Source organism: Panicum virgatum, chromosome 5K (genome assembly GCF_016808335.1).
Source record: "Panicum virgatum strain AP13 chromosome 5K, P.virgatum_v5, whole genome shotgun sequence".
Taxonomy (NCBI): Eukaryota; Viridiplantae; Streptophyta; class Magnoliopsida; order Poales; family Poaceae; genus Panicum; species Panicum virgatum.
In genome coordinates, this window is record NC_053140.1 from 17,716,526 (window position 1) to 17,786,399 (window position 69,874).

General features: G+C 46.7%; 6 protein-coding genes, 1 long non-coding RNA gene and 1 pseudogene across 16 annotated transcripts; 4 read left to right on the plus strand and 4 right to left on the minus strand.

The window, feature by feature from the left end:
• Positions 1 to 763: 763 nt before the first annotated feature.
• LOC120706746 lies at positions 764 to 2,339 on the minus strand (annotated as a pseudogene).
• A 534-nt stretch (positions 2,340 to 2,873) lies between these two features.
• On the plus strand, positions 2,874 to 12,006 carry LOC120709753. Its single transcript, XM_039995411.1, has 11 exons — positions 2,874 to 2,912; positions 4,390 to 4,819; positions 7,560 to 7,700; positions 7,924 to 7,998; positions 8,232 to 8,315; positions 8,391 to 8,444; positions 8,521 to 8,583; positions 10,567 to 11,163; positions 11,245 to 11,325; positions 11,427 to 11,495; positions 11,575 to 12,006. The coding sequence occupies exons 1-11, from the start codon at positions 2,874 to 2,876 to the stop codon at positions 11,979 to 11,981; spliced, it is 2,040 nt and encodes a 679-aa protein (XP_039851345.1). The 3' UTR covers positions 11,982 to 12,006.
• Positions 5,429 to 6,245, minus strand: LOC120706749. Its single transcript, XR_005688417.1, has 2 exons — positions 5,789 to 6,245; positions 5,429 to 5,595 (listed from the first exon to the last, which is right to left on the minus strand). It is a non-coding gene; the product is annotated as an uncharacterized LOC120706749 (long non-coding RNA).
• A 502-nt stretch (positions 12,007 to 12,508) lies between the features above and the next one.
• On the plus strand, positions 12,509 to 36,026 carry LOC120706747 (ATP-dependent DNA helicase PIF1-like). Of its 2 annotated transcripts, XR_005688416.1 has the most exons (4): positions 12,509 to 13,988; positions 27,096 to 28,092; positions 34,524 to 35,548; positions 35,643 to 36,026. XR_005688416.1 is itself a non-coding variant. In XM_039991460.1 (3 exons), the coding sequence occupies exon 2, from the start codon at positions 34,585 to 34,587 to the stop codon at positions 35,539 to 35,541; it is 957 nt and encodes a 318-aa protein (XP_039847394.1). In that variant the 5' UTR covers positions 27,098 to 28,092; positions 34,524 to 34,584; the 3' UTR covers positions 35,542 to 35,548; positions 35,643 to 36,026. The 2 variants fall into 2 exon arrangements, 1 of the variants encoding a protein (XP_039847394.1); XM_039991460.1 differs by lacking the exon at positions 12,509 to 13,988 and having other exon boundaries at positions 27,098 to 28,092.
• Positions 27,407 to 28,075, plus strand: LOC120709754 (ATP-dependent DNA helicase PIF4-like). The gene has a single exon (XM_039995412.1). The coding sequence runs from the start codon at positions 27,407 to 27,409 to the stop codon at positions 28,073 to 28,075; it is 669 nt and encodes a 222-aa protein (XP_039851346.1).
• A 228-nt stretch (positions 36,027 to 36,254) lies between the features above and the next one.
• Positions 36,255 to 37,767, minus strand: LOC120710571 (probable sarcosine oxidase). Its single transcript, XM_039996219.1, has one exon. It carries the CDS (start codon positions 37,699 to 37,701, stop codon positions 36,493 to 36,495), a length of 1,209 nt encoding a protein of 402 aa, XP_039852153.1. The 5' UTR covers positions 37,702 to 37,767; the 3' UTR covers positions 36,255 to 36,492.
• Positions 37,768 to 43,195: 5,428 nt separating this feature from the next.
• LOC120706750 lies at positions 43,196 to 46,534 on the minus strand. The gene is made up of 2 exons (XM_039991461.1): positions 45,832 to 46,534; positions 43,196 to 43,640 (listed from the first exon to the last, which is right to left on the minus strand). The coding sequence occupies exons 1-2, from the start codon at positions 46,508 to 46,510 to the stop codon at positions 43,531 to 43,533; spliced, it is 789 nt and encodes a 262-aa protein (XP_039847395.1). The 5' UTR covers positions 46,511 to 46,534; the 3' UTR covers positions 43,196 to 43,530.
• Positions 46,535 to 47,852: 1,318 nt separating this feature from the next.
• On the plus strand, positions 47,853 to 53,475 carry LOC120706751 (serine/arginine-rich splicing factor SR30-like). 9 transcript variants are annotated; one of them, XR_005688418.1, is made up of 15 exons: positions 47,898 to 48,096; positions 48,844 to 48,936; positions 49,520 to 49,585; positions 49,769 to 49,843; positions 49,951 to 50,056; positions 50,138 to 50,184; positions 50,254 to 50,311; positions 50,504 to 50,553; positions 50,731 to 50,787; positions 50,892 to 50,980; positions 51,054 to 51,089; positions 52,159 to 52,337; positions 52,768 to 52,801; positions 52,877 to 52,942; positions 53,022 to 53,475. XR_005688418.1 is itself a non-coding variant. In XM_039991463.1 (14 exons), exons 2-14 carry the CDS (start codon positions 48,850 to 48,852, stop codon positions 53,034 to 53,036), a joined length of 786 nt encoding a protein of 261 aa, XP_039847397.1. In that variant the 5' UTR covers positions 47,853 to 48,009; positions 48,844 to 48,849; the 3' UTR covers positions 53,037 to 53,475. The 9 variants fall into 9 exon arrangements, 3 of the variants coding, with proteins under 3 accessions (XP_039847397.1, XP_039847396.1, XP_039847399.1); XR_005688419.1 differs by having other exon boundaries at positions 47,899 to 48,096; positions 52,159 to 52,450; XR_005688421.1 differs by having other exon boundaries at positions 47,900 to 48,096; positions 52,180 to 52,450.
• The last annotated feature ends 16,399 nt before the right edge of the window (positions 53,476 to 69,874 follow it).

Below are 69,874 nucleotides of genomic sequence, written 5' to 3' on the forward strand. Positions count from 1 at the left end.
GTTATGAGAAAATATTGTAGTACCTGAGCCATTAGGACATCCCTAACTTGGATATGTAAATAATGCTTCACTTCCTTGATGTTTATTTTCCAATGCTATGCTCTTGAAACAAATCTCTGGATGTTGCGGGACCTTCCATCAACAATCCAAAGCAAACCTGTTCTAATTTGCACTGAGGGAAACACAGCTAATTGCACTTGGAGAAGGAACAGATACACAGAGGTATAAGTTGCATGCATGCTCCATACCGCTGCTAGAGGTATAAATATGAGGATGCTATTATTCCTGCAATTTACGGCTTGACTTGCATAAATTCAAACTGCAACACAGAATGTGTACTTTTTCCTTTGGACAAAATGATGCTACCATTCTTTCAGACATGTCGTCATGTGACCAGCAGATCGAATAAACACCAGCACTACTGTTTGACAAATAGTAGTATTAGCAGTGATGGAGTTATGGATGCATAGAGAAAACTGAATCAAGAACCAAAAAAAATAGGAGCACAGAAACAGAAAGCAGAGGTGATACTTTGAAAGTGAAGGGGCTGCGTCCATGAACTCATGATAATAATCCTGCCACAATAGAAGAATCATTGTGCAAACGGAAGAATCATGTAAGGCAGCAACCAGTCATAGATTTTTTTTATTACCTTTTACCTCTGCAAAGGAAGAACAGGAATTTAACAACCGAATGAGTTTTGAACACAAAGGCACCATGAGAACAGGAGGATACAAAACAATCATAATTTAAACAAACAACATTAAAGATTATTGCCGAACTTAATATAACATATTCACTTGTTTTTTTTTTCAATTTGCAGATAAGCAGCATGAGTAATGGTGTGCCCTTTTCCACCATCTGAATTATGACCCTCCTCCCCTGGCAGGTGGCAGCCTTTCCTCCAAATCTTCAAATATCCCTAAAATCCGAACACTAATCCCCAGGCTAACCACAAAACATAACTAATCACAGAGACAGTTGGACACGCCACAATGACACAAATCCATTTTTCGAGCTCACAAATCCTTGGCATTTCCCATGGGGTTGCCATCGAAGCGGTTGATCTTGAAGTGACCAAGCTCCACGCCGGCCTCCGCGGCAGTCCTCGCCTCACCGTCCATGGCCATCTCGGCAAGGATACTCCCCACCGCCGGACCCATCTTGAACCCGTGACCAGAGAACCCGGCCCCGATCACCACGTCCTCGCCGAACTCCCCGCCGAGGAAGTCGATCACGAAATCCTCGTCGGGCGTCATGGAGTACATGCACGGCAGGCAGTCGACCGGCCCGCCGGCGGTCTCCACGCGCCCCGGCATGAACTCGTCAATCCACCTGGCCACCCGCTCCACGACATCGCCGCCGCCGGAGACGAGGTCGCGGCTGTCCGGATCGCACGGCGGCCCGCCGTGGTAGTTGATCTTGATCATGCCCGGGCGCTCCAGCGACGGCGTGCTGTACACGAAGTGCGGGGCGCAGTAGCTCGAGAACGTCGGGAAGCCGGCCTCCGCCGTGAGCTCGCGCTCGTGGCCGGGCTTGATGCGCCAGTACAGGACCAGAGTGTGCAGCGGCTGGACGGGGAGGTCCACGCCGGCGACGGACCTGACCAGCTTGCTCGCCCACGCGCCCACCGTGACGACGCACTTGGCGCCGCCGAACTCCTCACCGGCGCTCGTCACCACGACGACGCCTCCCCCCGGCGCGTTCCGGATGCCCACGACCTCCGCGTTGTCCCTCACCACGGCACCCTTCTCGACGGCGAGCTCCTGGAACATCCTGACCGCCTCGGTCGCGTTCAGGACGCCGCTGCCGCGCTCGCTCACGGCGGCGACCCACCCGTCGGGGACCCGGAACGCGCCGCCCCACATCGCGGCCAGGTCGGCGCCGCCCACCTCCTCCGCGCCGGCGTTCCCGGCGGCGACGAGAACCGAGGCGTCGCTGCGTGGGCCCAGGGAGAGCAGCGGCGCCGAGGTGAGGACGCGGCGCCCGGACTCGGCCTCGGCGCCCTCCCAGAGGCGGCGGGCGAGGCGCACCATCGGCGGGTAGCGCGCGTCCGCGTAGGCGTCGCGGATGGTGCGCGACTCGCCGTGCGAGGAGCCGAGGCCGTGCAGCAGGTCGAAGCGCTCCAGGAGCAGCTGCCCATGATCCCGGCGCCCACCACGATCACGTCGTAGTCGAAGCGGCGGCGTCCGGCGGCGGCTTCCACGGGAGCACCAGCGGGCGCGGCGGCCATGGCGTGAGTGCTTGGTTGTTGTGAGGCGATGGCCTTTGGTGCTCGGTGGTGAAGTGAGGCGGCGGATGAGGATGCGTGAGAGCAGAACGAGGGGGAGAGCGGGCGAGCCAGCAGGAAGAGTAGGGTTTAGGGCTATGTTTACATGGGCAGTGGGCTAGATGGGCCAGAATACGGCGGCCCAGTTCAACTTTTTTTTCCCCTCTTCTATGCATTTGTTACTTTTGTGTTGCTAAAAAATCTGGAGTGATTTGCTAGTTGTTACTTTTGTGCATACATAAATGTTCATTAAGAAAAAAATCATTTAGCTGGAAAACGGATGGACGTAGCCAAATGCATCAAGTCACTGGATTGTGAATCCATCATGCGTGAGATCAGTTCTTATCTTTCACCATTCGTATTATTGCAAATTCCAAAATGCGAGTTTTCATACTCCTAATTACATATTCACGCGAACGCGCGTGTAGCGCGTTGGCAAGCTGCTCGGGGGAGCGCCTGCCGCCCGCGTTCGAGCGCTGCTCGGCGCGGATTCGCATTCGGGAACAGTGTTCTCTTATTTAAATCTGTAGCCTCTTACGTGTGGAGCTACAAAGGGATGTGACGCGCCCGTCGTCTTCGAAGTCTTCCGGTGATCTCGAGAAGGATGGGGTCTTCGTTTTTGAGTGTAGTTGTAGGGATGTTTGTATGTGTACAGTGGTGTGGGTGAGGTGTGTATACATGTATGAACAGATACTACGGCTGTACCCAGATGAGAGACGTCAAAAAAATTATATATTCACTTAGGCTAGTCTCAATGAATTTTATGAAGAGTTTTATGATATTAAATATTATTAATTTTGGTGACATGGCAAGGAGAGAGAAGGATGAGTTCATGAGATGTGAGGAGAGTTTCACACTATGAAACTCATCTGGTACAGTTATCTAGTTCTCAATCTTAGTAACTACTCCCTCCTTCCCTGTTTATAAGGCATACACGTATATCAAGATTCAAATTTTGTCATCTTTGACCAATAATTTGACTATTAAAATTTTATTTTTATAATGCAAATTTCATATGATTGATTCATAATCAAATATATTTTACAATGATTATAAGTTTATAATCAAAAGTGATATAATATATGATAAATAAATGGTCAAAGTGTTGTTTAGAAGACCGTGTCATGTTCCACCATGCCTTATAAACGGGGAAGGAGGGAGTATGCCCATAAAACTCCAATGAGACCAATTTCAATGGGATTTCATGAAGGGTTTTATGACATTAAATATCATTAATTTTGCTGATATGACATTAAATATCATTAATTTTATCTGACACAATTATTTAGTTCTCAGTCTAGGCAATTGTACCTATAAATTTTTTACTGGCACTGGCTTGAGACTGGCCTTACAGAATTGATTTTTTTTAATGCTTAGCAAGGAAGCCCTACGCTGGTGATGGGTTGCGAGCGCAGCCTTCTTTAACGCGGTTGTCCCGATCATTTAGTTTTAGACCTTTAGAAATATGGTTGTTTACACCAAATGAAGCTGTAACACGAATATTGACACCTTGTTGGTTGGGTTGATTGTTTTGCCACTGTGGCCAATTGTTAATGACCGAGATGCTACATTAGTGACAGTAATTACAGCTACGATAGAGTACTTCATTCATTATGAAATATAAGATATTTTAGTTTGTTCTAAGTGAAACTGATCTATATTTGTTGTTTGATCAAATTTATAGAAAATAATAATATTATGAATATAAAAAATAAGAATAATTAGATATATAATAAAATCTTTGTATAGTATATTTGATATGTTAGATGTTAATGTTTTTCTCTATACATTTAGTCAAATTCGGACTACTTTGACTTAGAATAAACCAAAATATTTTATATTCAGGATGAAGGGAGTAGTTGAAAATTATTGTTAGTAAATTAGTAGACAATTGGATTTTAAAATTTTGATACTCTTTCGAAAAGTAGAAATTCTCTATTTGTAGTAGCACTATAGTAACAGAGGAATCTCTATCTCTATCTCTATCTCTACTGTTAAAAAAGGCTAAGGATGATGTTTTTTTTTGCTCATCCCCCCCTCCTCAACTTTGGTTAAGTCTCCAACGGTCCTGATTGGTCCGTTTGAATCTCACCTGCGATCTCTATCCTCCACTGATCCAGACTCCCGCACGCCCGCGCCCCCCCCCCGCACGCCACATCTCCCGCACGCCCGCGCCCCCGCACGCCACCTGCAGTCTGTGCCCGTTCGTCTCCGCCTCCGATCCAATCTTGCCGCGCCCCCCGCACGCCGCCGCCGTCGAGTTCGACCTGCAGACTGCGCCCGATCCGATCCCCTTCCGATCCAATCTCGCCGCGCCCCCCGCACGCCGCCGCGGCTGCAGTCTGCGCCCGATCCAATCTCGCCGTGCTCCCCGCCCGCACGCCGCCGCCGCCGCTGCCGCCGCCGTCGAGTTCCGCACGCCGCCGCCGTCGAGTTCGACCGCCCCGGCTCCTGGGACATCCGTCGTCGCCTCCCCCCGGAACCTCTACATCACCGTAGCCGTCTCCGTCGCCGTCGCGTTCATCCGCGCGGGCTCTGTCGCCGTCCCCGGTGAGTGCCCAACAGAATATCAGGTTCAGTTCATTCCCAAATCCAAGAAGTGTGTCTGCACCAAATAAAACAGTGCTCCATATATTCCAATTAGCCAAACTCAGTTCCCTTGCACCTTCTTACTTCCCTGATGCCCACACGTAGTACTTTGAAGCTAAGCAGCACGAATACTGATACGTGTATCGGTATCGGAAGGATACGGATACGCGGATACGGCAATTTCCCAAACAACCCGATACGCGGATACGTTTTAATTATTTTTTAATAAATAATAATAGTGCATAATAAATTACAAAATAGATATTCTAGTTCAACATAGAGACATTAAAGGTTTATTACACTCAAAATAACATGATAGCAGCAGGTTCTCACCAGGCAAACCGGGCGGTGCCAGACTGCCAGTGTTTGTTATCTAAAGGTAACAGAGATATCAAAACATGTTAAACTCATATTGCAGTAAGTGGGAGTTAAAGGTACATGACAAAGAACATAACATATGTGGTACTATATTAACTAAGGTGCCAACCTATGGAAGGGTTGATTAGTATTCCTAAGAGAGCACACCTGGTCTTCAAGCATGATTCCAGCAAAACCAGCATTCATATACCCTTTGATGGTTCTCTTGATGTTCATAGAGTTTCCGTAACCATTATCTCCATCACCAATCACTGGGATCGACACAGCTTCATTGATTAGACGCCCTTGGTCTACCATGTCTCCATAGGAGATGAGGCCAACATCAGGCAAGCCAAGCCGTGCCGCAGAAACACAGAAACCTGTAGAAAAAAAACAATGCAATGTATGAGATAGCCTGGCTTGAATACCCACGAAATGTTCTCCCAGACAAACAGAGTATGCAAAATCTTAAGTGCTGTTATTCCCAAGGCCTACAAGCTATGATAAAGGAATTCCGGCAGTAACCCCTCCCACAGATCAAATACACGCTCTAATCCAAGGACTGCTGGATACCTCAACTGCATTCCATCTTTGAAGCAAAAAGACCAAAACCCATTTTACTTCTTCAATCTGAACCAGCATTCAGCACGTAGTCAGAAAAATAACCACAGAACACCTTCAGCCCGAGACGGGATGGCTACCGATGTCATTCGCATCTTCTTGAGATCGACTTATCATTTAGTTCTGACTTCTGAGTATGCAGACAGTTTCATGCAGTGTTAAAAATCTTCGCCACGGAACTGACAATTTGCACTGAAGGACAGTAGTTCCTCCCTACAGGTTATGACTCTGCACAGTAATTCAGTGTAGAAGCACACGAAATGAACTGGGGATGTGGTAAATCTGCTCCGATTGGGATTATACGGCGCGAAGCCAACCGATGCGCATCTCGAGCTCTCAAACAGACGAGTTAAAAACCCTGTCACACGAGGGTTTTACGAAGACCAACATCACACCGAAACAGACAAGACGCGAGCGTGGCCCCAAACAGGCAGCAAGCCCCGCGCGGGAGGGCGGGCGCGGCTCGGGGGATTCGGAGGGAGGGGAGCATATACGTATCCTGGCCGTATCCCACGCGTATCCGTATCGGATACGTATCCGATACGGGATACGCATGCCCCCTGCCGTATCCGTGTTTTAGAGCTTTGAAGGTGCTTAAAAACTGAAAACCGAAGCACCACATTAGGAGCTGCTAGGTGTAGCATAGAAAACAGCAGTATCTAGATGAGGAAACAGTATGCAAATGTAATGCAGATCAAACGTTCATATAATTCATCAGCTTTCAATTCAACAATTTGAATTGACTGATTTTTCTCCTCAAATAACTTAGGCTGAACATCAGCTGAATTTTCACCGGTAGGCAGCTTCCCTTGAGATAGTTGCAGGTTAAAAAAATTTGTCCTATTTATGTTGTGGTTAGTATTTGTTTCGAAGTTTTAAGTACTTGAATTACTAATTATTGGTAGATGTACACGACTGTACACTCTCAACACCCGTGTGTTCAGCCTGTTACACTTTTTCTGACTGGCTCATAATGTGATCAGGGGACTGCTCAAATACTGCCCGTGCGTCAACTCACTCTCAACACCCGTGTGTTCAGCCTGTTACATTTTTTCTAACAGGCTCATAATGTGATCAGGGGACTGCAGAAATACTGCCCAGTCACAACTCACGAGTCGTCGGAAGGTGTGTTCAGCCTGGGAGAGTTAGAACTTTTGTTCAGCCTGGGAGAGCTGAACCTGTATCGTTCCGATTGGTAAATGCAATGGGTCCTCCCAACAATAAGAAAGGTACTAATTTTTTTCTTTCCCTTTATCATATTATTTTTATCTTTATTAAGTATCCGTTCCAAGTACACGGCTCACGAAATACCACTGGATAAGGTCCTGGCCTCGCCCTGGCCTCGCCGTTGATGCTCTTGAACTTCGAAGAGAGCGGCAACGAGCCCGTTGTGCCGCAATGACAGATGAGCAAAGAGAGGAAAAGAACAGGAAGCGTCGTGAGGCATACAGACGGAAAAAGAGCTATGAAAACAAGGAAAATGAGCCAGGTTTAACCCTGTTGGATCCAAACTGACACTTTGATCTTGTGCTTAACTGTTGTTTCCCTGACCTTTTCCTCATCTGAATCTTCTTTTAAATCTACGGCAGGTTGTAACACACATGTTTTCAAATCGAGTAATGCTGATACTAATATAGCCAAACATCCAACAGGTATTTTTTTTTTCATTTCTTGGTCGGCATTCTACATCTATGGATAACAAACTCATTTTAACTGTCTTTAGGAATTTCTGGCCTGAGAGGAGATAGTGACAGGGCCCTGAGTGACTTGAATTCAAATGACAAAAGGCTTGAAACGAACAAGAAGATGTGTGAAGCTTATCGGATGAAGAAAGACGTAACCAAGGGCGCAAAAATTACATCAGGTGCGTGTCCTTGTGATGAACATACTCTGACTTGCCTATCATGCAGTTCATATGCTTAACATCAATGTGAATGGAACTATATGTCTTCATGTGAATGGAATGCATAATATTTTTGCTGGTGGACGTGTACAACTGATCCTGCGTACACTATTATGGTGCTTTTCATAATAGAATCACCATTTAAGTTATGTTGTCATCTGAATCTCGGTGAGATCCACTGCTGATTTAAATTCCAAGGATGGTGCTTCTGAAGAACATGCACACATCTCTAGCACTGTCCAGCTTCTGCCTGCTAATGGTAATTTGCCTGTCATGCAGTTCTTATGCTAAACATTGACGTGAATTGAACTATATGTCTTCACTTGAATGAAATGCATAATAGTTTTGTTTATTAGTTCAGAAATGATTAGAAATTAGTTTTTTGTGGTGCACGTGTCCAACTGAACCCGTGCAGACTACTATGGTGCTTTTCATAATAGAATCACCATTTAAGTTATGTTGTCATCTGAACCCTGGTGAGATCCACTACAGATTTAAATTTCAATGATGGTGCTGCTGAACAACATATAGAATGCGTCTCGTGCACTTCGCCAACCAACAAGCATCCCCCCACTGGTATGCTATATATGTTTTCATATGCTGTGATGTACATGCCCAGCTGATGAACAAGCACTAACTTGTTTGCCGTAGATGACGAAAATGATGCACCCATCACCAGCACTCCTATCGTTGAGCATCCCGCCGGTGATATGCACCCATCATTTTTCATGCCTTTCACATTTTATTGGTTCGGCTTATAGTGGTGGTGATTCTTAATCAGATTCGACCCCAGTGGGCACGGTGGAGTCTAATCTCTCTGACGCATATACAGATGTACCACCAGGTGAGTTATGGTCGATTGTATTGCAATGAGCCCTTTGGACGGTATATATAGGAGTACAAGACTTGGAGGGCAAGACACCTCCCCTAGAGATAAGGAAGGCTATGACGGGATTACATCAATCCTAAACTACCATATCTGGAGTTGCCTAATATACTCTAACATCCCCCCGCAGTTGTAGCGGTAGCAATACGAACGGTCAGACTGGAGAACAATGGAGACGTATCCCCCTGCAGTCGGAATGCCGGTGCGAAAGCTTTGACTGGAGACTCATGCAGATGATAGCCCTTTAGTGCCGTAGTAGCCGAAGTCGAGGTGGACGTGGTCGAAGCCGTGGAGGGGGCGCAGGTCGAAGCGTCGTTGAGGTGCTCGAGTAGGCAAACTCAGCAGCTTCTTGTCGAAGACAGCAGCAGGACGGTGCGGCGGATGACGAAGGTAGACGGCGCGGTTTGCGACTTAGGTCACGCTCAGGACAGGGGTGGCGACGGCGCAGGTTGCAGCAAGTGTCGCGCTCAGATCAGGGGTGGCGACGACGTCTTCCTTCAGGAACATCAGCGGCGATGTCCGCGCGAGAACGGCTGGAGGCGCGGAGGTGGATCGAGCGCCTACTTGACGAAGACCGGCGGCGAGTGGCGCCACCGCCTGAAAAGGCGACGACACCGGTAGGGTGGCTTGATCACGAACGTCGTTGCTGCAGCCTGGAGGGCGCAACAACAACCTCGTCCTTCGGGAGTGTCGACGATGAACGGCGACGAACGGCAGGGCGACGCAAACCCGATAACGAATCGGGAAAAACCTAAGAAAAACACACAGCAGCAGCAGGGTGACCTCCGGGTACAATCTCGGGTGTCGTAGCCAATTTCTCTCTCCTCATTGTCTCTTCCCCGCGTGGTCAACACGGGACAGAGAAAACAGAGGAGATTGGGAAACCCGAGCGGCTCTCCTCCGATCGTCAGGCCAAGATCCGCCCCCACAGCCGCGTCTTCTCGAGAAGCAGAGGCGGCGCTGGGGGAGGAAGGGCGGCGGCCGATGGCGCAGGGGAGGTAGCCGGCGAGGAAAGGGCGGTGGGGCGAAGCCCACGACGCGGCGGCCCGACAGCGACATCGACCGGCGATGCTGCGGCCCATCCGCCCGACGACGCGGTCTTGGCTCCTCCCCTCCAGCCGCGCACGCGCGCGGTGCGCAGGCCGTGCGGCGGCACTGGGAGGGGCTCCTCGCCCTCGGCAGCCGCGCACGCGCGCTGTCGTGTGGCGGCGGCGCTGGGAGGGGGGCTGGCCTGAGGCGCGGAAGGGGAGGGGAAGCCGTGAGCGGGGCCGGGGACGACGACGCAGAGGCGGCAGCGGCCCAAGGCGGGGCCATGGTGATGCCGACGAGCGACGCGGCCACGGCGACGGTAGAGGTCAGCCCTCCTGCTACTTGTGGACGACGACGGCGGCGCGGATCAGAGGGATCCGCGGCGCATCCTAGGAGGGCGCTGCCCCCGGCGGAGATCAATCTCGATCTCCCCGGGGGCGCGGGGGTGCAGCGGAAGCGGCGGCGCGGCTAGGGTTAGGATCTCGTAACCTAGGCGTCTGATACCATGTAGGAAGGTAGGATGCGTATAATATGGTCGATTGTATTGCAATGAGCCCCTTGGGCGGTATATATAGGAGTACAAGACTTGTAGGGCAAGGCACCTCCCCTAGAGATAAGGAAGACTATCACGGGATTACATCAATCCTAAACTACCATATCTGGAGTTGCCTAATATACTCTAACAGAATCTTTGGTTTTGATCAAATGATTGGGATATATAATGTGCAACTACCTGTCCAAATTCATCATTTTGTATAATGTATACATTTTTAATATTAAATTTCATACTGCTGCCTTGTTTGTGTTGGTAAAATAATTTTTTACACCATAATTAAATGCTAAGTTGTGTTTATTAAGTATGAATGATGATTGCAAACGTCTAATGGTGTGATCTTAATAATTTATTTACAGTAATTGACTATACACACTTGCCCGCATGTGCGGATACCTCAAGTGTGAGTGTAAAGTCCCGTAAGACACGAACCTTAACAGACGATCAACGGGCCAGAAAAAATAAACGTCGTCGTGAATTATACCATGAGAAAAACCAATCGAAGAAGCAAATGAAGACTGGTGCAGAACGTAATCGAGATTACAAGAGAAGATTAAAAGATTTATGGGAAAACAATCTACACCCGGAATCCATCGCCATGGAAAATCCTCAATTTATCCCTCAAATCATATTGCCCACCCAGGGTCAATCCAAATTAACTATCGAAGATATTGAAATTGAGTTGAATAGACCGCCGCTCTTCGTTCCATTTCCAGATGATCAAGGTTTAGACAACAACGAGATTGAAAAAACCAATGAATTGCCATTTGCACGCCAACCCCGACGACAGCGTGTTCCTCTCGGGGGGAGACAAAACCATTTAGCCCGGCGCAATCTCTTATTTGAAGCCACAATTGGAAGAAAGTACTTGGGTCCCCCCGATGAGATCCCCGATGTGGCGAATGAGATCCCTGATGTGGTGGATGCTCTGACACAATCTAACGTCGTTAACACTGGTGAATGCCTCTTTTTTTTTTACCCTATTTCATTTTTAACACTATTTCTATTTGCGTCCTAAATCAGCATTGAATATATAGGATCAACGTACCCAAAACGAGTGCATCACGCATATCCAGAGACACAAGAATCCGTTGTTGGTGCATCAATCGTTGAGGATGGTAATTTATTCAAAGCTATATTTTTTTTCAAACTCAATAAACTATTCAGCTAAACCTCTTTCTAATTACCAACGTGTCACATAAAACACTCCAAAAGGCAGATGGTGATGATGATGTTGTATTTGAGGAGGACGAGGAAGAGGACGAGGGCTATCTATTTGCAGGACAAGGTATTTTATTAAAAAATGTTTATTAAAAATAACCTTTGATAATTTAATAATATGTTATTATCTATTGTATTAAATATAGAAGAAGAAGATGAAGTCGACGTGGAAATCAACCTTGACGATGAAGATAACGGTGTGCCAGATGTGTTGGATCCTTATGACGTGGTCTATGCTAATGTTCCATCTGAAACACATAAGTTAGAGGCGGTGGAGAATTGCAAGCACTGCAATGCTAAGAAGTTTGAGTACGAAACTCCAGGGTTTTGTTGTCGTAGTGGGCAGATACATTTATCCACACCCGACACACCTCCTGAGCTTATAAGGCTGTGGACGGCTTCAGATGCTGATGCAAGACACATCCGTTCTAACATCAGATTCTTCAACAGTCATTTCTCATTTACTTCGCTATATTGTCACCTTGATCGCATGACCACGAACATGCGTAATGGAGGTGTATACGTTTCGTGCCCATGGTCAAATTTACCATAATGTACGTTCATTTGGTAAAGAGGAGGGTGCTGAACCAAGACATCTTGAGTTGTATTTCCATGATGATGATCCTTTGCTCGAGCTTCGTTATCGAAGATGTCGAGAGGAATGCTTAAGGAAAGACAATGAAGTCATCCATAGGTTGGTTGCGATCATGCGGGGCAACCCATACTCTTAGCATTTTAGGACTTTGGGTGCAGTTGATGATTTGGAGGATTATCATGTGGAATTGAATCTTGACCAAAGGTTGGACCAGCGAACTTACAATGTACCTATCACATCAGAGGTTGCTGCAGTTTGGATAGAGGGTAGCGAGCGTCATGGGCAGTTCGAGCATAGCGTTGTACTCCAAGGGAAGGATAGATCTATTCACGGTATTCGATCATACCATGGGTATTATGATGCTCTGCCATACCCACTATTCTTCCCCAGGGGTGAGCTTGGGTGGCACAATTGCATCCCAAAGGTGGGAGTCACAACGGATCAAGTAAATGCTGCCCGTGAACTCCGAAAGGCACGTGCAGGCGGCGAGGATCTAGGTACATTATCAAATGCATATATTTACTTTTTCCTATGATTTAGTAATTACAATAACAACTACATTCTCCATTCGTGCAGGGAGTGCTGGAAATTTATGTGTCTCAGTGCGTGACTACTACTGCTACAAATTTCAAATGTGTCCTGGTATTCTCAACCCAATATTTTATGGCAAGCGGCTTTTTCAACAATTTGCCGTTGATACATATGTTAAGATTGAAAGCTCTCAATTAGATGACATCCGAAATAATCAGGATAGTCTCAGGGCCGACCTGTACCAGGGTCTTGTTGATACTTTGAACGCTGGTGAGGGCCGAGCCGATGTTGTTGGAAGACGTACTATCCTTTCTACGACATTCATCGGAGGTCCTCGTGATATGAGGCGTCGGTATATGGATGCAATGGCCCTGGTATGCAAGTACGGCAAACCGGATATCTTTCTAACAATGACCTGCAATCCTAACTGGGATGAGATCAGGAATGAACTCTATCCAGGCCAGTCAGCACAAGATCGACCGGATCTTGTATCCCGTGTGTTCAGGGCGAAGCTGGAGGCTATGAAAATAAAGTTGTTGAAGAATGATATACTTGGAAAGGTTCGGGCGTACGTGTATGTTGTGGAATTTCAGAAGAGGGGTCTACCACATGCTCACTTCTTGCTCATAATGAAAAGGAAATGGAAGCTCACATGCCCGGAGCAGTATGACCGACTTATATGTGCTGAGCTGACAAACAAGAAGAAATATCCAGAGTTGTACATAATGGTGACTAAGCATATGATGCATGGGCCATGCGGTGTGCTAAACCCAAATTGTCTGTATACTAAGGGTCGTTCTTCATGCAAAAATCATTATCCACGTCCCTTCGCAGAATCCACCTCACAGGGTAAAGATTCTTACCCAATATATCGTCGTCGTGACAATGGGTCTAAAGAGAAGGTTCGAGGTTATGAGCTTGACAATCGGTGGGTTGTCCCTTATAACCCGCACTTATTGCGTGCGTTCAATTGTCACATAAATGTTGAGGCATGTAGCATCATTAAATCAGTAAAGTATTTATTCAAGTATGTATACAAAGGTCATGATCGAGCTTCAATAGCAGTTAGGGAGTCTGGCCAGGCGGATAAAGAAGGGAACGTAGATGAGATCAAAGCTTATAGAGACGCTCGATGGGTGACACCTCCAGAGGCGTTGTGGAGGATATATGGTTTTGACCTTAGTAAAAATCATCCCCCCGTACAACAACTTCAGCTCCATCTTCCTGACATGCACATGGTGTCATTTCACAATCGTCAAAAGATTGAGCACGTTGTTAATAAATCAGGTGCCGATGAATCAATGTTGACTGCATATTTCAAAGCAAACAGGTTGCACGAGTCTGTTCGTAACATATTATATCGTGATTTCCCAGAATTTTTCACATGGCAGTCTGATGGTAAATTTTGGCATCCAAGGGAACGAGCTAACACTGGTGTAAGCATCTAGGCCCTCAAGGTATGTTTCGGTGATTAATGACAACCATTATTGTGACTAATGAGTTTGTGCAGCTTAATAGATCATTATCGCTCATTTGGTCATATGTCAAAAGAGGCCCCTCAATTTCATTATTCAAAAAGGCGATCTCGGTATTCAACTCAATTATATGTCAAGACTAAGGATCTTTCTAGTCCTAAGTGTCATAAGGATGAGAAGGACACTTAGGTTAGTATAGGTTTTATAGTTTTGTAGTGATCGCACTATTAAGAAGGGTTAAGGCTAAGTAACTTGAGCATGGACATGGTCAATCAAAAATGGATGCACACTATGGTCACTCAGGTTCCTAGAAGTTCAAATAAGTGGTTTTCAACTTATATCTCAAGAATATTTGGATTTCATTCAAGACTCAAATCAGAAAAGGCAAAATCAGAAAAAGTCTTTAACACCGGTTTAGCCGACGCTTTCATTTTTCTATACGTCGGTTAAACGAAGTCAGCAGAGTCTGGACAAGTCAATACACCAGTTAAACCGACGTATTTGAATTTAACGTCGGTGCATTAGTCCAGAGTTGGTTTTTCCAGGGTGTTTCAAGGTTCTATACACCGGTTAAACCGACGCTGTTTGAATTGAGACGTCGGTGCAATTGACCAGTGAGATGGTTTTTCCAGGGATTTCTGAAGTTGTACTCACCGGTTAAACCGACGATGATTTTGAGTTAACGTCGGTGCAGTTGTCCAGAGACTTGGTTTTTCAGTTGATCAGTGGACAACTACACTCACCGGTTAAACCGATGATACGTCGGTTAATCTGCCCAAGTTGTAACGGCTAGTTTTCAGAAGGGGCAGTTTACATTCATCGGTTAAACCGACGCTGGCTATTGGAGGATCGTCGGATTAACCGGCGCTACGCAGTTTTCTAGCAGCTTTTCTCCAACGGCTCTATTTGTGTGAGCTGCCTATATATACCCCTCCAATGGGTCATTTTGCACACTCTTAACACCAGGCTACATTCATACACTCATACATTGTTGAGAGCCACCTTGAGCTTCATCTTTCACATACTTGTTCATTCAATCATTCAAGAAGCAAGATTAAGGACTTGAGTAGAGAGAAGCTTGTGTACATCTGTTCTTGGTGATCGGTTCTTGCTCAAGTGAAGGCCTTAGCTTGTTACTCTTGGTGATTGGCAGCACCTAGGCGATCTTGGTGATTGAAGGTGTTTCTTCCGGAGCTTACCAACGATTGTGGGAGCCCGAAGAAGTTTGTACGTGGCTTGAACTCCACCACGCCGGGATGGTGAACGGAGACTCTTAGTGAGCGCCCTCGTCTCGGTGACTTGGGAGGTGACAAGACTCTTAGTGAGTGTCATAACGTAGATTAGGGGTGTGTGCCAACACATCGACACCACGGAAAAAATCCGGTTGTCTATTGACCACTCTTTACTTTCAAGCACTTACTTTCTTGCAATTATTCATGTGCTTGACCTTAGAGATCATAGCTTAGCTCTACCTTGCTTAGTTTCTTATCTAGTTGTTTCGTTGTAAGCTTGTGTAGTTTGTCTAGCTAACCGGTTGGTGAATTGAGCCTTACTAGTTTTGCATAGGTTAAGGTTGCTTTATCTTGTTTTAGAAATTTGAAAAAGGCCCAATTCACCCCCCCTCTTGGTCCATCGATCCTTACAATTGGTATCAGAGCCTCGTTGCTCATTTGTATCATTAGGCTTCACCGCCTAGAGCTATGGCCAAGATGGGTGGTTCGCCGCCTCACTTCGAGGGCAACTGAGACCGGGTTCACCGGAACTCCCACCACGGAACAATTAAAATGGAATGCAAAGGCTAGAAATGCAATTTTCGAAGCCATTAGTGAGGAAGTCTTTGCTAGAGTAAATGGCATGGACTTAGCAAATGATATTTGGAAAGAGCTAATTGAAATTCATGAAGGCTCTACAAAAGTTCGTGAGCAAAAGTATCACTTGTTTAGAGCTAAATATGATTCCTTTAAGATGCTAGCTCATGAAAATTGCAATGATATGTATTCTCGCTTGAATGTCATTGTCAAGGACATTAATGCTCTTGGAGTTTCTAAAATTGATAGTGGCTCCATCAACCGCAAGATTCTCATGCTCTTACCAAAGCCCAAATACAACATCATAAATGCTATACTTCAAAAGGAGAATCTTAATACAATGGAAGTGGGAGAGCTTGTGGGTGAAATTCGTGCTCATGAAATGGGGATCCTTGGTATGTCCGAAGAGCCAACTACAAGCAAAACAATTGCTCTCAAAACAAAGGCAAACAAGCACCGCAAGCTCAAGATGGTCAAGCAAGAATCAAGCTCAAGCAATGAAGAAGAAGATCATCATGAGAGCTCATTCGATGAAGAAGATGATGAAGAACTTGCTCTCATGATGAGAAAGTTCACACGCTTGAATGACAAGATCAACAAAAAGGGTTTCAACTTTGACCTTAAAAGAAAAATGTTCCGGCCATGGGGAGATGTCAAGAACAAAAATTGCTACAATTGTGGAGAAAAAGGTCACATTGCTCCAAATTGCCCCAAGCCAGACAAAAGAAAGAAGGACAACAAGAGCAAGCATCGCTATGATTCAAGCGATGATGATGAAGATGAGAAGAAGAACAAAAACAAGAAATTTGGAAAGAAGAAGAGCTATGACAAGAAGACCAAGCTCTTCCTGAAGAAAAAGGGCAACACCAAGAGAAGCTTCTTGGTAGAAAAACAAGAGTGGGTGACCGATGTCTCATCAAGTGAAGAGTCAAGTGATGAGGAAGAAGATATCGTCACCATCGCCCTCACCAATGAAGAATCATCGCTACCTCCACCTCCCATGTGCCTCATGGCAAAAGGTAAAACAAAGGTATGTGAGGTGGATAGTGACAATGATAGTGATGAAGAGCTTGACCCTTATGAGTTTACTAATCTCATTAATGAGTATACATCCGTTATCAAGAGGGAAAAGGGCAAAGTCAAAATTCTTGAGAGCACTCATGCCAAGTTAGAGCTTGCCCACTCCGATTTGCTTGGCAAGTACAATGACTTGCTCAAAAAGCACAATGAGTCAATTGTACTTGCTAAGCAAGTTGAAGAAAGCTACAAAAAGCTTAAACAAGAGCATAGGGAGTTGGCTCACAAGTATCAAGAACTTGAATTTGTCTATGAAGCAATTGACCTAAGTCTTGAGAACTTTGTCAATGAAACCATTGAAAAGGTCAATGCTTCTACCTCATGTGAAGACCTACTCATTAATGCAAATGCCACTAATATTGTGCCCGAGCTTTCTTCTTCTAGGGAAAAGGAATTGATGGATCAAGTGGCAAGCCTCAAGAGTAGTGTGGAGAAGCTCTCAAGAGGAGAATACATCCACAAGGAAATTCTCTTCAACAATGCACATGACTATGGCAAGAGAGGTCTTGGTTCATTTCCGGAGCCAAATCAAGGCACCACCCCTTCTCCGGAGATCAAGACTAGCTTCATCAAGGAAGTTGGTTCATATTGCCAACATTGCCAAGTCACCGGGCACCACACTAGAGAGTGCACCTTACCATCACGCCCACTTCCCACTTTACCAAAGAATTACTCATCAATGTTTCAAAATAACCATTTTCTTTTGAGTAAAGTGAAGGGCAAGGTGAAAGCCAAATTCATTGGTAAAATTGCTAAGGAGTCAAAGAAGAAGCTCCCCAAGCAACTTTGGGTCCCAAAAGCTCTTGTCACACATGTGCAAGGCCCAAAGCTTGTTTGGATTCCTAAAACTCAAAAGTGAATTCTCATGTGTGTTGGTGAACTACAAAGCCGGTGGAAAACATTGGGTACTTGATAGCAGTTGCTCTCACCACTTGACCGGCAATGATAGCATGTTCACCTCTCTTGAAGACCCCGGCGATCATGAACATGTCACCTATGGTGATAACTCAAGGGGGAAGTCTTAGGTTTGGGTAGAATAGCTATTTCTAAAGATTTATCTATTTCTAATGTCTTGTTTGTAGAAACACTTAGTTTTAATCTTATTTCTATTGCTCAATTATGTGATCTTGGATTAACGTGTACCTTTGACAAGAATGATGTTGTAGTAACTCTTGAAGAAGACAAGTCAATGATATTCACGGGGTTTAGGCATGGCAACATCTATTTGGTGGACTTCCCTTCAAAGCAAACTAGCTCCATGACATGCCTCTTCACCAAGTCGTCTCTTGGGTGGCTTTGGCATAGAAGAATTGCTCATATTGGCATGAGCAACCTCAAGAAAGCCCACAAGAGAGGGATGATCACCGGCTTGAAGGACGTCACCTTTGACAAGAACAAGTTATGTAAAGCATGTCAAGCCGGAAAGCAAGTTGCAACACATCATCCCATCAAGACGATGTTGTCTACCTCCAAGCCGCTCGAGCTACTACACATGGATCTCTTTGGTCCAACTACATACAAGAGCATTGGTGGTAACCTCTATTGCCTAGTAATCGTTGATGATTTTTCTTACACTTGGGTCATGTTTCTAGGCGATAAGGGTGAAACTCCGGAAATCTTCAAGACATTTGCAAGAAGAGCTCAAAGGGAGTACAACTCCCCAATTGTAAAGATCTGGAGTGACAACGGCACCGAGTTCAAAAATATGAAGATTGAAGAATGGTGCAATGAAGAGGGCATCAAGCATGAGTTCTCCGCCACCTACACGCCTCAACAAAATGGAGTGGTGGAAAGAAAGAACAAGACACTCATCACTCTAGCAAGAGCAATGTTGGATGATTATGGCACGTCCGAGAAGTTTTGGGCGGAAGCAATCAATATGGCGTGTCATGCATCCAACCGAGTGTATCCCCACCGACTCCTCAAGAAAACTCCATATGAGCTCATCACCGGGAAGAAACCAAATATATCCTACTTTCGAGTTTTTGGTTGCAAATGTTTCATCTATAAGAAGAAAATGCTCGATAAGTTTGAAAGTAGATGTGATGAGGGTTTCTTTCTTGGTTATGCATCAAACTCCAAAGCATATAGAGTATTCAATCAAACCTCCGGGTTAGTTGAAGAAATATGTGATGTGGAGTTTGATGAATCTAATGGCTCCCAAGAGGAGGTTGTTGGCTATGACAATGTAGGTGATGAGGAGATTGATGAAGATTTGAAGAATATATCCATTGGGGATATCAAGCCGGAAGAGGTGCATGAAGGCAATGATCAAGGGGGAGGACCTTCGTCATCTATACCAAGCATCTCCACGGCGCCCCAAGTGGATGAAGATCAAGAAAAAGATGATCCACAACCTCAAGAAAATGTGCCAACGCCAACACCCCAAGTCCAAGAACAAGAAGAGCAAAATGTTCCACCACAAGCGCAAGTCACCCATGATCCACCCCAACAAGCATCCACACAAGTACCGCTAATGAAGCATGGTCGCATCTCCAAGGATCATCCAATTGGTCAAATTATTGGTAGTCGTTCCAAGGGAGTAAGAACTCGCTCTAAGCATGCTTCATTTTGCGAATATTACTCATTTGTTTCTTGTATTGAACCCACTAGCATAGAGGAAGCACTTGAGGACTCGGATTTGGTGATGGCCATGCAAGAAGAATTGAACAACTTCACCCGCAATAAAGTTTGGGTCCTCGAAGCTCCTCCAAAAGACAAGAACATCATCGGCACTAAGTGGGTCTTTCGAAACAAGCAAGATGAACATGGGGTGGTGATACGCAACAAAGTAAGACTTGTGGCAAAATGGTTTTCTCAAGTCGAAGGTTTGGATTTTGGTGAAACTTTTGCTCCGGTCGCAAGACTTGAAGCTATCCGTATCCTTCTTGCTTACTCTTCACATCATAATATCAAGTTATATCAAATGGATGTGAAAAGTGCATTCTTAAATGGCATTATTAACGAACTTGTTTATGTTAGAGCAACCTCCCAGGTTTGAAGATCCGAGGAATCCTAACCATGTTTATAGGTTGCACAAGACACTCTATGGGCTCAAACAAGCTCCAAGGGCTTGGTATGAGAGGCTTCGTGACTTCCTAATCATGCAAGGCTTTAAGATCGGGAGGGTGGACACCACATTGTTCACAAAAGACGTCAACGGGGATCTTTTCATTTGTCAAATTTATGTTGACGATATTATTTTTGGCTCAACACTAATGATTCACTAAGCCATGAGTTTGCTACCATGATGTCTAGGGAATTCGAGATGTCCATGATTGGCGAATTGACCTTCTTCCTTGGTTTTCAAGTCAAACAAATGAAGGAAGGGACATTCATCTATTAAGAAAAATATACTGAAGATATCTTGAAGAAGTTCAAGATGGATGAGTGCAAGCCAATCAAGACACCCATGGCAACCAATGGGCATCTCGACTTGGATGTGGACGGTAAACCGGTTGATCAATTCCTCTATCGTTCTATGATAGGGTCTTTGCTTTACCTTACCGCATCTAGGCCCGATATAATGTTTAGTGTGTGCTTGTGTGCCCGCTTTCAAGCTAACCCAAAGGAATCACACCTCTCGGCTGTGAATAGGATCCTTCGGTATCTCAAGCACACCCCAAGCATAGGCTTGTGGTACCCCAAAGGCGCTAGCTTAGATCTCTTGGGATACTCGGATTCGGATTTTGCCGAAAGCCGTGTGGATCGCAATAGTACCTTCGGGGGTTGCCACTTGCTTGGGCGTTCTCTAGTTTCTTGGTCGAGTAAGAAGCAAAATTCCGTGGCTTTGTCCACCGTGGAAGCGGAATATATAGCGGCTGGTGCATGTTGTGCCCAAATCCTATATATGAAGCAAACCCTTTTGGTCTTTGGTGTGAAACTAGATAGGATACCACTCCTTTGTGACAATGAAAGTGCCGTAAAAATTGCCAAAAATCCGGTTCAACACTCTCGCACAAAGCACATTGATATTCACCATCACTTCTTGCGTGATCACGAAGCCAAAGGAGACATATCTCTTAAAGGTGTGAGATCCGAGGAGCAATTGGCGGATATATTCACAAAACCATTAGACGAGAGTACTTTTGTTAGGCTAAGGAATGAGCTTAATGTGCTAGATGCGGCAAACGTCATGTAAGTTGCCATGTCATATAGAAAAATGCATACATATAGGACACTTGTCTAACCATGGTAAGATAGTGATGAGCAAGGATGTAGCTAGAGGTGGTGGTCCACTTGTTTTCCTCTAGGCTTGTAGAAAGGCTCATCATGAAGAAGCTTCCCGTGGGTTCAAACTTGACAAGTAGAATTTAAATTCTTGTTTTGCATTTCTTGTCATATAGATGTGCACTTCATGTTTATTCTTCTTTCGCATGTGGTTGTAGTTTGCACCATCATTGCATGCGTAAGGGTCACAAAGGAGATCACTTGATGAAAATGAGACTTGTTTCATATACAAGATCTTAATTCATGAAAAGTGAAAAGAGCAAAGTGTTAGGTGCGTTATTGCCTAGTGAGTCATGTCATGATGAATTTGAAGCTCTCTATCTTCAATATTCCTATGACAAGGCTCATACATTTTTTTTTGCGCTTTGTCTCACTTTGCGGCTTTTTCCTTGTGTTTGAAAAGAAAATTATTTAAGCTAGTGTGCTATCCTATTTATTTTGAGGGGTAAAGTCGCCTATGCAAGTCCATTAAACTTGAGTTTAGTTGAATTTTATAAGTTCATTGGACTTAGCATAGAAGAGTGAGCTGAGAGAAGGGTTTTTGGGTTCACCGGTTAAACCGATGTTCAAAGGATCTATACCCATCGGTTTAACCGGCGTTACTAAGTTTCTGTCTCAGCTCAGCAAAACCAGGCGTTCAACCGGCGTATACAAAAATCACAGCATCGGATCAACCGGTGAACGTAACACAGATCTGACCTGTCAATCAACCGGTGTTAGCTGCGTTCAACCGGTGAGTTAAATTTGCATATCATCGGATCAACCGGCGTTCAGATGGATTTTGTGCTGAGTCTCGGGTGAACTGCACCGATGCAATCGACCGACGTTCTAAACCTAGTCATCGGTTTAACCGGCGTTAAGGAAAATCGCGGGCCCACTTGTCATATATGTGTCTTGCTCGTGCCGCCGTTCCCTCTTTCCTCTCTGTTTTCCCCTTCACGCCGCCGCCGCTCCGCACCCGATTCAAGTCGCCGCCGCACTCGTCCCTGCGCCGCCAATACACCTCGCCGCCGTCCGTGCACGCCATCACCAGCCCTCCACGCGCCGCCGCGCCCTCGCTCATCCGCAGCCGCCGCCGTGCGCAGACAGCGCCACCACCGCTTGCACTCCGCCCGCGCGCCACCCACCTGCGCCGCTCCACGCCCGCGCCGCCCGTGCACCACCGCTGCCAGCGCCAACCACGGAGCCCGTGCGCCGCCGCCACCGAGCGCCTCCGCGCCGACGCCCACGCAGCCGCGCCTCCACGATTTTCACGCCACAGCCGCCGCCGCCGCTCAGCGCTCACCAAGTGTTCGATAGATTGCCTGAGCCGCGTCTTGCACTGCTTTCGCGCCGCGTATGCGTTCCCACACTCCCGCGCCACGCTTTAGTCACCGCCAGTCGAGATGGGTCGCGAGAAGAAAAAAGGGGAAGGAGGTTGTTGTGGAGAAGCCCGTCCGCAAGCGGACTCACGCAGAGAGGGAGGCCGAGAGGGCCGAGATGGTGGCCAAGGCCGCCGAGGAGCAGGCATCAGGCCGTGCTTGCCCGTTCGCGATCAGAGAGCAGCCAGCCAGGGGCAGGGGCAGAGGTCGAGGCATGGGCAGGGTCAGAGGTGCCAGGGCCACTACACAGCAGACCGAGGGTGATACGTCTGAGGGGGAGCCGACAGCTGCAGAGTCAGATCACTCAGTTTCAGATGCAGATTCAGATGCAGCGCAGTCAGAGCAGACTCAGGGGCAGAACACACAGGGGTCACCGACTCTACGACGTTCTGGCCGCACTCGGCAGACGTCCCCAGCAGGAGAGTCTTCACCAGCGACCGAGCGTCGCACTGGACCGAGGACGCGAGGAGGTCACCAGTCACAAGAGCCTCGCAGGTCCGCAGCAGCAGCAGCAGCTCGCAGAGCCGAGGCCCTAGAGGCCGAGCGCGCAGTGTTCCGTATGGACACTGTTGTGCATCTGGAGCCAGGAGTGATGCTCCAGAACTTGACCAGAGCCAATGCGGCCAAGGTCAAGAGGCTCAGGTGGAGTGTTGAGGAGGAGGTCTGGTTCCCAGTGACACGTGATAGCAGGGTCGACAGGAGGTTTTGGACCTTGTTACAGGCCAGCTTCTACGAGACCTATCAGAGGAGGGGCCACCGGATCTTTCCACACAGAGTGCTCGATTGGGTTTCACTGAGGACAACTGCAGGGGGAGCAGACGTCAGAGCACACTTTGCACACTTCAGAGGTCTGCCCAGGCTGCTAGAGATGGAGCAGAACAGATATATCGAGGACTGGGTCAGAGTGTTCTACGCTACAGCTTGGATAGCTCCCGAGTGTAGAGCCGTGCACTTCATGTTTGGAGGGCAGGATTTTGGTCTATCGAGGGCGACGATTGCAGGCATCCTTGGAGTTGACCTGGTTGATGTCTCACTGCACGAGAGGGTTTACGGGGACTCAGATCCACCCCGAAGGGCGATGGTTGGCGGGATTACACCTTCTCATGAGGTGATCTCTCAGTGTTTCCGCCAGCCGTTCCCAGCCTCTTACGCCAGAGTTCCGAGCTTGCTGACCCCAGAGGCGTACGCTGTTCACATGGCACTCCGGAGGACTCTGTTTCCGAGGAGTGGCTACCCAGAGGGGTTTACAAGTCTGCAGCAGCTGCTACTACTTCACATCCTCACTCACGAGCCGTTTGATATAGTTGACTTTATTTTGGCTGAGATCGAGGATGTTATCACTGATGGGATGGGGGTTGTGAGGCAGTTTCCGTATGCTCACTGGATCAGCTATATCTGTTCTATGATCGTGCCAGCTGAGTCACCCGTCAGTGCAGTGTACCGTCAGGACGAGGCTCCTCGGTTCCCAGTTTACCGTCCGACAGCACCACAGGACCGGAGGAGGGGCAGACAGGTAGAGAGAGCTGCCATGGCACAGTTGTCGCCTGAGGCACAGGCCCGAGTGGCACAGGAGGATGAGGTACTACTAGCTGCCGAGGCACAGCTCCCCGGAGGAGACGATGAGATACACTGGTCTGAGCTTGAGTCAGACTCCTCCGAGGACGTCGAGTACTTTACTGCAGCAGCCCCAGCTAGTCACGAACACGAGGCAGGGGGGTCCAGAGAGCCAGCCCCAGAGTCACCCGCTGCTGCTACAGTCATAGAGTCACAGGTGACTTAGCCGTCCGAGCTTACCTCTCTCCTACAGTAGCTCGTCACTCAGCAGAGAGAGGATCGGATAGCACAGGAGGAGGCCAGGAGAGCCCATGAGGCTCAGCTTGCAGCGATACAGAGGGAGGCCGCCCGAGAGCGTGCTGCAGCGGAGGAGCGGTTTGTTGAGCTTATAGACAGAGTCTCTCAGAGGACAGACGCTCAGTTCCAGCAGATGCAGCAGGGCATGATGGCGATGTTCGGGATGATCACACAGCTGTACACTCACACCGGACTCGCCCCGCAGCAGTCAGGACAGCCAGGCCTTCAGGGTGTTGGAGCACCTCAGCTTGCAGTTACTCCAGCTCCAGCCCCTACTGCAGCTCCAGCTACCTCAGGGACACCGGAGACCACGTTCTCGATGTCCGCACTACTTGGGTCTGCCGGTCGTCCACTCTTCTCACCACTGCCAGCGACTTCACTCCTCCAGGACTCTCCGTCGGCAGTTCAGTCAGTCGCCCTCCCCGTCGTACCACAGACACTACCTTCAGGGGGGAGGAGAGGGTTCTTTACTTCAGCAGTCGTCACAGCCGGCAGCTTCAACACTTATTACTTCAGATGTTGACACATCTTCTGCTGAGCCGGTTACCACATCTACGGACCCTCTTCCAGGCAGTGCTAGCACGAGAGCCTCGACGACAGCTACACCCCCAGTCAGTTCAGATCCAGCAGGCAGTTCTGACCAGCAGCTCCCGTCCGTCACCGAGGGTTCACCGTCCGATGATGATGACGATGACGACCCGGATCGTTTCCTCGCCGTACCGCGATAACCGGACCAGTAGCTCGCCTTTTTGGTGCTTTGACGCCAAAGGGGGAGAGAGTCAGGGGGAGTTGGAGTTAGGGGGAGGGTAGAGTTAGAAAGAGCTCGTAGTTATCAGGACCTTGATGTTTTTTTATCCCATTTGATGTTAATTCATGGATATGTACATTTGACGCTTGAGTATGCTGTGGTTTGAGATATATCTATGGATTTCGTTTGAGCCGTTGAGCTCCTTGGTTCTTTTTCGAGTTTGCTTGTGTTTATCCTGTTTTATCTTTCTCGCTCTCTTGTTATTTATGTTTGTGTTGTCATCAATCACAAAAAGGGGGAGATTGTAAGCATCTAGGCCCTCAAGGTATGTTTCGGTGATTAATGACAACTATTATTATGACTAATGAGTTTGTGCAGCTTAATAGATCATTATCGCTCATTTGGTCATATGTCAAAAGAGGCCCCTTAATTTCATTATTCAAAAAGGCGATCTCGGTATTCAACTCAATTATATGTCAAGACTAAGGATCTTCCTAGTCCTAAGTGTCATAAGGATGAGAAGGACACTTAGGTTAGTATATGTTTTATAGTTTTGTAGTGATCACACTATTAAGAAGGGTTAAGGCCAAGTAACTTGAGCATGGACATGGTCAATCAAAAATGGATGCACACTATGGTCACTCAGGTTCCTAGAAGTTCAAATAAGTGGTTTTCAACTTATATCTCAAAAATATTTGGATTTCATTCAAGACTCAAATCAGAAAAGGCAAAATCAGAAAAAGTCTTTAACACCGGTTTAACCGACGCTTTCATTTTTCTATACGTCGGTTAAACGAAGTCAGCAGAGTCTGGACAAGTCAATACACCGGTTAAACCGACGTATTTGAATTTAACGTCGGTGCATTAGTCCATAGTTGGTTTTTCCAGGGTGTTTCAAGGTTCTATACACCGGTTAAACCGACGCTGTTTGAATTGAGACGTCGGTGCAATTGACCAGTGAGATGGTTTTTCCAGGGATTTCTGAAGTTGTACTCACCGGTTAAACCGACGATGATTTTGAGTTAACGTCGGTGCAGTTGTCCAGAGACTTGGTTTTTCAGTTGATCAGTGGACAACTACACTCACCGGTTAAACCGATGATACGTCGGTTAATCTGCCCAAGTTGTAACGGCTAGTTTTCAGAAGGGACAGTTTACATTCATCGGTTAAACCGACGCTGGCTATTGGAGGATCGTCGGATTAACCGGCGCTACGCAGTTTTCTGGCAGCTTTTCTCCAACGGCTCTATTCGTGTGAGCTGCCTATATATACCCCTCCAATGGGTCATTTTGCACACTCTTAACACCAGGCTACATTCATACACTCATACATTGTTGAGAGCCACCTTGAGCTTCATCTTTCACATACTTGTTCATTCAATCATTCAAGAAGCAAGATTAAGGACTTGAGTAGAGAGAAGCTTGTGTACATCCGTTCTTGGTGATCGGTTCTTGCTCAAGTGAAGGCCTTAGCTTGTTACTCTTGGTGATTGGCAGCACCTAGGCGATCTTGGTGATTGAAGGTGTTTCTTCCGGAGCTTGCCAACGATTGTGGGAGCCCGAAGAAGTTTGTACGTGGCTTGAGCTCCACCACGCCGGGATGGTGAACGGAGACTCTTAGTGAGCACCCTCGTCTCGATGACTTGGGAGGTGACAAGACTCTTAGTGAGTGTCACAACGTGGATTAGGGGTGTGTGCCAACACATCAACACCACGGAAAAAATCCGGTTGTTTCTTGACCACTCTTTACTTTCAAGCACTTACTTTCTTGCAATTATTCATATGCTTGACCTTAGAGATCATAGCTTAGCTCTACCTTGCTTAGTTTCTTATCTAGTTGTTTCGTTGTAAGCTTGTGTAGTTTGTCTAGCTAACCGGTTGGTGAATTGAGCCTTACTAGTTTTGCATAGGTTAAGGTTGTTTTTCCTTGTTTTAGAAATTTGAAAAAGGACCAATTCACCCCCCCTCTTGGTCCATCGATCCTTACAACTGGGCAGGTTGGGAGGATCGTATCAGCTCATCCAGCTGAAGGTGAACGCTACTATCTCCGGATTCTCCTAAATCATGTGGCTGGAGCAACTTCATATGAAGATTTGAGAACCGTTGGTGGCGTGATACAACCTTCTTTCCGTGAAGCTGCTGAGAAAAGAGGGTTGATTTAGGAGGACAGCTCACTTGATGAGTGTATTTCTAAAGTTGCCTTGTATCAGATGCCATCATCACTACAAAGGCTTTTTGCAACAATATTAGTATTTTGTGAACCAAGTGATGTATTCGCACTCTGGCAAAAACACTTGGACGCAATGTCTGAGGATTATCATCGCAACAATCCATCAGATGTTATCGTTGAGCAAATGGTCCTAATTGATATTAGAAACATGCTGCAATCAATGGGGAAGGATATAAAATCATTCCCTCTTCCTGAGATTGATAACACTTATGATGACGCTTGTGGTGTTCCACGGGAGATATTCGAGGAATCAAATATAGAGAGCACCGAGGATGACGTGGTCTTATCAAAATCCCTTAACATTGAGCAGAGGGCTGCTTATGATGAGATCTTGTCATCTATTGATTCCAATGACGGCGGTTTGTTTTTTGTGGATGGCCCTGGTGGCACCGGGAAAACATTCTTGTATAGGGCTTTGCTTGCCAAAGTCCGCAGTCATAACAAGATTGCTGTTGCGACTGCTACGTCTGGGGTTGCTGCATCCATAATGCCCGGTGGGAGAACAGCACATTCACATTTCAAGATTCCACTTACAATTGATAGTGGTGGATATTATAGTTTCACTAAACAAAGTGGTACAGCGACTCTGCTATGCACTGCTTCTTTGATTGTTTGGGATGAGGTTTCTATGATCAAAAAACAAGCAGTGGAGGCGTTGGACAATAGCATGTGTGATATAATGGATAGGCCAGATTTGCCTTTTGGTGGGAAGACTGTTGTGTTTGGGGGAGACTTTAGGTAGGTCCTACCAGTTGTCAGGTGTAGGATCAAGAACACCGACTAGAGAGGGGTGAATAGGCGGTTTAAAATCTAAAGCCAACAACACTAGAGAAATTTAATTAGTAACAAAGTAAAGCCCTATGTCATGCTATTTGCTATCTCTAGATGGGTTTGCAAACTAGGGTGACAAGATACAAAACAAGCTCTAGTAAAGTAAATTGCTCAAAGTAAAAACAAGAATTAAAAAGAGCAAGAGAAGTAACCAAGCTTGACACAAGAATTTATCCCGTGGTGTCGATGACTTGCCGGTCACCCCTAATCCATGTTGAGGTGGATTCCAAGAATCAACCGCTCCTCTATCAAGAACCTCTTGATCTTGAGCCGGCTTGAATCAAGGAACCGCTCCACACCTCGATTCCACTAGAGTTGCTCTTCACCACTCCGGTGAGGTGAGCACAAGACCTCTCACAATCCAAATCGGGGCTCCTCAACAATCTCCTTGGAGGAGCTCCACGAAATCCGCTTCTCCAAGCCGTCTAGGGAGCGGGAACTCGCAAGAGTAACAAGTCGATGACGCTTGCTTGAAGTTTCCCTAGTGCCACAAAGCTTAAACTCTTGATGCAATGCACTAGGATGCACTCACACTTGGATCCCTCAATCTTTCATACCAAACTCGTGGAGCTTGCTTAAGACCATAAAGAACTTTTGAGAGCTTGTATACATGATTTGGCTTCTTGGGATCTTCAAAACCGAGAGGTTGCTCAACAAAAATAAGTTCACTAATCTTGCCATTCAAGAAAGTACTTTTCACATCCATTTGAAAAAGTTTAATGTTGTGAGAGCAAGCATAAGCTAATAAAATTCTAATAGCTTCTAATCTAGCAACGGGAGCAAAAGTTTCACCGAAATCCAAACCTTCGACTTGAGTGAAGCCTTGAGCTACCAATCTTGCCATGTTTCTCACAACCATTCCATCTTCATTTTGCTTGTTTCTAAAGACCCATTTAGTGCCAAGAACATTATAATTCTTGGGCCTCTCAACTAGATCACAAACTTGATTCCGAGTGAAATTATTTAATTCTTCATGCATAGCATTCACCCAATCCGGATCTCTCAAAGCTTCATCTACACGGTTAGGTTCAAGAAAAGATACAAAAGAATAATGTTCACAAAATGAAGCAATACGAGATCGAGTTTGGACACCCTTACTAATGTCACTCATGATTTGATCCACCGGGTGATCCTTTGCAAGAATATGATGAATTCTTTGAGGAACAATAGGTTCTTGAATTGATGAAGAAGGTGCACTAGATGAACCAACTTGATCTTGTACTTGAGAATCATCATTACTTGAATCTTGTACAATTTGTTGTGCTTGATCATTTGAGATTGAAGTTGAAGGATTAACTCTAATAGAGATAGAAGGATCATCTTCATCTTCATCTTCTTCTCTTGGTCTAACATCACCAATTGACAAATTCTTCATTGCATTTCTCAACCCATCACTTCTTACATCATCAAGATTTTCTTGTTCATTATGAGAACCATTTGTTTCATCAAACTCAACATCATAAGCTTCTTCAACAATGCCATGTGTTTTGTTGTAAACCCGATAAGCCTTGCTACAAGATGAGTATCCAAGAAGAAAACCCTCATCACATTTGCTTTGAAACTTTGATAACTGAGTTCCCTTCTTGAGAATATAGCATTTGCAACCAAACACTCTAAAATATGAGATATTTGGCTTTCTTCCAATGAGCAACTCATATGGAGTCTTGTTATGAAATCTATGGCAATACAATCTATTAGAGGCATGACAAGCCGTGTTGATTGCTTCGGCCAAAAAACTATCCGAAACATTGTATTCGGAGAGCATTGATTTTGCCATATCAATCAAGGTTCTATTTTTCCTCTCAACAAGACCATTTTGTTCCGGAGTGTACTTGGTTGAGAATTCATGCTTGATTCCCTTCTCATCACACCATTCCTCAACTCTTGTGTTTCTAAACTCACTTCCATTGTCACTCCTCACTTTCTTCACCTTGAGCTCAAATTCATTTTCGGCCCTTGTAAAGAATTTCTTGAATGTGTCATATGTATCGGCCTTGTCATGAAGAAAGAAAACCCATGTATATCTTGAGTAATCATCCACTACCACAAGACAATAGCAATTTCCACCAATACTTCTATATGTTGTAGGACCAAATAAATCCATATGCAATAATTCCAATGGTCTCTCCGTTGACATGACACTCTTAGTGGGATGAGTATTTGCAACTTGCTTTCCGGCTTGACAAGCACCACATAACTTCTGTTTTTCAAACTTCACATTCTTCAACCCAACTACTAAGTCATGCTTCAAAAGTCGGTTGAGTTGCTTCATGCCAACATGACCAAGCCTTCTATGCTATAACCAACCCAAGGATGATTGAGTGAATAATCAAGTGGACAAGTTTGCCTCTTTAGTAGCAAAATCCACAAGATATACATCCTCATGTCTAAATCCCGTAAAGATGTGATCTTTTCCATCCAAACTAGTCACTACAACATCATCTTTAGTGAAACTATACTTATATCCAAAATCACAAAGTTGAGTGACCGCTAAAAGATTAAACTTGAGAGAATCAACCAACAATACTTTTGAAAGAGAATGATCACTTGAGATAGGAATTATACCAACTCATTTGACTTTGCCCCGGCTATTGTCACCAAAGATGATGTCACTATAGCCACCCACATTCTCATCTAGAGAGGAAAACATCACTGGATCTCCGGTCATGTGTTGAGTGCATCCACTATCAAGCACCCAATGTCTTCCTCCGGACTTGTAATTCACCTACAAAGAGGAAGTAACTCTTTTAGGTACCCAAACTTTCTTGGGTCCTTGAACGTTAGTGACCACGTTAGTGACCAATACTTTTGGCACCCAAATGACATTCTTTTTAGCACTATTTATAGGTATCCCAACAAATTTTGCACTAACATTGCCATTTGAATTTTTCATAAGAATGTAACTTGAATCAAAGGATACGACTTTCTTGTTGGTGCAATTCTTCTCAACATGACCAACCTTCTTGCATTTTTCACAATATGGCTTACCACTACTCTTCACAAAAGTAGTTTTGGTTTGCACAAAAGTCTTATACCCTTTCTTAGGAATGTATCCAAACCCTTGCTTGTTCAAGGTGAACTTTTGGCTTGCCCAACAATGATTAAACTTGGCTCTACTATCATAGCACTTTCTCAAATCATTAGTCAAGCAAGTAATCTCTTTCTTTAACAAATCATTTTCCATAATGAGAGATTCATTGCAAGATGGGTTATCAATTTTGGTGCAAAAAGAACTAGTAGAGCTAGAGCCACAAGGTTTATCATCAATTAAATCACAACTAACACCAATGCTCAATGTTGCTTTTCTTTCATGATTAAGCAAGGTATTGTGAGCTTCCTCAAGCTTCTCATGAGTTTCTTTGAGATTCTCATGAGAAGTCTTTAGCTCCTCATAGGTATCTTGAAGAGAAGTAAACTTCAACTTCAAGTCCTTTAACTTAGCCTTTTTTTTGTCATGAATTCATCGGCATCATTTAGCATTTCAACAAGATCATCATATGAAAGTTTATCAAGTTCACCATCTTGTTGTATCTTTGCACCACCCTTTGCCATAAGACAATGTGGTGTAGAGAAGAGTGATGGAGCCTACTTGATGGCGATTCCGGCAACTCCCTTGGATGGCTTGTCATCATCATCATCATCATCATCATCATCATCATCATCATCGGAGCTTGCATCGGAATCCCATTCAACAAAATAAGCTTGGCCATTCTTCTTCTTCTTGATGAACTTCTTCTTCTTTTCATCATTTTTCTTGTCCTTCTTGTTCTTGTTTGGACAATTGACAATGATATGACCTACTTCACCACATTGGAAGCAAGTATTGTCCACAAAAGGATTTTTTCTTGATGATTGACCTCTCTTGCCAAAGTTCTTCTTGCTCATCATTCTATTGAATCTCTTGACAAAGAGAGCCATTTTCTCATCCGATTCTTCTTCTTGGCATCCACTTTCTTCTTCATTTTTGCTATCTTGAGCTTTGAATGCCACACTTTTCTTTTTCATATCAATTTCTCCCCCGTGAGCTTCATCTTGAGATTTCTTGAACATGTCATGGGTGAGGATTTCTCCCAATATTTGTTTAGGAGTTGCGGTCTTCACATTTGACATTACAAGTAAGGTCACAATTGTGTCATATCTTTCCGGAAGACATCTAAGAAACTTGTGGTTGAAATCCCCATCCGGTACCTCAAATCCAAGTCCCTTGAGGTCATTCACAATGTCATTTAGCCGGTTGAACATCTCGGCTATACTCTCATCCTTCTTCATGGTAAATTCACTAAAATTCCCTTTAAGCAAATATAACTTGGCCTCCTTCACAGTTGATGTGCCCTCATGAATTTCCATGAGCTTCTTCCATATGTCATTTGCATTTGTGAGGCTCTTGACTCTATTAAATTCATTTACATCAAGAGCACTAAAGAGCACATTAACCCCTTGATCATTTAGTGTCTCATTTTCCTCATCTAAGGGTGTCAAACTCTTTGGGTCCAAAATGATATATCCATCACTTACTACTCTCCATAGCTTTCTACTCATGGCTTTGAGATGAGCCGACATCCTAGTCTTCCAATAATCATAATTGTTCCCATCAAAGAATGGTGGCTTCCCAACATGAATCCCATGATCACTAGTCATTGTTCTACTCCAAGATGGTTAAATCCGCAATTAATGGAGTACTTAGCTCTGGTACCACTTGTAGGATCAAGAACACCGACTAGAGGGGGGTGAATAGGCGGTTTAAAATCTAAAGCCAACAACACTAGAGAAATTTAATTAGTAATAAAAGAAAGCCCTATGTCATGCTATTTGCTATCTCTAGATGGGTTTGCAACCTAGGGTGACAAGATACAAAACAAGCTCTAGTAAAGTAAATTGCTCAAAGTAAAAACAAGAATTAAAGAGAGCAAGAGAAGTAACCAAGCTTGACACAAGAATTTATCCCGTGGTGTCGATGACTTGCCGGTCACCCCTAATCCACGTTGAGGTGGATTCTAAGAATCAACCGCTCCTCTATCAAGAACCTCTTGATCTTGAGCCGGCTTGAATCAAGAAATCGCTCGACACCTCGATTCCACTAGAGTTGCTCTTCACCACTCTGGTGAGGTGAGCACAAGACCTCTCACAATCGAAATCGGGGCTCCTCAACAATCTCCTTGGAGGAGCTCCACGAAATCCTCTTCTCCAAGCCGTCTAGGGAGCGGCAACTCCCAAGAGTAACAAGTCGATGACGCTTGCTTGAAGTTTCCCTAGTGCCACAAAGCTCAAACTCTTGATGCAATGCACTAGGATGCACTCACACTCTCAAGAAAGCAATCTCTAAGCAAGTGTGTGTGAGAGAGGGATGCCTTAGCTCTATGATGTCAAGTATGCAGTCTAAATGGCCAAGAGAGAGACCCAATGGCCGGGCACTGGGTATATATAGACATCCCTTCAAAAACTAGTCGTTACACTCTTTTCTGCGAAGTCGCGGACCGTCCGCGTTTCAAAAACCGGACCGTCGGCCGTTATAAACCAGTGAGTCAGAGTGCATTTAATGCGTGTCAGAACTAGTCGTTAAACCCAGGCGGACCGTCCGCGCCCCAGGGGTGGACCGTCCGCAGTTAAGAGATCTGACTTACCAGAGACAAACATGCTCTCTGGTACAAATTCGAATTAGCCTGCGGACCGTCCGCGCCCCAAGGGCGGACCGTCCGCAGTTCACTTTTCAGCCCAAACCTGAGAAACAACCTCTCTAGTACAAATCTGAGATTAGCCGGCGGACCGTCCGCGTCCCATGGGTGGACTGTCCGCCGTTCAACTTTGAAGCCCACCAGAGAGACACCCTCTCTGGTACAATTTTGAAATTTAGTGGCGGACCGCCCGCCCACCTAGGCCGGACTGTCCGCCAGCCCACCAGAGCCTCTGCAAGCTCTCTGGAACGGGCACGGACTGTCCGCCCCTCGGGTGCGGACTGTCCGCCGTTACTCAGTTAGCTCTTAAACTTAGTCTTTTTCAAATCTTTTCAAAACGCCGTTAGCCCTCATGCATGCAACTAAACATTTTGAGCAAAATGGAACTAAAGACCCGTCAAGCACGAATACACAACCCCTCTTGATAGTACGGCTATCTATCCAACAAATCCGGTCACTTTTCATCCACTAAACGTCTTGTGACCGGTAAAATACAAAAGCCCTATTTTATACCTTTGCCTTGAGCCCGAGCTTTGCTCATCATCTCCAAAACTCCATACGTTCACAACCAAATCTCTTTCATTCGTGGATCAACCTATACTCATTATCTCAAATGAAATCGTTAATCCACAAACCGTTGTCATTAATTACCAAAACTCGAATTAGGGGCTTAGATGCTTTCATTAGGAAGGGGTCGAGGGCTCAGATAGTGGATGCTTCGTTACGCAGGTCATACCTGTGGGATTATATGCGTCACCTAAAGCTTGTGCGCAACATGAGAGCGCACAGTGACCCATGGTTTGTTGAATATCTTTTGCGCATTGGCAACGGAATAGAGGAGGCCAATGCTGATGGTGAAATCCGTCTCCCAGACGAAATTTGCGTGCCATATACTGGAGATGGCAATGATCTTGATAGATTAATCCAATGCATCTTCCCTAACCTTAATGAGAACATGGCAGACACGGACTACATCACTTCTAGAGCTATTTTGTCCACACGCAATGATTGGGTTGATAGGATTAATATGAAGATGATTGGATCTTTCCAAGGTGGGGAGGTGGAGTATCATAGTTTTGATTCTGCTGTAGATGATCCACACAACTATTATCCATCAGAGTTTCTTAACACCCTTACACCCAATGGATTGCCTCCACATGTGTTAAAGCTAAAGGTGGGTTGTCCAATAATATTGCTTCGGAACATTGATCCTGCAAATGGTTTATGTAATGGTACGAGGTTAGTTGTCCGTGGTTTCCAAAGAAATACTATAGATGCTGAAATCGTGTTGGGCCAGCATGCTGGAAAACGAGTTTTCCTCCCTCGGATACCCTTATGCCCCTCTGATGACGAGATGTTCCTGTTTCAATTCAAAACAAAACAGTTTCCTATCCGGCTCAGTTTTGCCATGACGGTCAACAAGTCACAAGGTCAGACTATTACTAACGTCGGTGTTTACCTCCCTGACCCCGTGTTCTCACATGGGCAATTGTATGTTGCAATGTCAAGGGCAACTGCTAGAACAAACATCAAGATTCTAGCACTTCCACCAAATGCCACTGAGCTCGAGGAAGAAGCTAAAAAGGAAAAGAAAAATGCTAAAAAAAAGGGTAAGGACACTGTCAATAACAAGAAAGAAAAGAAAAAGATCCCAGTATATACATGTACGAAGAATATTGTATACAAGGAGGTCCTAACGGGATAATCCAGAGGTATTTTATAGTCCTAATTATTGCCTATAATTAATGTTGTTTTCCAAGTTGAGTCTTTATGCATCTAACACTTCTCTCTGTTTCATCACTGCAGATTTGTGTGACAATGTGTTCATCTGCCTCTGTCCGAGAAATTCATATGCTTACTCTTCGAAATGTTTCTCAGGTCTGGCCATGGATATATTGCGGCTAGAGAGCTCCATACAAATATGTTGCTCGTGCTTTTGTTAATTTAACAGAGCAGAGTCCTATGCGTATTCTACTATCACAGGAAAAGACATTTGAATTAGATATATGAGATAAATTATTCAAACTATGTTTATGAGAATATTGATACTGTGATTTTGTCTAGATGAATTCTTAATCCATTATGGATAGTTTGATTTCATCGAATGCAATATTTTTCGGACGTGTAGAATATTGTTTTGGGTTTACTTTTGTTCACTCATAGCACTGGAATGGTTCTATCAAGTCTAAATTAGCCTTATAATATCATGTTGCTAAGACTAACCTCGTGCTACCCATGCTATACATTACTTTGAGTAAACTTTTACCACTGTAGTTGAATTTTGAAGAAGTTATATAAAATTGAATTATGAATTGATAAAATTTTGCAGCCCGTAGCAACGCACGGGCACGAACCTAATCAATCTAAAGACAATGGAACATGGCAACATGCATGAAAAACAGGGGACACATCACAACCTTTTTTTTCAAAAGTATGGTAATAAATTTGCTGTAGAAATTTTATTTGAAAAAGAGAACGAAAAACAAATACACAAACACAACTTCCACATATGAAATTAGTCAATTACAAGAACAGAAACTTGCTGATAAACCTCTCCCAAATACGATCAGAACACAATCACACAGATGTATCCTGTATGGTAGGACATCACCGATCCAGCATTCCAGTTCGTGAATTCTCAGCGTTCCCCATGGGGTCAACCCTCGAACCGGTTGATCCTGAAGTGGCCTAGCTCCACGCCGGCCTCCGCCGCCGTATCGGCCTTGCCGTCGATGGCCATCTCGGCCAGGATCCTCCCCACCGCCGGCCCCATCTTGAACCCGTGTCCGGAGAACCCGGCCCCGACCACCACGTCCTCTCCGAACTCGCCGCCGAGGAAGTCGATCACGAAGTCCTTGTCCGGCGTCATGGAGTACATGCACGACTGCCGGATCACAGGCCCGCCGGCGGTCTCGACGTGGTTGGGCATGAACTCCTCGATCCACCGGGCCACGCGCTCCGCCACGTCGCCGCCGCCGGAGGCCCAATCGCGGCCGTCGGGGTCGCACGGCGGGCCGCCGTCGTAGTTGATCTTGATGAGGCCCGGCAGCTCGAGCGACGGCGTGCTGTACACGTGCGGGTCGCCGTAGCTGGAGAACGTCGGGAAGCCGGACTCCGCCGCGAGCTCGCGCTCGCGCCCGGGCTTGATGCGCCAGTACAGGACCATTGTGTGCAGCGGCTGGACGGGGAGGTCCACGCCGGCGACGGACCTGACCAGCTTGCTCGTCCACGCGCCGACCGTCACCACGCACTTCGCGCCGCGGAGCTCCTCGCCGGTGCTCGTCGTCACCGCGACGCCTCCCTCCGGCCCCTTCCTGATCCCGACGACCTCCGTCTTGTCCCTGACCACGGCGCCCTTCTTGGCGGCGAGCGCCTGGAACATGGCCACCGCCTTGGTGGCGTTCAGGACGCCGCCGCCGCGCTCGCTCACCGCGGTCACCCACCCGTCGGGGACCCGGAACGCGCCTCCCCACCTCCGGGCGAGGTCGACCTCCTCCGCGCCGGAGCTCCTGATGGCGGCGAGCAGCGAGGCGTTGCTGCGCGGGCCCAGGGAGAGCTGCGGCGCCGGGGTGAGCACGCGGTAGCCGGACTCGGCCTCGGCGTCCGCCCAGAGGCGGCGGGCGAGGCGCACCATGGGCGGGTAATGCGCCTTCGGGTACGCGTCGCGGATGGTGCGGGACTCGCCGTGCGAGGAGCCGAGGTGGTGGAGCAGGTCGAAGCGCTCCAGGAGCAGGGCGCGCGCGCCGCGGGACGCCGCGGCGTGCGCCGCGCAGCTGCCCATGATGCCGGCGCCCACCACGATCACATCGTAGTCGAAACGGCAGCCTGCGGCGGCGGCCTCGGGAGCTTCTGCGGGCGCGGCCATGGCCCGCGGACACTGCCGGGGTTGCTGCGGTGGCCTTTTGTTGCACGAGGGAGTGAGCAGATGATGAATGAGCTGTGCAACGCTAGTTACAAGAGTGAATGAGTGATTTATAGGTGAGTTTACAACTTGGGAGTTGGTGTGCGAGTGCAACGTTTGCCAAATTGTATGTAACTTGCAAGCAGTGGTCTTAAAAGGAATGGTAAACACATTTCTGACACGTTTTTGTTTCGACTAGTAAGGTTGCTTTTGATAACCATTAAGAATCTAATATAATGAGCCGTGTTGAATCATTCAAATATCTTTCATAACATAATGTAAGCTTAATGATTATTTTGAAGATTCTACAGATTTTAGTAGTTTCTACTTTGATGGTTTCAGCTTTGAAGGAAAAATAGAGCTAATTACCGTCATTCAGACCTGTCATCACTCGGCTCTCTCTTGCACCTTCACACGAAACCAGTTTGTCTGCAGTTCGGTGAAACACGCCTCCCTTTTTGATAGGCCCAAAAAACATGCCAAGTCTGCTTGTTTCATCTCATTTTCACAGCAGCCTCCCTGATTGGCCGCTTGTGAAACCCCAAGGCTCCATGGCCGCCGGCTACTCGCTAATGCTTGTTGCCTCCCCTAGCCCCCTGACGTTGGCGTGGGAACGGACGAGCTGCGAGCAGGTGAAATGCCGCCGCGCTCCACCTCCTCATCATCCCTCGCTAGCTATTGTGTTTTCCTTCGTGTAATTTTTGTTGCTGTTGGTGCGGAGGTTGTGGTCTGAGCTCGACGACAACATGTTTGTCGCATCAGATATGCATGTGTAATCTAAATGTTATAAGAATAATATACCCAGCGGCAGAGCTGAATGCACTAGTCGACATACTACCTGTTGATGTAGTCGTCCGACTCGATGCAGTGCAGAACAGAAGCAGTGCCAATCATCAGAGACACCGGGAAGAAGACGATCACCGCACTACCGGGAAGGAGAGGACGAAGCGAGTAGTCGTGTCGCTTGCAGACACTCTCCTACACTATGTAAGAAATGACCTATAGTGACGTGCACAAAGGTGACACGTTGTTGTTGTACGTCACTTTTGTTATATGGATGACGCGCGAAGATGATGCATGTCACCTTTGACCCCTTGAGGCCTCCCTAAAACATTGCATGTCATCTTTGTTATAACATAGGTGACGTGCAACATCAAAACACATAATCTTTATTATAGGTGACGGGCCACATTTATAGCCCGTCACCTAAGTTTGATATAGGTGACGGACAATATTAAAGTAGTCACCTATAAAGTTAGTATAGGTGATGGACTTTGATAAGTAAAAAGTGACGGACAATATCAAAACATGTCACATTTGTGATAACATAGGTAACGTGCAACATCAAGTCGCATCAGCTTTGTGACTTTTATTAATATTTGAACATGTAATTTTTGAAAAATTCAAACTATCTCAGATTAAAAAATGGTCTATACAAAAGTTGTAGGTCTCAACCAGATCTACAACTTTGTAGTTGAATTTTTTTTCAGTTGAAGTTGTTTTGGCACACAAATACAACGTCAGCTGTGATGGCCTTTTGTTGAGGAAGTGAGCAGATGATGTATGTGCTCTGCAACGCTAGTTACAAGAGTGGGTGAGTGATTTATTAGGTGAGCTTACAACTTGGGAGTTGGTGTGCAAGTGCAACGTTCCTAAATTGTAACTTGCAAGCAGTGGTCTTAAAAGGAATTGTAAACACATTTGTGACACGTTTTTGTTTCGGCTTGTATGAGAACTAAATTTAGTAGGGCTTAGCAGCCGGTAAAAAAAAAGCCCTACAAGAAGGGGGCTTAATAAGGGTTTGTTTGGCGACACTCCACACCAACTTTTCTAGCTCCACTTCACAAACTCCTTGCCAACTACTGATTTTGCATGTGAACTTAGAAATTATCTATGCGAATTTGCCATGTGAACTTGGAACTTGCATACGAACTGTTCGAATGAATGTTGCGTTTTTGGTACGGTAAGTCTGTAACGAAATACTGTAGTGAACTATTGTATCACATGAGAAAAAATGGAGGGAAAAAGGACTATTAATTCCTCGTAATGCCTTCTTTTCCTGGAGCTGGAGTCATCCAATCAGTCAAACACGTTGAACAACTCCCTATTTTCCAAGAGATTGTGGAGCAAGGTTCTAAATAGCTGGCTATAGCCACTGCTATAGCCTGCTATAGACTTTGTGAGAGGAGAAAACTAGGATATCATCTTAGCTCTAAATGGCTAAATCCGCTAATAGCCGGCTATATCCCACTATAGCTGCTAAATTATAGATTTTTAAGCCAGCTAAATTATATAATTAATCTTTATTTGTTATTAGTTTAGTAATGAACTTCATCATTTACAAAACTTAGTATTTCATTAACGATGTAATGAGGGAAATGAAGTCCATGACGTACATTAGTCAATGAAATTTTCTTGACTTCATATTTATATGCAAAATTACTCATAGATTTATGTATGGTATTGAAATAGAAATACATAAATTGTGAGAAGTTTCTAAAAGATTAGAGAGCATGCATGAACCATGGTTACCATGTTTCATGGTGAAATATGGAATACTCTAAAAATTAGATATTTATATGATTAGATAAGCATGGGGAAAATTCTAAAGTTAGATATTTTATAAAGCATTGTGTACAAGATGGACACATGGCAAAACCATATGAGTCATAGAATTCTATAAATATGAGTGCTCCCCTCCTCCTCTTGTCATACCATGGCATAAGAGGTCTCAAGTAGAAGATGGCAAGATTGTCATATAGTATAGTAGTGTCATGGTAGGGTAGCGATATAAATAGTGCAAGAGTATTGTGTTGTACTAAGTTATGGTGAATAAAGAGTTGATTTCCCATATAGAGTTGGTCTCTTGTATTAGTGCCTAGGTGAAGGTGGTAGGGGCGCCGATTTCTCAACACATGGTATTGACAGAACCGCTAAATGAGTTAGCTAGGATATAGCCCGCTATAACCTTTCTTAGCCTCTACAAACACCAACCGCTAAATGTCTTAGACAGCTATTTTAAACATTGTTGTGGAGTGGAGCTGAAAAATTTATGGAGTTGGTGGAGTGGAGCTATTTTTTAGGGTTGAAGTTTTCGCAAACAGACCCTAAGAAAGATAAAAACAAGTGGCTTATTAGTGACGGGAATAAGAGGAGAATGCACGGTGGATATGGGCATAGCTAAGACTCAAGAAGCAAATTATTGTAGACATGAAAGATGGAAAATAAATTTAACTTAAAATTGTATATTTGGGCAGTACGCCGGTACCCAACATGATATAATACAATTGTCACTTGTCAGTTCAAAGTTACATTCTTGTATTTAAGGACACTATAGGAAGACTTGCGTGTCAACTTCCAAGACACCAGAAAAAGAGTGTAAGCTGTGTAAGGTAAGGATCAGGATGGTGCTATTTAAAAAACTCAAGTCTATATAGAAAAACCCAAACAAAGCCAACACCCTTTATCTTTTACAAAGCCGGCGGGCTGCAATGTGCTTTCGAACAAAGATATACTAAGGTCGCAGTCATTTTATTGATTGATGGATACCTTCAAATTAAAAATAACTAGCATTTTTTGGTTGCTCGCATAGAAACTTTGTCAATATTTGATCAATTTAGTTGGGACCTATACGTGCACTGGTGTGGATACTACTATTGTATAATCTAATAGAAATTTAAAATGATCAATCATAGCATTTTGCACTATCAGTATGCTATCATTCCGTGGGAAAATAAGCACATACTCATTTGACATACTAGTTGAATACCCCGCGCGTTGCTGCGGGATTTCAGAGCAAACATATTGAAGTTGAGTGTGCTAAAAAGATGGAGTTATGAAGTTGCAGCTAATTTTAGTATTGAAGATATATGACATGGTTGCATATAGGAAATGCTTAAATATTGAAGTCGATGTACATATAAAAAGTTCTAGTTGCTGAAACTGATAAAAAGATGAACCATAATAGTTATAATAAGAACGTTTTAATTTTATTCTGGGAGGAAATGGAAATATCTGCATCATTTTGTGAAGCAAGAGATTGGACTTTATATTGACTCTCTTGGATAAGTGAAGTTTCTGCATTTTTTATGAAAAAAATTTAAGTGTGAGCAACGCAGTTATGTGAAATGTTGATAATTGGAAAGAATATGTTTTATTTAATGGTTTTAGTACCTATGTTTCATTGGACGCATGTAGATATTTTGAATTGGTTATTGATTCTCCACCTTCGTCATATGCAATATTGTAGTATAATAGGGTGTTAGGAATGAGTGTGATAAAAATAAATGAGGGGTTTTGGGACTTACATTATTTTTTTGATGTTTTTTTTGCTAATTCCGTCATAAAAATTATTCACGTGGCAATAATAAAACCAAGTAAAAAAGGTAATCACTCTTAGTGGGTTGCGGACGGCCAGGATATGAGTTTTCATTCAGATCCGATGGTAAAAATAAAATGATGATGTGGCTGCACCATATATAGATAAGGTATTTTAGTTTATTCTAAGTCAAAGTAGTCTAAATTTGACCAAATTTTTAGATAATAATATTGAAATCTAACACATTAAAAATAATTAAGTTATGGGAATATATTTCATAATGGATCTGATCATTCTCATTTTACATTCCAAATATTATTACTCTTTTCTACAAACTTGGTCAAGCTTAGAAAAATACTTTGGACAAATCAAAATGCTTTTATATTTCTACGGAGGGAGTTGTTGCCCTTGATGAGTAGTTAAATGTGTCATTGCATGAGTTTTATTTGTATATTATTATCCTGATTGACATGATCCTTAGATTCGCTTTTAGCACCTTACCGGCTCATCAAGGCATCATGCACAATATATCGCATTCTTAGACCCAAGTCTATTCAGCATTGAGGCAAATTAAAGCATTCCAACTTTAACCGAGAGAAAATCCACACACAAGTTGGCCCTCATTACGAAGTTAGAATCTTGAAGGTACGAGGAAAGACCCAATATTTTGTCCATTAGCTGGTTGGATGAAACAGATAGTGCATGGCCAAATTACAATAAGTGCACTAGATCGATGGGGCCAAATCCTACCAAGATGCCACAATCAACTTGAAAACATGATTGCGTGATCGTTCATGCATTTGACACCGGCCGCTTGAGTACTCTATTGCTTGCTTAGGTCATTGCTTACGAGAAGATACCAGGAAGTACTTGGTGAGTTGGTGTATGAGTATAATTTAATTCATGTGTCTCCATATTGCTAGTTTGTTGTTTCCTTCGCCTGTTTTGTAACGCTCATGTATCTGTAGTACTGTACTCTGTTGCAGTGTTTAGAATAGGCAAAATAGCAGACCTGCTTACCAAAGATGTCCTGGTCAGGTCACCACTTCACCCACCGCAGTTGCTCAGAAACTCAAAATGCTAAGAACGAGCTCAAAATGTTCGATATTCTCAGGATCATTACACAATGGGTATCCCCGGTTCACAAATTCACAACCATATGTTAGTACTTAAAAAGAAGAATGTCAGATCAGCATTCAGCAGCCACACCATGACACGATAACTCAAAATGTGCTTCATGCATACATAACTCTTCAGAAATAACCTCCAGGGAAAATTCTCACCCAGAAACTAGGGAACTACTGTCAGTTAGCAAGCAACTGTACACATCCTCAAAGGACAACACACCGGCAACTAGTCGCCTGCTCTATTAGCACTTGCCATAACAAAGACCCATGAGATTTGTTTCCGATAACTACCGCTGCTAGTGACAACACGACAACATACGCATAGATGCTTTACCAGCCCTATGCCATTCACCTCAGGGAATCCAACATCCTCACATCATGCTTCTTGCGCCTGCAGCGGTGATGGGTTTTCTGCTCCCCAAAGTTATTGTCGCCAACAATTCTCATTCTATTCATATCTGCGATGGGAAAATAATAAAAAAAGTAGTCAGAAAAGATTCTAGGAGCACACAGATAAAAAGCATGTATATTATGCGACACAGGAATGTCATCCAAGAACACTTCCAGTGGTGTTGCTGCAGGAAACCAATACAATGACCTATTCATGATGATCAACATCAACACTGCACCAGACAACCAATTTTAGTAATAAAACCTCAATAGTTGATTGCAGCAAACATAATGACTGTCCATGCATCCAAAACGGTGCAAGTATGGTCAGCAGTTTTTTAAATCCTAAATAAAGCAATATTTAATGTAGAATGATGCTGTCTGCATACCAGTATAGTGTGTATTTAATGTAGACTGTCGCTATTAAAAAATGGCATTGCAAACGGTATCTGCAACATCATTGAAGGGGGGGGGGGGATCCCTCCTTGATCAGCGTATTTGGTTTTGGCACCATGACCAAGGCAACGGGATAGGTTTTGGCAATGTGACCAAGGAGACAAGCAGAATAGAGCAGGATACTGCATTGTGCCCAAGACTCATGCATTCAATTCCACGGGAATTGAAGCAACGTCCGTGTTCTACCCGAGGGAAGATGGCTGTCCGCATCAATTGTGGAGTTCCTTTTTCTCCCCATGTGCTGATCAAACCTGGACAGAGGGAGTACTCCACAAAACCTAACAGACTCCATATGAAAAAAAATTAATGACCACAGGTCTAATTAACAAATTCAATTAAATTTAGACCCTCGGGGACAGGTTTCGTTAATTCTTTCTTGTTTGTACGTTTTCAGTCTCCATGATTTCGAAGGCATCAAACTTGTACGAAACCATGACTCATTTGAATTATGACCTAATACCTCTCAAAAAGCCAGTAATACAAAGGACCAAACCACCAGTATAATCAGCAACTGATCAGTAGGGTTTGGATGCTTGACAGCAATTTAACTTCCTAAGAATTATACAAGTGCGCAAAATTACTAATCACAAAGTGCAATCATACCTCTAGGAAGGATGCCAAGAAAAGACTAAGTTTCGTTAGCAATTCCAGCAAGACATGTAGCAAACTAAATTAACTTATGTCAAAACTATGGCATTGTACCTACTAGAAGCGTAGCTAGTGTGGCCAGCATTTGATCACAACCTAGTCTCAACATTAGGACCAGCGTATTATCAGAGAAAAAAAACATTAGGACCAGCGCATATTTCATAAGATCTTCTTTTCTTGGGTAGTACACTCTTTTTACATAGCAATTTCGAATTTTTTTTATTCCTGCAATCGTGCTGCTAGAATGAATTATTGAATACATTTTCTGTTTGATTAGACACTAGACAGCATGGCAAGTGGATAACATTGATAGCCGGAGAAAAATACAGCTCATAGAATTTTACGAAATGCATTGACTTACCAAGACATTAGGCATGCAATTTAAAGGACCTCACCAATATGGAAAAGTAAGACATTAGGATTCTCACCAGACAAAATTATCTCACATTATGCTATTACTTCATCCATCATAAATACAGATCATGTTAGGTTTGTCCTAAGTCAAACCTTTTCAGCATTGACCATCATTAGCTTAAAAAAATCATACAGATTGACAACATAACATTGACATTACTAGATTCATCTTAAAAAATAATTGCAACACATATATATTTTTCTATTTGATACAATAAAAACAAAAATTATAGATGTTGCTAGTGAAGTTTCCATCTTGTAGACCACGTCAGAATCATAAATAACATATATGACTGGAGGGAGTAGAAAGAAAGAAATTAATAGAGGACAATCATTTTGGCAGACCACTGGTAGTTTATTGTATGATAAACAAGTGCATTTTCCCTAGACAATTTTGACAGAGCTAATCAGCGGCATATGTATAGGAATTGTGTGACTCAATACAAAAAAAACAAAGGTAAATAACAGACATAAACAGCAAGGAATGAGAATAACGACATACTGTGGAGATCAAGAACGGGAGGATCATGATAACCTATAATAATTTGATCTCCAACAAGAACTATCGAAGGACACCATAATCTCAGTCCACATAGTTAACAAACTAAGTTGTCCTAATTTCTAATAAATCTAATTAAGAGAACTGCGTGCCCTGACGCGGCAAACAATGCAAATAGCTCAGATCTATGTGGTGTTGAGGATACTAAAAGCTAAAATCAGTGACTATAGGACGCTCATCACCTCCAATCACCCCGCCCCAGAACAGCTGCTGCCTCCCATCCTCTTCCTCTTCGTCGATCTCATCACCATATCCGAGCTCCACGTCGCCACGGTACCCAGGTTCGCTCCCGTACCCAGAATCGGCGGCCGCCGCCTCCGCTGCCGCGCCGACCCCACCAGCCCCCGCAGCAGCCCCACCAACGGGCGCCGGGCCGAACTCCATCGCCATCGGCACGTCCCTCATCCGCACCTCCCCGACATCCGACGCCCACATCTCCCCGCTGGAGTCGGTGGCGCCGCCGCCACCGGCGCCGCAAGTGAAATGGATGTCGGAGCACGTGCCGGATCTCCGGCGGTCGCTGCTGCGGCCGGACACGGACCGCGAGCCGACGCCGCGGCGGCGGCGCTTGCGCAGCCCCAGCCACCGGAAGGATCCGCCGCTGCCGCCCCCCGAGGGGGCAGGCGTCGGGGTCTCCGCGTCAGGGAGGTGGGCCGAGGAGGCGGGGGCGGTGGAGCGGTCGGAGAGGCAGGGCTTCTTGTGGAAGGGGTGCCAGGAGGCGACGGCCTCGGCGAGGAGTACGTGGGGTGGGTGGTGCCGCAGCTGCGGGGCGCGCGGGGTCATCGGCGCCGGAGGAGGGGACGCATCGGAGTTGGGGTTCCAGTTGGGGAGGGGGCACGGTGGTGGTGGTGGTGATCTCATTTTTGTCTCGGTGGGGAAGGAAAAGCTTTGATGTCTGATTTTTTTTCTATTCAGTTATATAAATCTGCAAAAGCGGAAAAAGGGCAAAATTGGAAGAAAAAAAATTGTACTTCCTGTTCCATTTGTGTGTAAGAAAAAGTCATTGAACTTCGGCGTTGACTCCACTCCGCATCGTCGTCAACCTTTTTTATCGGCTGGTCGGCAACATTTGATGCAGCTAGGAGTCCATTTTTGTTTAAAAATTTAGTAAAAAAATTACAAAGTTCATTTACACGAACATATTTTAGTCAAAAAAAATTGGATTTTATTTACAAACCAATGCTCTTGGATCGGATCTACCTGAAATTTATTTATTTCTTACAAAGTTCGAGCTAAAATTAGTTTTTTTATAAAAATACACGCATTTCTACTCTTTATGAACTTCAACCACTCTATGAATAGCACAGATTAAATATTAAAATAATTTTTATAAAAAATACAAACACCAATATCAAGTCAACTATTCAATTTTGGGCTGTCAGATTCCACTATAAGGAACCCTATTGCTTGAAACTACACTCAATTAGCGAGCTTAAATTATCACTTAGGAGTGTGAAGACCTTGGTACATGGTAGTATAGGATTTTTCTAGCTCTCGTAATAAATAATCTCATAAGTCCTACTACTAATAATTTTTAAACTTGAAAACAAGTGAAACCATATTCTATTGAAAACAACCTCTGATCATGGACTGCGAAGGTTAAAATCGGAATCGGTCCGGGGTTTCTAGATAGACTATTCATCTTTTAAAGTCTATTTTAGCTTAATTATTTTGTGTAAACTTCTGTAAACATGTTTAATATTTTGATATGATTAATTCAACATTTTTATTAAACAGGCTCCTTGAAATTGTATAGACAAAATTGAAAGCACAAAATATTTAAATGTTGACTTCGAAATGTTGAAACGATGACTAGACAACTTCTTCTCCGGCGAGGCGGTAGCACGCGGCGCGGTAGTGGAGCAGGCAGTGGCAAGCAGGCAGCGATGCTGGGCGCGGTGGTCGATTCGACAGCGGTGCGACAGAGAGGGGAGGGAGGGCAGCGGCGCAGCGACGGGTGGGCAACGGCGTCTGCCGGGAGAGAGAAGACTGAGAGAGAGGAAGCTTGGTTTGAGTTGTGCTCTAGTTGTTTGTACGAATTTTAAAAAGTAGAAGGTAGAGAAAAAATCTTTGAGAAGAAAAAAAATAAGATTTATCACCACCGTTAAAGCCCACACCAGCCCACAGGCCACGGCAGCCCGCACGACCCAACCCAACCCAATCCCAACGGCACACGAATCTAGAAGCATCCCCGCAAACAGCCGCCACCGCCGGTCTATATCACCAGTTCACCACGCGTCCCATGTCGCAGGTTCCCTCTGCTCCCATCCCATTCCCTTTCCCATCCCAGCACGCGGCTCTCCGGCTGCCGAACCTTCTCGAGCCCCCATCTCCTGCTCTCCCCACCGCTTTCCACGCAGGTGCGCCCGCCTAATCCCACATTCCCCCGGCACAGCACACTTTTTCCCCCTCTCCTGTTCGTTCGCTCTGATCTTGTTTGGATCATGGTAATAATCCCCAACCTCCCGTCGCCGCTTACCTTTCTTAGCTTTGATTTGTGATGCGATCAAGTCCAAATCTCACTTCTCCTGTTGAGTTCGTTGCGGGTTTGTTTGATGAGTAGTGCGCTGGTAACCCAATCCATCCTTACCACGTACCGTTCGATTAGGTTCTTGTTCACCTTCTTCAGCTGTCATTCAACCTCAATTTCGGGGGTTTTAACCGACACCCTGCGGTCTGTAGAAGTATGCCCCCCTGCCAGTTGTCTGTTTTCAGGAGCTGCTATCATACTTACACTATCGAGGCCTTGATGCATGATTGAACACTGTAGAGCGTGTGAAATACGCATGTGTAGTTTGATTACCCACCGTTGGCAGAATTGTTCGGTTCTTTTCGAAAAGAAATGATCAGCATATAGTAAGTAAATAAATAAACAAATAAAAGGCGGTGGAGAATATGTTGTAGACTCATAGCGCTCTTGTTACATTTTCAAATGAAGCATCATTAATTCGCTGGTTAAGGATGCTGCTAAAAAATATTAGTACACCTTACAATGCTCAGCATATAGTTGTCTGCCACAATGTTTTCTTATTGTTTTCTTCTGTTTGAAAAAAATTCTTGTTGCTTCGACTATAAGATATTTTAATTTTTTTTCTTCATATTAATCCATGCTAGGAGATTTTCTTTTTGTGACCCCACTATTTTCTGCATCGTGTGGCTAGCAACTTTGTTCTTACCTTCGTGGTTGACTGCAGAAAACAATGAGCAGGCGGAACAGCCGCACCATCTATGTAGGCAACCTCCCTGGGGACATCCGTGAGAGGGAAGTTGAGGACCTCTTCTACAAGGTGGGTGTAATCTTTTTACACGCACCTTTGTCAGACTTCCATTTTTGCAAGCAAGTGCTAGATTGGTCAGGGCAGATGTCTAATTACGGATCAGTTAATAAAATTTTCTGTCTCAGCAGTTTCAGTATCCTGTTAATGTGAGAATATTAGTTTGGAGTTGATGGTTTGCATTTTTTGTTGTTGTGACATTTAATAGTATATTATCTGCAACTTGGTTTAGGGTATTGTTAGTATATTATCTTTTTTATTAAGTTGTGTTAACCAAAGGAACATTTTATGTTCTCTTTGTCTGAAGTAAACAATGTTCTCTGTTTTTGCAATTGTGCACAGTAACTTTATTATGTCTCTGCATGACTATGCTTTTAGTTATGTACAATCTAAGTCTGCATAAGGCAAATTCACAGTATCTGAAACCTTGAGGATGCATGTGGTAAAACGAGAAATTTGTCCTGTCTTGCAGAATGTGTTCACACTGTAGTATTAGTATATTTGTTGAATCTTGTATGACAGTACACCTTTCGCTTCCTTCAAAGAACTTGTCTTTGAGTTGTCTTAACTTTTCCTTAAATGTATGATTGTGCAGTATGGTCGAATTTTGGATATTGACCTGAAGATACCTCCAAGACCTCCTGGATACGCTTTCGTTGAGGTGAAGATGTTTTGCTTTGGTCTTACTTCTAAATTTAAAACAACAGCTCTATTAATCTTTTTCAGTTTTATAATCTATTTTAGTTCATGTTTTGACCATTAAAAATCCAAAGCTATCTAGCACATGAAATTTCATTCTGATGTAAACAAACATCTGGTTAACAAAAATATGATGCTTTTGTAGTTTGAGGACCCACGTGACGCTGATGACGCAATTTATGGGCGTGATGGGTATAACTTTGATGGCTACAGGTTGCGGGTATGTAGACTAAGATATGTGTTTCATTTATTGAGTCATTTTCCCTGAAGAGGAGTCTGGTTTGGTTTTTCTTGCGCTTATGTGCTGAAAATGTGTTTTCTACTCAGGTTGAATTAGCTCATGGTGGAAGAGGTCAGTCTTACTCTTATGATCGTTCTAGCAGCTATAGCAGCACACGCCGTGGAGGTGTTTCTAGGCGCTCTGATTACTGTGGTTGGTACTTTTGTCTTCTGAGAAAGTTTACTTATAGCTCCTTACAGAGATTCTCATGGTTACATTTTATGAACCATACAGTTATGGTCACGGGTTTACCTTCATCAGCATCATGGCAAGATCTGAAGGTACTGCCTTTGTAACTAATTTCTGCTTGTAATTTTTGCTGGAAAGAACTTCAATTTATTACATTTCAGGACCACATGCGGCGCGCTGGTGATGTTTGTTTCTCTGATGTATACCGTGAGGCCAGAGGTTAGTAGTTTGAGCACTCCTAAATTTCATGTTGTTTCATTGCAGCATAAGGTCGTAAACGTGATCACTAATTTTTTTATATCATGTGGCCTTAATTATTTCATTGTCCCTCTAAAATAGGAAATCTTCAGGTTCTGTTCTGAATTTCCACATATTGATGTCATTTGTTCCTTCTTCTTTCTTGTGCTGCAGAAACTATTGGAATTGTGGATTATACAAACTATGAAGACATGAAATATGCGGTGAGTTTTGCATGTCTTTTACTTATTGCTTTGAATATGATCTTTAACTTGTATCATCTATTCCTTTTTATAGGGTCTGTCCGACTTTTGAAAAGAATGCTCTAATTAAATGTGTGTTCTTTCCTGTGTCATTAGGCATGCTTTACTCTTATGCATTTTTCTCTTTCCATCTTGCAGATCAGGAAGCTTGATGACTCACTGTTCAGGAATGCATTTTCTAGGGCGTACATCAGAGTATGTCCTCTTGTTTTCCTCAATTTAGTTTTAGAAATTGCTAAGATGCCTGACATGATATCTATTTGATTATGAAACTATGTTGATTTGTTATTTTATTATAGGTGAGGGAGTATGATGCTAGATCACGAAGCAGAAGCCGTAGCCGCTCGTACTTGAGAAGCCCCAGTTACAGCAGGAGCAGGAGTCCGAAGTACGTATACGTGTTCACAAATTTGACATCCAAGTTTTTTTGCACCTATTCTTATTTGTTGTTTCTTACTTAGATCTGTTTCTCAGTCACCATCACCTGTGGATGAAAGGTATGTGAATATATATTGATGGGAAATGTGCATTTGTGAAATTGTAACTGCTTGTGTTGAATCTGCATGTTATGCCTGGAAATTTTTTGTTAGAAGGAACATGATACTTAGTACTTACTCATCAATTAAATGGTGAAAGCAGTCAGATCTTGTTCTTTGTCATCTTCAACATATGGTGTGGACATGCAGGACACCTATGGTGCTAAAAAATAAGGAAGCCTCATGCCATAATTTTGTGAACTAGCCCGAAGCGAGGCACATTTATTATTGTAATACTTATTTGTTTCCTATCATCTGGTACATGTTCAACAAACAAAAAGCCTTCTAGAACCTCGAGCCTGCCGTGCATTATACAAGCTTCCACATATGCAGGTCTACACTTTTAAGCACCTTCTAGATCATGCTCCTTGAAAATTTTAAGCTTTCTCTACCACAAACTTACATATAAATCTTGCAATGCTGAAGTGGGGAGTGTTGATCCTTCAAAAGCATGCCAAGTTGGAGGGAAATGGCCTAGAGTAGACAAGGATAGGATAACCAGAATTTTATCTTCTTTTAAAACTATTTTTTTTCTTATCACTTCTGCTGCTGTATCAACCAGTCATCTCTCTAACGTGGCAGCATCTCTTTTGTTTTTGTTTTTCTCATGGCAAAGCTTCAGTCCTCTCCTTATCAGCTTCATAAATCCCTAACCCAGAGTTTTTTCTCCATCTTTAGCAAACAAATGTATACATATGTGGACCCAAATTATGTTTCCTACTTTATACTTTAAAAGTAAAAAAATGGACTCTACATATGAAACTCACATATATTCACCATAGATTTTAATCAGAGCCTGCTGCATAAGAAACGGCTTCATTGTTTTTTTATTAAAGCTGGAAGAAAAACAAAGTTAGGTGCCAGAATTTTAATTTGATATATTTTGGAATGCTTACTGGCTTATAGCACCCATGATATGTTTTTCAGATGTACCAATTTCTCTTTAAATTAGCATGAGTTGAATTTACTCTGTGGTTAGTGATTACTGATTAAACATAAAGAGCTTGCTGGCTAACCTGCACTGCTCAAGGTTTGCTTTTGTTTTTCCTAGATCTGGCCATGCCGGCGATCTGGGGACTGCATTGATAGATTATTGGATGTATTGAGAATCGGAGTGGATGGTTTGGGACTTTGGATAGTAGAGCTGGATTGTGATGCATGTATGACAAGTGGGCTACAACCAGTCCTAGGAGCAAGATAGGACTGACAGTAAGGACATGTGGATCTCGTGGTGTGTCGAATATATTGTGCTTCAATTTCAATGGCTCAATATAAATGGACGTTAATTCACAAGTTTTTGTTCAATTGATATTGCCATCCTGGTAAAAATTTCAGAGTCTATGGTGCTTCTTTCACACACACACAAAATTATATTTTCAAGCATTATCTTGTCAATGTGCATTCTGAGTTTGCTCTAGCTCAAAAAAGTTGACATAAGGGGATATGATAAACCTTGCTTAGTTTGCCTATTTGCAGTTTCAGTTATGACCTTATTACCTGATTGATAGCATAAACTCCAAAATAGTGAACCAATTCATTGAAACCTCTTTATGCGTATTTCAAATGATAGCAGTTTTTGTATCTCAGTGCTACAAACACATCATTAAGTAATGAATTTTGTTTCTGGAACCTTCTGCAGATCGCTATCAAGATCCCGATCCCCTGTCTCTTCTGTAAGTATTCCAAGCTTAACTATGCTACATCGTGAAAATGGTTTGTTCAGTGCAGTTCATTTAACTCTTTTGCAGCCTTCTCGTGGAAGATCTGCAAGCAGAAGCCCGAGGAGCAGAAGCGCATCCCGTTCTCGTTCTCCTGTAATGTCATACTTAAAAAAAAATCTCTTATCTCATTGCTAGGAACTTCCATGCTAATCTAATCTGTACTTGCTGGCAGGTGAGATCTGATTGAGCTAGGGAATCCTTGAGGTGGTGAGCAACTATAACCAGGGAGAGAAGGGACTTGAGAACATGCACTACCATCACAATGGTCTGAATGATTCTGTTGTTGCCACTGCACCCCCTCATTTGGGAGGTTTCATCTTATTAGTATTCAATAATTACATTATATTGCTAAAGAGACTTTATTATGCCTACCGTAGTGGTGTAAACTGAACTTTTGTCTACTGGGTTCCTGGCACTCAGGTTTCATCTACTCTCCGGTAGCCTGTTTTACATTGACACTTTTACGCCTCTTTCAATTGGTCGCTTGTAAGCATAGTTGAGTGGTCCATGTACTCGGTTATTTGGTTGTTGTGTCCTGAGATATTATTAGAATGCTTTGTACTCATTTATTTGGTTTCTGTGTGCTACTGATATAAAGTAGAATGGTTAAGAATTGATATTTGGAACGTGCAGCGTCATCGTGCAACTTCGACCAGATTTGCCTGAATTCTGCTAGTTTTGTTCCTTTAAATGATTGCCACTTCTCGGCCCTTGCTGCCAAACCCTGAAAAGCAGATTTGGGTCCGAGGTATTGGTGGCCTTAATACATGGATACGTTCATGTCTTCTGCTAAGTTACAACAACAATATAGTCTTTTTTCCCAAGCAAATTGGGGTAGGCTAGAGATGAAATTCGAAAGAAATAAGTTCAAGGTTCAGGCATATTGATACTAGTCTCCAAGCGCTCCTATCCAAAGCTATCTTTTAGAGATATTCCAATCCTTAAGGTCTCTCTTAACCGACTCATCCCACGTCAGTTTAGGTCTACCTCTACCCCGTTTTACATTATCGACCCGCTCAAGAACCCCATTACGCACCTGCGCCTCAGGAGGCCTTCGTTGGACATGTCCAAACCATCTCAGCCGATGCTGGGTAAGTTTCTCCTCAATTGGTGCCACTCCGACCCTATCCCGAATAACTTCGTTCCGGACTCTATCCCTCCTTGTGTGCCCGCAAAACCACCGCAACATCCGCATCTCTGCTACACTCAGTTGCTGGACATGTCGCTTTTTTTAGGCCAGCATTCAGCACCGTATAGCATCGCCGGACGAATTGATGTCCTATAGAATTTGCCTTTTAGCTTTTGTGGCACCCTCTTATCACAAAGGATGCCAGAAGCTTGCCGCCATTTCAACTAGCCAGCTGAAATTCTATGCCTAACATCTTCATCAATGTCGCCATCCTTTTGTAGCACCGATCCTAAATACCGAAAAGTATCCTTCTGGACCACCACTTGTCCATCTAGACTAACGTCTCCCCCCTCATGTCTAGTCGCGCTAAAATCGCACATCATGTACTCGGTCTTGGTCCTACTAAGTCTGAACCCTTTCGACTCTGACGTGCGTCTCCACAGCTCTAACTTCCTATTAACTCCTGCCCTACTCTCGTCAACTAGCACCACATCATCAGCAAAGAGCATACACCAAGGGATCTCACCTTGTATATCCCTTGTGACCTCATCCATCACTAAAGCCAATAAATAAGGGCTCAATGCTGACCCCTGGTGTAGGCCTATGTTAATAGGAAAGTCAGTGGTGTTGCCATCACATGTCCGGACAAACGTCGTCGCATCCTTATACATATCCTTAATGAGGGTAATGTACTTAGTTGGGACTTTGTGCTTCTCCAAGGCCCACCACATGACATTTCTCGGTACTTTGTCATATGCCTTCTCAAGGTCAATGAAGACCATGTGCAAGTCCTTCTTCTGTTCTCTATATCTTTCCATCAATTGTCGTATTAAGAAAATCGCCTCCATGGTTGACCTTCCAGGCATGAACCCAAATTGGTTTTGGGTCACACTTGTCACTCTTCTTAGGCGATGCTCGATAACCCTCTCCCAAAGCTTCATCGTATGGCTCATCAGTTTAATCCCACGGTAGTTAGTACAACTTTGAACATCACCCTTGTTTTTGAAGATAGGTACTAATATACTTCTCCTCCATTCTTCCGGCATCTTGTTTGACCGAAAAATGAGATTAAAAAGCTTAGTTAACCATACTATTGCTCTATCTCCTAGGCATCTCCACACCTCAATGGGGATACCATCACGGCCCATCGATTTACCTCCTTTCATCCTCTTCAAAGCCTCCCCGATCTCTAACTCCTGAATTCTCCTCACAAAATGTCTGTTGGTATCGTCAAAAGAGTCATCTAACTCAAGGGTAGGGCCCTCACTCTCCCCATTAAACAACTTATCAAAGTACTCTCTCCATCTATCCATGATCTCCTCATCCTTCACTAGCAGTCGATCTGTCCCATCCTTAGCATTTGATTTGGTTGATGACCCTTGTCTTCCGCTCACGGATCCTAGCCATCCTATAAATGTCATTCTCCCCTTCTTTCGTGCCTAGCCGCTGATACATGTCATCATACGCCTTACCCTTTGCTACATTCACAGCTCGCTTTGCAACCCTCTTCGCTAATTTATAGCCCTCGATGTTGGCTGCACTCTTGTCAAGGTGGAGGCGCTTGAAACACTCCTTCTTCTTCTTAATAGCCCTTTGCACCTCGTCATTCCACCACCAGGTGTCTTTCCCCTCCTGTTTGCCTCCCCTACTCACGCCAAACACCTCTGAGGCCACCTTCCGAACACATGTTGCCATCTTTAGCCACATGTCATCTGCGTCTTCTCCTTCTTCCCAAGGCCCCTCACCTAGCATCATTTCCTTAAACGCTTGTGCCGCTTCCCCTCTAAGCTTCCACCACTTTGTTCTCGCAATCTTGGCACGTTTGTCCCGGTGGACACGTACACGAAGACGAAAGTCCGCCACCACAAGCTTGTGTTGAGGGACAACACACTCCCCAGGTATCACCTTACAATCTAAGCAATCACGTCTATCCTCCCTCCTAGCAAGGATAAAATTGGCTCGAGTGTTACTAGTGTGTTGTAATTCTGCTAAGTTACTAGTGTGTCATAATTCTGATAGTCTTTTGGGTGACCCTAGACATGACATTTCAGCGATAATGGAATGTTGAGCAGTGACGCCCTACCTTGCTGCCTCTAGAACGCGTAGGAATGGGGGAAATGCATGATACTTTTCAATGTCGTAATGTCAAGATAAAACACAGGAAACACACCAACAATTAGAGGAGTTTTAAGAGGTTGGCCTTACATCTGAGCCGCCGGGTTTTAGCCCGCCCACGTCCACTGCAGGGCCAGGCTTGTTAGAGGAAACTAAGCTTGCAGAAAATTTCAGGCCATCTCGAGTCCAGTTCAACTATTGTAAAAGTCCGATTTTCAACCTTCAACTGCGAAATCGGACAACATAGGCCATCCAACTGTCAAAACCGGGCAAATTTGTCCCCTGGAGTGGTTTTGAAGGCGGTTTTTCATTTTGTGAGAATTAAAAATATTCAATTTTACACCAAAAAATTTATAAATAATTCATTTTAAGTCAAAAAATTATGAAATGGGTATCAAAAGTTTTCTAAAAATATAACCTATCTATTGTCACATGGCTTGTGAGCTATTCAAATCTAATTTTTTTATGTTCATAATATTTGGTTGCTTGCAGTTATGCCTATTATTTTTAATAACTAAGATTCAAATGGAGCAATAATAGATAGGTTACATTTTTAGAAAAAATTGGGTACTAGTTTCATATTTTTCTAATTTAAAGTGAATATTTTTGATTTTTTTAGATCTAATTAGATTTATTTAATTTTTTTAGAAAATGCAAAACCATCCCAAGGGCCAAATTTGCCCAGTTTTGACAGTTGGATGGCCTATGTTGTCCGGTTTCGTAGTTGAAGGTTGAAAATCAAACTTTTGCTATATTTCGAGGGTGAAAATTAGATTTTTTCCCTTAATATAATTATTTTTAACTAAAATAGATTAGAAAGTCCGGTTCAACTATTTAATAAACTAAGCTTGCAGAATAGTACTATATAAAAATATATCAATCAAAATTGGATGGAGGGAGTATCTTCGGCTCGGTTCGGAAAATGCTCAGCTCTGATAGAACTTCATGTATAGTTTAAGTTCTTCAAAATTTCTACATACTGAGCATTCCATATGAGTTCTTTAGAATTCTTGGACGTCTTCTGTTTCAAAGGGATGTATAGGATATTGTTTGTATCAAGGGATTTATAGCAAAACTTCATATAAGATTCTAATTCTTCAACTCCATCAATTCTTTTTGAGGGGTAACGGGCAGGGGCGGGCCCACATGTATTCATGGGTATTCAGTTGAATACCCATTATTTTTGAGAAAAAAAATTTAGTATATAGTGTATACCATGTATATATAGGGAAAAACCAAATAGACAAAGCTATATCCAAGCAAATTGGGCCAACTCAGCATTCCCAGCCGGGCTCCCTGCATCCCTCCCCCAGCGTGTCCGGCCCACTTGGCGGCCAGCCCATCCCTCCCTCCGGCCTACTGCCAGCATCTCTCCCTCTCTCTCGACTCCCTCACGGGCACGACCTCACCTCTCACGCGCTCTCACCGCTCATGCCTCACGCTTTCACAGCTCAGGAATCCTAGGCGGCGGCCGGTGGGCCGGCGGTGTCGCGGCGCCGACGCGGCCGCGCGGGCCCAGGGGAGGCGGCAGCAAGCGGCGGGGGCACGGGCGCAGCCGCTGCGGCGCTGCCGCGCTGTGCGGCGACCGGCGGTGAAGTCGGCGACGCCGACGCCGCGACGCGGCGTGGGCCGGCCGGCCGGCCGGCCGGCGCCCGGCGGCCGAGGAGGGGGAGCCGTGAGGGCGAACAGCGAACTGATTAGTGAACTCTAGCACAAGCACCGGTTTGAAATTTTCTAATTACTAGAGCAAGAGCACAGCAAGGGCTAATTGCTAATTGAGTGATTTCTAATCTTTTGCTTTGTGTGCTATTTGTTCAAAGATAGCGGTAAATTTCCTGGTGAGGATGATTTTGTTGATCATCTAGTTGGTACATTATTGTTGTGTCAGAATTATTGTTTAGTGTTTGATTTATTGGTCATGAATCCTTAATATATGCTGTCAAAAAAAATTGTGCCATAGTCAATTTTGAATACCCACCCTCTAAATCCTGGGCCCGCCCCTGGTAGGGGGGGGTGAGGATCCCCACCAATATATTGCTAGAGCCTCTTGCAGGCTCAATAAAACTTGGATGGTTCAGCAGCTTTTACATAGGAAAAAAAACACTAATGTATCTAGGGGTTTACACCAGGCCTCTATCAATTCTTTGTAATCAAGGACAGCGTGATTGGTTTCTTGCATGCATGCCCCGGCTTATCCAGTACCGGGAGAATGTAACGACCCGGCCCGGGAAAACGGCTAAGATCTACTCTGTATGTTGAGTAAACCACACCTGCTAAATAACTCTCTTGCGCTTTCGTCCTCGCTTCGCGCAAAAAAATTAACCCGAAGTTACTAGCCTTCCCGCGACCGGCTATTTAAGCTGGTCTGCTCCTTCCTTCGATTCCAGTATGGGATCATAGGTCCGGCGCTACAGTGTCCTGCGATGAACAGTGCTCCGACGCTACAGTACCCGAGTTACAGTACCGAAATTAGGCCCGGCCCAACTCGGCTACAGTACCGCGTCTGCTACAGTATCGCCGCCCAACACTGTTCAACTCGGCCCACTGGCCCACTTAAGGCTGGGATGTCACATACACCCACCCTTAGGACTCGACGTCCTCGTCGAGACATCGAACCAGCTTACCCATACGGGACAGGAACAGGATCTCCTCTCTTGGCTCACGACTGTATGTCCTTGTGCCAATCAACACATGTACACGTCTGTGCGTCCAGTGCTAATGGCGCATCCCCGATGCCCGCGCACTGACCCGCACACGCCCGTATACATGCTGGGCCCGTGACCCACACCTACCCGTGAAACCGCGAGAGTCGGCTCTGATACCACTGTAACGACCCGGCCCGGGAAAACGGCTAAGATCTACTCTGCATGTTGAGTAAACCACACCTGCTAAATAACTCTCTTGCGCTTTCGTCCTCGCTTCGCGCAAAAAAATTAACCCGAAGTTACTAGCCTTCCCGCGACCGGCTATTTAAGCTGGTCTGCTTCTTCCTCCGATTCCAGTATGGGATCATCGGTCCGGCACTACAGTGTCCCGTGATGAACAGTGCTCCGATGCTACAGTACCAGGCTTGCTACAGTAGCGAGTTACAGTACCGAAATTAGGCCCGGCCCAACTCGGCTACAGTACCGCGTCTGCTACAGTACCACCGCCCAACACTGTTCAACTCGGCCCACTGGCCCACTTAAGGCTGGGATGTCACACAACTGTCCGCTGTTTGGTTACCTGTATGTTTGCAGCATGGTCCAATGGAGCAGCTGATTGGTTGGACGGATTAACCATACGCATGGGTTTTAGCTGTGGCCGCGCGCTTGCTGCACCCGCGAGCCTACCTACGTAGGGGGTCATTGGTTCCCCGCATCAGGTACGCAGGACGCAGTTTCAGCTTGTTTGGTTACTTGAATGAGGTAGTGGTCTAGTGGACCTGGCTCCGGCGATGCAAAAAGCGTCCATGAGCTTGGCCCCTGGAGAAACGCAAAAATCGATCGTATCTGACGAGCCTGGCTGCAGCGATGCAAGGCAAGCTTTCGGACCCGTGTGCAGACAAAAAAAAAAGAAACGGGACATACTAGTGGAGCAGCTAAGGCCCAGTTTAGTTTCAAAAAAATTTCTACAGTACTCGTCACATTAAATTTTTGAATACATGTATAGAGCATTAAATACAGTTAAAAAATAAATAATTACACAGTCTAACTGATTAGCGCGAGATGAATTTTTTAAGTCTAATTAGTTGATAATTAAATATTATTTGTCAAGTAACAACTAAACGTACTACAATTTGCCTGCATGCGTGGAAACACGAACCAAACAAAGGCACGGTGCAGCTCACGAGCCTGGCCAGCGCGGGCCTGGATGGCCCTAGAAACGCCGATTTTCTCGTATCTCTAGAGCCGGGGTGGGGGAAGCTTTTTGCACCGTGCACGTCACGCCCAAAGGCTGATGCATGTAACCAAACATGAAAAGGTCACATCCTGGGAGCCTAGTTGTCGGTACCCTGAAGCAGGGATACCCTCTCTTACTGCAGCAAGGCAGGACCTGTGTAGTTATCTATAACTGCGTGGGAAGACGGAGTAGCCAAGTCCCACGGGCCAGGCATTTCCTTCACCAAGCCAACGGCCCCGGACTGTTCCCCACATGAGTATGGGTCCGGTGACGCCACGTGTCTCTAAGGAAGGGAAGCTCCGTGCTGACCGCCGAGGCCCCGGACCCCCAGTAGGGTCCGGGACCTCCTGCGCCCGTCCGGACTCCCCTCACCATGTAGGGGTCCGGAGCCGCCACGTGTCCCGGAGGCGCGGGAACGTGCGCGAGTCTTCCGCAGGAGGGACTCGCCACCCACCGCATTCAATGCGATGGACAAGGCGTGCTCTGCCGCCACGGTACGCGAGGCAGCCTTTGTCAGGCCCCGCTGTGCACCGCGTATTACCAAGGAGCACAGTGGAGCCGCCTGTGCCGCACCCGCGCAGAGCCCGCCTGCAGCATTAAATGGATACAACAGCACGGCACTTTTCCATCATGCCGCCTACGCCGCAAGCTACACCACCTGCCTAAGCAATGTGGCGGGCAGTGCCACTAGCTACGACAGGCCCGTCCTGACAAGACAACGCCAGGACATGATGGACGAAGGGCTCCGGGAGCAGGCGAGGGAATCCAAGAGAGAGATCTCCTTTGCCTGCGACGCCATAATATATGAACAGTACGTTATGCTGCATCGTTGGACCCACCTGTCGGGGACCCAACGGCTGTGTACGCGCCCCCTTGAGATATAAAAGGGAGGCGCTCGCTGCGCACAGGACAATCAAGACAGACTCAAGCTCTTGCAACCTTCTCACTCTCATGGGAAGGCAATACAACACACAGTGGACGTAGGGTATTACGCTCCGGCGGCCCGAACCACTCTAAATCCTGCTGTGTTCATCGTGTTCTTGAGTGAGATCGATCTAAGACCAGCTAACCCCCGAGTACACACCCTCAGGGCTAGGGCGGGTGCCATCCGCCACCCGGCTGTGGTCTGCAGCACCACGACATTTGGCGCGCCAGGTAGGGGATTTAGCTGGTCGCAGTTCATCTCTTCTTCGTCCCCATGGTTCGCGTGGACGACGTGGAGATGACGGAGGGTGTGGCGTCCTCCACGCCACATGCCTCTCGTGTTCCTGCTCCAGGGACAACTGTGCCTGCGGAGCAGCCACCGTCGGCGGCAGCGCGCGCTGCTCGCCGGCAACAGTCAGGGCGCCCATCAAGGGCCCCCTCACAAGCTGCGAGCGGCGGAGCGCTGGCAGCGGCTAGGGAGTTGCTTCGCAACCCCCCGGCTGAGGCAGCCTCGCCAGATGCCCTGAAGCAGTGACGGGACGACGTTGACCGTCTCCTCCACCTGGTTCAGGCCTCCCCCAGTTCTGCAAGGACTGGGCAACGACCTCCGCCCGGCAACGCGGTGGTACCTTACCACCAGCGTCAGGGCGGTGCGTCGGTGTCCGTGCGCTCCCCTACTGTGAGGGGTGCACGAACAGAAGACCTGCGGGCGGAGCTCAACCGCCGGCGCGCGGGAGAGGATGCCCGTGTCTCCGTTGAGAGGGTGCGAGAGCGCCGTCTTAACATTGAGGGCCGTAACCTCATCGCCGACTTGGACATGGTGGCACCCAAGCCCCCGGTGAACGCCCGGATACAGCCAGGCGCACCAGTTGCTGGGGTGGGCTGCGCTGCGCTGGCGGACCACCTCCGAGCAGTGGCATGGCCATCCAAGTTCCGCCCCCACCTGCCGGAAAAGTACGACGGTACCACTAACCCGTCGGAGTTCCTGCAGGTGCACGTTACTGCCATCACAGCGGCTGGTGGTAACGCAGCCGTCATGGCAAGCTACTTTCATGTAGCCTTGTCTGGGCCAGCCCGGACCTGGCTCATGAACCTCACACCTGGGACGATCCAGTCCTGGGAAGAGCTCTGTGCGAGGTTCACAGCGAACTTTGCCAGTGCGTACCAGCAGCATGGTGTGGAGGCACACCTCCACACCGTGAGGCAAAAACCCGGAGAAACGCTCCGAGCCTTTATCTCGCGCTTCACCAAGGTACGGGGTACCATTCCTCGTATCTCAGATGCATCTATTATCACTGCTTTCCGTCAGGGGGTACGTGACGAGAAGATGCTCGAGAAGCTGGCGACGCACGAGGTGGAAAGCGTCACTACGCTTTTCTCCCTGGCAGACAAGTGTGCCAGGGCCGCTGAGGGTCGTGCATGGCACTCAGCCCCCCAAAGCGGAGACTCCAAGGCTGGCGGCTCCAGTGCTACCGCTCAGGGCGGTGGCAAGAAGAAGAAGAACAAGAACCGGAATCGCGGAGAACTGCAATCTGGTGGACCAGTCGTTGCAGCGGCGGCACCAGCGGCGGCGCCGGCTGCGGCAGCAGCGGCTGGGGGCCAAAATGCACATGGCAAACGCCCTCGCCCGCAAGGTGGGAGCGGAGGTTCATGCCCAGTGCATCCCACCGCACGCCACAGCGCCGCTGACTGCCGCGAGATCCAGAAGCTCGCAAAGCGGGTCAGTGGGCGGCGGGAGCAGTCCTCCAAAGACGGCTTACCTCCACCTCGCCAGCGGGCCGGCAAGGAGAAGGCCTCCGACAGCGGGGCCGCCGCCGGGGATAAGGAGTTGGGGTACCAATCCCCCGCTCGAGAGCTGAAGGGCGTCTACCACGGCGACGACTCCGATTCCGACAACGGCGACCACCGCAAGAAGCTGTACGTAATGTACGGCGGAAGCTGGGAGCTTGTCTCCCGACGGGATGTGAAGACCCTTCGCCGGGAGGTCCTCTCGGTGAAGCCGGGGGTCCCGAAGGCGGCGCCGCACCAGAGGTGGATGAACACCACCATCTCTTTCGGCCCATCCGACTGCCCAGAGAATATGGCCGGAGCTGGCGTACTACCTCTAGTCACCGCTCCCGTCATATCCAATGTAAGGCTCTATCATGTGCTGATTGACGGTGGGGCAGGCCTCAATGTCATCAGCTATGCAGCGTTCAAGCAGCTGCAGATTCCGGAGTCCAAGCTGACTCCCTCTCGCCCATTCTCTGGAGTGGGCCCACACCCGGTGTTCCCTCTGGGGAGCATCACATTGCCGGTCACGTTCGGGACCGAGGAGAACTTCCGCACAGAGAGCGTTCTGTTCGATGTGGAGGAAGTAAACCTCCCGTTCAACGCCATCATTGGCTGGCCGGCGCTCTACCGCTTCATGGCCATTGCTCAATATGGGTATTTGGTCTTGAAGATGCCTTCCCCTGCCGGAGTCCTCACCGTGCAGGGCGACCGCACCGCTGCTGTCGCTGCAGTTGAGAGACTGCATGCTCTGGCGGCAGAGGCTGCGCGTTCCGAGGAGGATCCGTCCACCTCGCAACCTAAGGCGCCTGCAAAGGTTCCCAAGGTCCAACCGTCCGATCCGGACCATGTTCCCGTGAAGACGGTGTAGATTGGAGCGGACTCCACCAGGACCACCCGCATCGCGGGGAACCTGGAGGAGAAATAGGAAGACGCGCTCATCGCTTTCCTCCGGGCAAATGTCGACGTGTTCGCCTGGGAACCGTCACAGATGCCCGGGATCCCCAGGGAAGTGATCGAGCACAATCTGAGGATCTACCCCGACGCCGCGCCGGTGCGCCAGAAGCCTCGGAAGCAGTCCGTGGAGCGACAAAACTTCATCCGCGAAAGAAGTCCACAAGCTCCTACATGCCGGCTTCATCGAGGAGGTCCACCACCCCGAGTGGTTGGCCAATCCGGTCGTCGTCCCAAAGGCCAACGGGAAGCTTCGGATGTGCATCGACTACACCAGCCTCAACAAGGCATGTCCTAGAGACCCCTACCCTCTTCCGCGTATCGATCAGATCGTGGACTCCATCTCCGGGTGTGACCTTTTGTCTTTCCTAGATGCATACTCTGGTTTCCACCAGATTCAGATGTCTAGAGAGGATAGGAAGCATACTGCCTTTGTAACAGTAGATGGGCTTTATTGCTACATTGTCATGCCGTATGGTCTAAGGAATGCCTTACCCACGTTTGTACGAGCCATGAACAAAACCTTCTGTAATCTAATTAGAGATGTTGTTGAGGTTTATGTCGATGACATTGTGGTCTTCGACCGGCTCCGCGCCACGCGCACGAAGCTGAATCCCGAGAAGTGCATCTTCGGCGTCTCAGCAGGGAAGCTGCTGGGTTTCCTGGTCTCACATCGAGGCATCGAGGCAAACCCAGCCAAGATCAAGGCGATCGAAGCGATGAGGCCTCCTGGCCGCATCAAGGATGTCCAGAAGCTCATTGGATCTCTCGCAGCTCTTAGTCGCTTCATATTGAGGCTAGCTGAGAGGGCCCTCCCCTTCTTCAAACTATTGAGGAGGTCCGGTCCATTTTCTTGGACTGAAGAGGCTGAACAGGCCTTCCAGGAGTTGAAGCAGCACCTCACCTCGCTGCCAGTATTGGTGGCTCCAAAGCCCGGTGAGCCGTTGTTTCTCTATCTTGCTGCGTCTGCGGAGGCAGTCAGCATGGTGCTGGTCGCCGAAAGGACGGAGCAAGCTCGCCAGGGGGACACCAGGGTCTCCCCGGCCAAAGATGGTGAGCCGGACCCCGGACACGGGGGCCCGTCAGCCTCACCTCTGCCTGAAGCCCCGGACCCCGCACAAAGGGGTCCGGACGAGCCTTGTGCCAGTGGGAACCCAGAGTCACTGGGGCCCAAGGATCTGATGTGGTGAATAAGGGCGACCCGAACCTGGTAACCAGGGTCCGGACCGTCCAAAAACCAGTTTACTACGTCAGTGAAGTCCTCCACGAGGCGAAGGCCAGGTATCTTGAGACGCATAAGCTTATCTATGCGATACTTATTGCGTCCAGGAAACTGCGCCACTACTTTCAGGCACACCGAGTTGTCGTAGTGACCTCTTACCCGTTAAGAGCGATCCTGCACAACTCCAACGCCACAGGCAATATCGCCAAGTGGGCGGCAGAGCTGGCCGAGTTCCAACTGGAATTCCAGCCACGCCATGCAGTCAAGAGCCAGATCCTGGCTGATTTCATAGCAGAGTGGACTCCTTCCCCAAGTAATTCTGGGGGTCCGGTCGTCAACGCTGGACCCCCGGAGCCGGAAATCAGGGCACCAGTCTTCACCGAGCCCCACTGGACACTTTTCTTCGACGGGTCCGCCCGCGAAAAGTGGGCCGGAGCTGGTGTGGTCCTCTTCGACCCAAACGGAGATCAGCTGAAGTACATGGTGCACCTTGAGTTCAAGGCCACCAATAACATGGCGGAGTACGAAGCTTTGATCTTTGGCCTGACACAAGCCCTCTCATTGGGGGTCCGGCAGCTCCTGGTGAAGGGGGACTCCCAGCTAATCATCAAGCAGGTCTGAGGGGATTGCAACTGCAACAACCCCCAGCTCGCGGCATACCTCATACATGTGAGGAAGCTCGAGAAGGACTTCGACGCCTTGGAACTACAACATGTTCCCCGCGAGCACAACTCAGCAGCAGATGATCTCTCTGCGAGAGCATCTACCTGGGCACCCGTGCCCGAGGGTGTCTTCGAAAGACAGGCTGCTGAGACCTATCGCCCAGCCTGCCGACCTGGGTGAAGGGGATCAAGCTAGCACCTCAAAGCCAGCGGTCCCGGCAACAATCCTCCTGTGGTGCCCAACCTGGGCCGTGTGCCCTGTTGAGGATCCTGGTGACCTCGCAGGGCCACACCCACCTGCTCAGGGAGCTCCCGATGCATGGATCTCCGAGATCCGGGACTACCTGAAGGGTAACATCCTCCCTGATGACTGATGTGTCCGCTGAGCGCATAGTTCGATTGGCTAAACGCTACGCGGTGGTAGAAGGGGATCTCTACCGCCGTGGCGCCAATGGTGTCCTCATGCGGTGCATTTCCCAGGATGAGGGACGCGAGTTGCTCGCGGAGATCCATGGAGGTGAGTGCGGAAGTCATTCCTCCTCTCGCACGCTTGTTGGCAAGGCCTTTCGGCATGGTTTCTACTGGCCGACAGCACTCCAGGATGCGGCTGAGCTGGTGAGGTCCTGCAAAGCATGCCAATTCCATGCAAAGCAAATACACACCCCGGCTCAAGCTCTGCAGATGATTCCGCCCTCATGGCCATTCGCTGTGTGGGGTGTGGATATCCTGGGACCATTCCCCCGGGCTGTTGGCGGGTACCGGTTCCTCTATGTCGCCATCGACAAGTTCACCAAGTGGCCAGAAGTTACTCCTGTGGTGAATATCACTAAGAAATCGGCAGTCGCATTCCTCAGGTCCATTGTATGCAGATTTGGCGTCCCAAACCGCATTATCGCGGACAACGGGACCCAATTCAAAAGCAGGCTCTTCCAAGAGTACTGTGAGGACATTGGCATCCAGCTATGCTTCGCGTCCGTAGCACATCCTCGCAGCAATGGACAAGTTGAGAGAGCGAATGCAGAGATCCTCAGGGGACTCAAGACCCGCACCTACAACTGCTTGAAGAAGCATGGTGCCAAATGGGTTGACGAGCTTCCATGTGTGCTATGGGGCAACCGGACCACACCCAGCCGAGCCACCGGGGAGACTCCGTTCTTCCTGGTCTACGGGGCTGAAGCATGCCTTCCCCCAGAAATCCACCTGGGCTCACCACGAGTCCAGGCCTTTGACGAATCCATGCAGGAGCAGCTGCGGTGCGACGACGTGGACCTCGTTGACGAGCGAAGGTGGCGAGCAGCAATCCGAAACTGCACGCTACAACCAGGCACTCCGGCGCTATCATCAACGGTTCGTGCACAGCAGGGAGCTCCGGGCTGGCGACCTCGTCCTCAGACGGATCCTGAGCCGAGCAGGGCTCCACAAACTCTCCCCCAGCTAGGAGGGGCCCTTCAGGGTTACAGAGGTATGCCGGCCCGGATGCGTTCGCCTCGCCACAGAAGATGGAGTGCCGCTGCCCAACCCATGGAATATAGAGCATCTGCGTAAGTTTTACACCTAGGCAGAGCAGGGAAATAAACCTTTCCTTTGTAATAAGATAGAGTTAGCGTGCGGCCCAGAGCGGTTGGGGGCCACCCTCGTAAACCCGACCTCTGGCATCCATCGCACCACCGGCTAACGCTGCGGCTCAGAGCGGTAGAGGTCCGACCTCGTAAACCCGGCCTCTGACATCCATCGCGCAAGCCATGTACATCAAGATTGCAAAGGAAAGATTTTCTCCTAGTTCTGTCTTTGTGTCAAAGTTAAATTACGCATTTCGATTCTCGGAGTTCTCACCTTTCTAACCCCCGCGGGAACCTCTACTCTTGTTGCTACAACTAAGATCTGCATTGAGCTGCTGGACTGGCGTACAGATCTGGACCCTCTTGCTGCTGGAGGGGGGTCCGGACCCCTAGGGACCTACTCTGGGGAGCGGGTACTTGTTTCCAGGGGTGGTCCGGAGCCTGTGTAGCCGCTTAGCTGGTTCCGTACCCAAAAGCCTACACACTCCACCACCCTGTAACGAGCGCTCTAGTACCTGGAGCCGGGTAATTAGGGGCCCAGACCTCATTCCAGCTCAAGAGTTGGCTTCCTTAAGTCCAGCACGGCATGTCCAGCTCTATATCTCAAAGGATCAAGTACAGCAAGGTGACCGCACCCACTACTGCGAAGGGTCTGGGACGATGAAGCCAGGTCCGGAAAGATCGTGCTGTTTCCTGGAGCGGTCCGGAGTCCTGTGTAGCGCCTTAGCCTGGTTCCGTACCCTAAGCCTACGCACTCCACCACTCTGTAGCAAGCACTGAGCTACCCGGACCTGCGCATCTAGAGACCTGGACCTGGTACCAGCCTGGGATTGGTCAGGAATGAGCCCCGCGGGTCTGCTACTAAGCTATAACTTTGAAGTGGTACACAGGTTAAAACCTGGCTAGTGGTAGTCAGTCTCAAACCATTGAGCCTACCTACCGGGGGTCCGAGTATCTGCTTTAAAGCTTTCATGTAGGATAAGAGCCAGTCTCGATGGTAGACAGACTCATAGCAACTGAGTCTCTCTCCCAGGGGGCCCAAGGCATCCGTCTTGTCCCGGACATCATGGATGAATTCTGCATGCGTCAAATAGCTAAGATGCAGTATCCTTGCTACTATATAAGCGAACTTGATTCTCCTATCTGTACTCCTGTATACTACACAGGGAACAAGGCGCTTGCTCGTCTTACAGGCTATGCAGCCCTATGCCAGGGAGATCCGGAGTATCTTCTACGGCTCAGATGGCAGACAGGTCCAAGCAACTGAACCTATCTGCCAGGGGGCTAGGGCACCGGGGTGCTGCGTATTGCAAATCAACAACTGACAAACAGCTAAGTTGAAGTTTTTCTGCTTCAAAAAAAAAATTCAGCTAGTACAAAGTTTGTTACATAATGCAAAAGAAAAAAAAATTGCAAATCAAGGGTCTGCAGGCTCTCGCTTGAAGTAGGAGGCGACGAAGTCAACGACCTCCTGCACGCTGTCCCGAGCGGCGGCATCTGTCTTCCGCTACAGGGCCATCGACCACGGGCGCCAACGAGATGGTCGGGTCGTGGCTCCGGAGGCAGGTCAGGATATGCTCCGCCACCATCCGGATCAGCTCGCGGCCCTCGGTTTCGAGCTGTCCAGCAAGGACCGGCCCCAGGCGCTGGAGCCTATCCGAGGCAGAGCTCAGCACTAGGAGCGCGTCAGCTATCGAAGCTGGCGGCTCCGCCACCTGGATTGGGCTCATCCCAAATGGCACCAGTGCGAGGCTCGCTTCGGCCGCCCAGTCAGCGATCCGCTGGGCTCCTGCGCGCTGGTCCTCCTGGTGCTTCCGGACCGCCTCCCGGACCGCCTCTTGCACCCGGGTGTCCAGGGCCGCTTTCGCCACCTCCACCTCGCGGGACCTCTCCTCGAGCACGCGGGACCTCTCCTCGAGCTTGGCCTCCCTCTGCTCCGCCCACACCTTCAGTTTTTTGAGCAAGTCTCGCTGACGCCCAAGTTCCTTCTCTATGCCGGTGGCGTGAGCCTCCCGCTTGGCGAGGGACTTCCGGCCCTCCTCCAAATCCGCCTCGTCGGTAGTCAGCTAGCGGGCCCTCTCCTGCAGTTGTTCACGCCATCCCTGCAGAGTCGCAGAGAAGACGTCGAGCTCCTGCCTCCGTACCTCGAGGTCCTCGCTGCGAGTCTCCAGCTCTGACTGTTGGGCTGCGAGGTGGGCCTCGAGGTCGGACCGTTGAGCAGCGAAGCCAACAACCTCCAGGGTGAAGTCCCGCTCCCGTTGCGCCAAGGATTTCTCTCGGTTTGACACCGCGAACTCTCGGTCAAACACCTTCCTAAGGTTGGCTCGGTAGGCCTCTTGGTCCGCCTTGAGCTTTGACCGAGTTTCCGCGGCGTGGGAGGCTTCAGCCTTCGTGTGCGCCTCCAGACGGGTGTGCCAGTCGGAGAGGCGCTGACGCTCGCTCTCCAGGGCTGACCACTCCTGCCGGAAGGCCACCTCGGCGGAGGAGGTCGCCTCCTCGATCGAACGCCGAACTCGCAACAGCACCTGAGGAAGCGGAGTCGCATCCTCCTCCGGGAGCTGAAGCTGCAGGAGCTGCCTGCCAAAGACCACCTCCAACTCCTCCTCTGCAACAGGACCGGAGCTGGAGGTAGGGGCTTCCGCTGCGGCACTTGTCTCCGGCGCCTCCGCTGCCGCCGAGTCGGGCGCGGCCGGGCCCAGCTCCGGCGCCTCCGCTGCCTCCAAGTCGGGCGCGGCCGAGCCCAGCTCCGGCGCCTCCGCTGCCGCCGAGTCGGGCACGGCCGGGCCCAGTTCCGGCACCTCCGCTGCC

What these genes read in the sequence shown, in the direction of transcription:
- LOC120709753 (XM_039995411.1), top strand. Translation starts at nt 2,874, where the DNA reads ATGGGGTCTTCGTTTTTGAGTGTAGTTGTAGGGATGTTT. An exon ending in GTGTAGTTGTAGGGATGTTT is followed by an intron (nt 2,913 to 4,389) that starts GTATGTGTACAG and finishes CCACTGATCCAG; the next exon opens with ACTCCCGCACGCCCGCGCCC. An exon ending in GGGCGCAAAAATTACATCAG is followed by an intron (nt 7,701 to 7,923) that starts GTGCGTGTCCTT and finishes GATCCACTGCTG; the next exon opens with ATTTAAATTCCAAGGATGGT.
- LOC120709754 (XM_039995412.1), top strand. Translation starts at nt 27,407, where the DNA reads ATGTCTGAGGATTATCATCGCAACAATCCATCAGATGTTATCGTTGAG.
- LOC120706747 (XM_039991460.1), top strand. Translation starts at nt 34,585, where the DNA reads ATGCGTCACCTAAAGCTTGTGCGCAACATGAGAGCGCACAGTGACCCA.
- LOC120710571 (XM_039996219.1), bottom strand. Translation starts at nt 37,701, where the DNA reads ATGGCCGCGCCCGCAGAAGCTCCCGAGGCCGCCGCCGCAGGCTGCCGT.
- LOC120706750 (XM_039991461.1), bottom strand. Translation starts at nt 46,510, where the DNA reads ATGAGATCACCACCACCACCACCGTGCCCCCTCCCCAACTGGAACCCC. An exon ending in CTGGGGCGGGGTGATTGGAG is followed by an intron (nt 43,641 to 45,831) that starts GTGATGAGCGTC and finishes TTCCCATCGCAG; the next exon opens with ATATGAATAGAATGAGAATT.
- LOC120706751 (XM_039991462.1), top strand. An exon ending in CATCATGGCAAGATCTGAAG is followed by an intron (nt 50,185 to 50,253) that starts GTACTGCCTTTG and finishes ATTACATTTCAG; the next exon opens with GACCACATGCGGCGCGCTGG. An exon ending in CCCGATCCCCTGTCTCTTCT is followed by an intron (nt 52,802 to 52,876) that starts GTAAGTATTCCA and finishes ACTCTTTTGCAG; the next exon opens with CCTTCTCGTGGAAGATCTGC.